Raw genomic sequence first — 72089 nt, forward strand, 5'->3', positions numbered from 1 at the left:
GCCAAGTCCTCCAATTTTGCTTAGGATAGACCCAGTTAAAGGTGGGGATTCGAAGGAGAAGTGTCAATCCTATTATGAGCACTTGTATTAACTCCTGCATGTGGAGTTTATTGGGTTAGTCTGACTGTGGCAATCTGGAAACTAGCTCTGTTGCTTGAGCTGCTAGCGAAAAACTTAAGCTCAGCCATCTTGGGAGGAAAGGGTGGCAAGATTGGGACAGTCTGTGGTAGAAAGGACAGAAGCTCCACCTAGGTCAGAGAGTGAAAAGGAGGGTGATGCTGATGGTACACAGTCATTGCTTCCGGCTGTCTGCCAGCTTCCCCTGAGAGGAGGTACAGACCCTTCTTTTGGGAATAAACAGGTAATAAATTATGTGTAGACAATCTGGTACTGAGGCTAGGATAACTTTCCCAAGCCTCAAAATAAATGAGCCAGAAGAGGTGTGTGCTGCATGTAGAGCTGAATGAATGCTGTGGACACTTTCCATTCATGTGTGTGGAGCTTTGAAACATCCACTTCAAAGTGTCCTGGAGAGCTGCAGCCAAGCAAGCGTCCTTTTATGTTTAGTTTTGCTTCTGCTGGGAGATAAACACCTTCTGTTTTGCTGTTAGTAACAGCATATGGTTGCCTGCCCATTTTATGTAGCAAAATTAGGACATCTTGATTTCCAAAGTTATCATTATGGGATGCATTGGGTTTAGAAGCTGGTTCACCTGGTGGACAAGGGGAGCCCTGGTGGGGAGGCTGTACAGGACATAACTCTTGTCTGTGCTAATGCTGTGCCAACGAAGGCAGCAGCTCTGCAGCACTGTGAATGCCCCCGCCACCTCTTTGTCCAGAGGGTACTGGAGTATCCATCATGTGTCCTGCATAGCTGGAAACAACATCTCTTACAGACTCTAATGGTTGTGAGCCAGTTGGCACACCCAATTTTTTTCTTTGGCTTAATTGGAAATGAATAGCTGGAGACAATGTTGTTGACTTCAAACACTAGCCTAACATCATCGGACCCAGGTGTGGAATAGGAGGCTACCTGAGATCCCTTTCATCTTCATATATCTCATACTCTTAAGAGAACAGTTTTTATCACCCAGATTCAGCACAAGATTTTAAGTGTTTTCAGGAAGTGATGGTTTAATTAACTAAAGCCATGCTTGTTTTTTTTTTCCAGGATGGTACTAGACAACACAATATGCCGTGGAAGTATTGACAGTCTTGCCACTACAACACCAAGGCTGAGCTCCACAGAAGGAAACTCTGTGACTCTGAGCTCACCCTGGACCCTCAGCCAAAGCATTGTCCATGCTAGTTGTGAGTGGCCCTTGCCCATTGCCAGGAGAGGAGGAGGCCAAGAACTGTAAAACCCCCCTGGAGCCCACAGCACTTTGGCAGGCAGGTTAATAGAAACAGATGGGGCTCCGCCAGAATTTTGTTGCAATTGCACAATTTCAGTAAAATTTCCACTGAAATTTAAAGTCAAATGAATGGAAATATTCCATCTATAGCACCACCTAGACCTCTTAGTGAGTAATTGCTGACTAGCTTTATTCACTATTGTGTCAGCCATTTAGAACCAGGAGGGTTTAATGAAATGAACACCAGATCCAGCTGTTCTGACTTACCTAGGCCTGCTGCCCTTCTTGCCTTTCTTTCAGATAGATGCTATTGAATAGAACCTTTGATTATTTATGGACTAGAGATGATTTTGCCTTCTAAAGAACACCCCGTTTTTTTCCCTCTTACTACATCCAGAGCTGAAATATTCATTACTTCTGTTTTTTTTTTTTTTGTTTGTTTTTTTTTTTTTTTTTTTTTTTTTGTTTTTGTTGTTTTTGTTTTTGTTTTTTTTTCTATATCACTTCTGGCATTCTTGAAACAAGCATTTAATGACATACCTCTGTGGCCACAAAAATTTCCAACATTTTCACTGATTTTTTTTTTCTCCTTGAAGATATGCCTTTTACTTTTCTTTAACTCCCTTCATTAATTTACTACATCTGTAACTGTTTAATCAAAATAGCCTCCTGACACAAGGAAATTGTACCTCAAGCATCATCAAGACAGAGCAGAGCTGATGCTGCAGGGAATGAAGGCTGCCTAACTAGAGGGGAAGGAGAGGTCAGGGTGGATGTTTGTGGAATAGGTGTTGAGCATGTGTCTGGGGCTGCAGTGCTTCCCTCATTAGCAGGCAGGCTGCAAATGCTGGCTGGCCATGGGCATGGTTCTCACATGAGCTCATTGATGCTGGAGCTGTGTGTAGACCAGTATATTTTGGGCTGTGAGAATGCATCAGACAAGTATGTAACAGTGGGAAAACCTGCACCTGCAATGATAGGAAGTATTTCTACATAGTGGCACCATGTGGTGTGGGCTCCTATACTATAGTTAGTGATATACTATATTTAGTCCCATACTATATTTAGTTGCCATACCATGTATCCCAGCTAATGCAAAGAATGAGGCATTCAATATCTCACAGATAACCCCACTTTTAACACCAGCCATTCACCATACCCAATGACATCAATGCAGCTCTATGAATAGATAGAAAACAGGGAATTGCCAAAGGGTTATTCTATGAAGGGGCTGCCATCTTGCTCATCTGCAAATACATGGATACACAAATTCCTCTTTTAAAATGGAATGAAGTTTTAGCAATACCTGTGTTAAGGCTACCACCTTGACTCTGCTTGGTTTTCAAACCAAAATTCTTCTCCTGCTGACTCAAGCAGATGAAGAATAATCTGCAGTCTTCAAAAAATTCATTTATTATACCTTAATGGATGGTCTAATAACAAAAATCCTCACCAAGCCTTCTGTCAACATTGCAAAATTAATAAGAAACTCCAACAACCAGCATTCTCAGCAGTGCTAATAGTTAGTGAGCAATATTGCCCTTACTCTCACAGTGTGCAGCAGCAGCATATCACTGTGACCAATGCATTTTAACTCAAAACCTCAACATTTTATGACCCCTCTACCCCTGTATTTTTTTTCCATAAAAAGGCAGTGAGTTATGCCATAGTTCTGTTACTTTTCTTGAGGTCATCTGTATATTTTGGGTGGACTACATGAATTCCTAAGTCTCTACACTCAGCTGTAGTCACAATACATGTTTTAACTCTGAAGTAAAGATGCAGTTACAAATTCATGCATGCAATTCTCAGTAATACTAACAGGAAGAGAGGTATGGTGGTGTTTTCCTACTAATTCTGGTCCATGTTAAAGTTCTCTTCAATAAAAAAGCAACATTATTCATATTTATTGGCTTAAACTAAAAATATTATTGGCACTATTTTCTTTAAAAAATGCAGAGGCAGACTTAGCATTCATAAGGGAGTGTTTCCCAGTATATTAAGGATACAGTACTCAAGTGAGCTTATAATACTGCTCAGAAAGGAAGCATTTAACATGAAATATATATATTCCTTTCCAGTTATTCTGTAAGTATGCACAATTTATGCACACACAGACACACAAACAAATAGAATTTTGTGTGAAGGCAAGGTGGGAGCACAGATGATTTTTGAGTACTTCACAGCCTTCTGAATCTGCAGGTTTTTGAGTAAAATGTGTTTACTCAACAGATTTCTGAGTCAAAAAATGAAAACTCCTTTTACATGAGCTTGGATTTGTGTAAGTGTGATAAACCCAACAGTGGCACCTTCCCACTCCTCTCTGCTAAAGAGTAAGCAAGACCCCTCTGGCTGATTTTCCTTGATGTGTGCAGAGAGCATATGTAGTGAGTACTCCATGACACAGCCCAATTAATGATTTGACTGTTAATTAAACATGAACATAGCATGGAATGCAATGCTTTTTTCCTTGTCTTGCACAGCTGTATAGCTCAATACACTTGAGATTGTCAATAATGCTGTTACCCTTGCTTGACTTAATCATACAGGATGTTGTTAAATGCTGATGTATGCATAGACAAGATGAGGTACAGCAATTGAACAAGTAATTCAAATTTGTGGTGTACAGTGGCAACACAAAATTTCAAGACATGTATCAAGAATTCTCAAGAGGAAAACATCTTGAAATTTATTATAATGTAAGTAGTAAACATATGAATGTGTTTTTACACAGGTAGCAGTTAGGTCTTGCTACAGGTACAGTTAAACCACTGGTGAATAAAAACAGACCTTTTACAAACCCACCAATTCAATATGTTTCCTTCAAAATAATATTAAGTGTGTGGCTATGAAAACAGAGTGACACATAAAAAAATCAAAAATCATATACCACAGGATAACATTTTTATGACTAGAAGAAAACAAAAAATTATGTACATAAATACATATATTTTTATATATAGCAAATTACAGTTTCCTGCACTGAACATTTATCAAATACACAAGTACTGAACAATACTGGATAGGGTGCTTTGTCACACCTTGTGGTCTCCTTAAATTCCTGTGAGATTGGAAGACAAGTTTTTATGGAGGATACAACTTGTTCAGTGATGTAAGCTCACACAATAATTAAAAATTAAAGAACAAAAAAACCTTTACTGCAGAAATGACTGATATTTCCAGCACAAGCATCTTTAAAAACAAAGTGAGAATACTCTACTGTTCTTCAAGCACTTGCCTCAACAGAGAATCTGTGCCAGAGATATTTATTCTGTACAACAGCTGGGTGATGAATTTGGGCAACAAATCTAACACTCAGCTTTCTCCACTGGCTTGTCAAAGTCAAGTGGAAAGCTTTGTCCACTGTCTTTCTGACAGGCAGGTCAGTCTATCAGGTACAGAGGAATCACCTTCCAGATCCCCTCAGAAACCACAGCCTTTCTCTTGGATCTGGGCAGCCACTCCCATGACCTTCAGATTGAAAATGAGGCACTGGCTGGTTTTCTGGCCATTACCTTCCCAAGGCTCTAGGAGCTGTGGTTACTATCATCATGGGAGATTTTGAAAGGGGTGACACCAAGCTGTTTTTGAGGACTGTATACAGAGTTATTTTGGTTTTGAAAACAGAAAGCATTCACACCACACTTTTCATTTCACCTGGCCAGAAATGCTAAGCTCAGATTCCTAATGCATAAATAACAATCCTTATTGACAAGGATGATGTAGACTCCATTGGGTTCTTGTGACCCTACCAGAAACTGTCTTCAAAGTACTGCAGTTACTAGCTAGGAATAACAATCCCATTCAGATGTTCTTCAGAGCACACAATACAAATATTTGTGTTATGAAACGCACTTGGTTGTCTTCACAGGTTAATGATGTCTTGAACTTGGGGGATTGTAAATCCAGTCCATTACAATAAGAGTCATACTCACAAGCATGAAGATTATGCCAACTATGAGGAAAATTAGAGCCTGCAATTAGGAAATGAAATTTAATTAATAAAGCTAGTGACTTAGGGGTGGTAGCTTATAGATTGCCCCACTGGATCTGCATTAGTGTAATACCCATGGCCTAAGTTTGGCTTATTCTATGTGACTAAAGCCCAAGTAATATTGTACAGGGATACACGAATCAGAGTTAGTCCTGTGAGAATATCAGTCCAAGAGAGATCTGAAAACAAGCCACTTTGGCTCTGTGAACAATAATAAAAAAATATATAAAAGAAACATCTTTGTTTTTTATTATTAAAAAATGACAAATTTTCAGTCAATGGTTATAGTCTTTGGAATTAAAAACAACTTCAGAGTAAATCTGCTGAATCCTTATCAGACAAACAGGTAAGCCCATATCTCTTATCTGACAGTGTTTCTGTACATATTCAAGGGATTCAGATGCTTGTAGTCACCCTTTGCTTTAGTGGAGCTCTAGTTTACCATAATCTGTCCACCCTTAACAATACTCTGTCTTTGTAAAATAAAGATGAATATTGTATGTGATCTCAGTGCAAGATGTGAAATTCTAGATGTGCCTAACACATACCAACATGAAGAGTGAACAAAGACACATGAAAAAATATTCACAGTCTCTCTACAGAGAGAACTCTCTAACAGCTGGAAAAAAACATTGTAGAAATAATTTCATCATAATAAATTACTTTTATACTAGAAGGATGTATCAGTCACATGACTTTTGTGAACATATATATATATATATATATATGCATATATTCCCATCTGTTTACATTATGTGCCTAAATATATATTTCATCAATAACTTTTCTAATTACATTTTCAAAGAATGTTTCCTCAGTGATAGTTAAATCTGCAGACAGTTATTGATGTTCAGGATGAAAGGCATTGCAGTGGCAGTCCAGCATGACATAGACACATGCTGTGCATAAATGATAGACCTTCATATAAGGTTTATGGATCTGTCACAGAGGAGAGCTCACTATTACTTATTTATCTCTGCAGTGCAATTTCCTTCTTAACCTTGACCTCAAATCTTCCTGTTAATCCACAGCTGGTCTTCTGATGAACCATCAATTTCTTATAGACTGTCTTGGTGCTATTTATGAAAATGCAGGTGTTAACTGGAGTTTAGATCGGATTAAGTAAGTCTCTTTTTTCTAGTGTTTTAAGACACACTTTATCCTAAATACTTAGGTGAGAGTCAGGAGCAGTAGGCCTCTAAAGGCTTTGTCTTGAATCCCAGATGAATCCCACTGCCCAACCTGTATTTTGAGTGAGACACTACCATTTAGGAGCAAGTGCCAGATGTTGGAAGTCAATGGTCTGAGTGCTAATGAAGAGTGGAAATCTCACAACCTCCTACCCTTTCTTTTGCAATTGCCCCCAGTTCTCTTACCCCAATCTTCTGAGGAGACCTCAGGGGTTCCTTCTTAACAATTCTCAGGTAGAAGGCACCAGGGAGGATGAAAATCAACATCGTAGCAGAAGAGGCTCCTGGAAGAGAGAGCAGAGCTGAGTACAGCATCATTGACAGAAAAACAGAGTGGTGCACCTGCAAAAGAGAGCCTGTGGGGAGGCAGCTGCCATTCTGAGCCCAGCTGTACAAAGGGCTCTCTCTGTAGACTACATTCGTGGAGAGCAGTGGATGTCTGAACACTCATTTGGGTGCTTGGGGCCTGAAGAGACACTTGTTACTGGGAGGGTTTTTTCAAAGTGGTCTGGCTGCCTGTGGTGGAGATGTCTGCACGTCAGCTGAAGCCTGTCTGCTGTCAGGTGAAGCAAGGACAAATGGACATTCCCAGTAGGATGACCCTGGAAAGCAGGTATTGAATAGAGAGTGGATGATCTGTGCCTAAGAAGTGCTGACTCCTCTCTGCTCAGCAGAGTTCAGCATGAAGACCTGGGTATAAAAGGCAGGGAGGAGCAAACCAGCTGCAGAAATCCCATTGAGGTACCTTTCTCAAGGGATCTGCATCCCTGCATCCTCAAGCACTTCAGAGCAAGGAGACTCTTCATGGACCTCTTTGGTCAGAGGCCAAAACTGACCAAAAGAAAGTGGTAGGGAGAGAACTGTTAATGCCAAATGAAATGTGTCACTTTTCTTCTTTTTCTAGCACAATGCTTTGGAAGTCAATACATTTTTTCATGCTATAATTGCTTGAAAACCAAAGCCGATTTCCCCCTCCTCCACATGTATTAAATTCCCTTTTGGTCAAAATGGGAATTCCTTACCAGTTTTTATATCGGGATTATTGGATTCCTTGTGCCTCATGCAAAGTAACAACAAGGTTGGGTAGCTTATACCTTTGTCTGTCAGCTGTTTGGGAATCCTTACATTCCCTTTAAATTCAATTTGTGTTTATATTTACTGTGCTGTAAGACTCAAACAGAGATTGACTTTCAGTCCATGACTGTAAATATGTTGTAGAAAGGACAATAGAGTCAACAAAAAGTATTTATGAAACCTACCGATAAATCCAAAAATGTCTTTAATAGTTGGGACAAAAATTACAAGCAGATCATTAAAAGCCAAAATTACTGCTGCAATCAGGAAATGTCTTATCCAGCTGAATGGCCTTTTGGGAAACAGCAATGCGCTGATAGATGAACGGATCTGCAAGATGAAAGACAACAGGGAAAGTGAAACAACAGTTAATTTATCTTTGCTTTCAGTTAAAAAAAAAATCTATATTAGTTACATCTGTTGTGAGAAATTCTGACTGGAAAAATATGTTTTCAGTCTTTGATTCCCATAATATAGTCTCACTCTGATGTAGGTTTTTGAGAACTGGGTTCACAGTTTAATGCAGAAACTCAAATATTTGCAGTGTAGGAGAAAGTCAAGTAAATAGGGTGTAAAATCAGGGACATGAAATCTGTTCAACTGAAAGATGCTAATATCAGCAAAAAATCCTCAAAGAGCCCCCCCACTATAAGTACTAATCAGCAGGCAAAAAAAAGAGCATGTGTGAAATATGAATTGCTGTACTCCTGAACCTGATGAAAATCCCACAAGAATTCTGTCATTTACTTTTCTGAGAGATAGAGGAAGCTGTTGTACTTAATCATTAAATATATACATATACATATCTGAAAAGTAAAGCATATTTTTCAATGCCACTTGGAAATTATAACCCTAAAACCAATTGCAGAGGATTCTTTTTTGCTTCACTGACTTTCTCACACATCATGGATTTTTTTTGCTTTCACAATATAAAAGATAGTAAGTAGAAAAAAAGGCCAAAAGCAAATGCATTTGGTAGCTCGAGATGATGTTATTCTCAAGTACCAAAATTAACTTAAAAGTTGGTATTTAGAAATTGAACAAAAATATTTTTACACTCCGAAAAACTCCAAATGCACTTCTGTTTGGTTGTTTTAAAGTAACATATAATTTCTTTCAGGTGAATTTGGCAATTAAATAAATATATGGGGCTCTCTCAGTGTAGTACATCACTAGAAAACACACTATGAGTTTTGTATTTTATGTTTTTCAGGTTGATGTAAACCAATACTAGGAAGACGGAGGCAAATTTAAAATATTTTGTCCAGTTTTTGAGTTGGTGTAAGATAGGTTTATTACACAAAAAACTCTTCTGCCTGCATTCCTGTGAGCTTACTGTCAGCATATTGAGCATTATTCCTTTTGTGACACAATCCTTAAAAAGAAGTTATCAAACTGAAGTTTTACAGTGACTAATGGTATATAGATCTATATTTAATTTATTTTTCTGGAAATGCAATGACTTTTTTTTTAATAAAAGACTCTGACTACTTTAAGAAAATATAAATGGGATGATTAATTTAAAAAAGTAGTTGATGTAGTTATACTGCTTATTTGAAGGAGTAAGATCTGCTGAGATGGCTGTCCTGATAGAATGTGTAAAGCTCTTTGGTATTCTGGTTTACAAGAAAAATACATTTTCTCAGGAGTAATTTTAATGGAAAAATCAGTGTTGTGGTTTCTAGCTGCTAACTATTAAAATATTAAAATGATTATACAGAAATCTAAAAATACAAAATGCTGCACCTGACAGACAGATTTTTTCAATGCCCTTATCTTGTTTTCCCATGAAGACTGATCAATTTGTTAAGACTAATTTAAACATTTATCCACTGTTTTGAACATGATTTTTAAGGCAGAGCACTGGAGCTCTCCAAGCTAGAAGGACTGACCACTCAGGGTGCCTTATACCTGTTTTTTCAAATTTTTTTTTAATTTAGTTGACACCATTGAGCAGTGATCACTGCTCTTAGGCATTTGTCAGCAAGCCTGGAAACAGTAGCTATGCAGAGTGTGTATTGCACCCAGGAAAAGAGAGCAACAGGACCCCCTGGTTACTCAGATGGGAACGCTGTGCTGTGATGCAGCTTGCTGGGAGCCCTCCTGCAGCATGGTGCTGGCCTTGTACGTGCTGTACTCATGAGCCACCAGCCTCCCAACACCAGATTATGAGGATCAGCTATTTTCTCCTCTGCTGCCTGGCAGCTCAGGGAAGACATGAGACTCAGTTTTTTACATTCAGGAGCCTGAAGTTCTGCCCACTGGGGGAGATTGATTCCTGAGGAGGGTCAGTCCCTCTGCAGAGCAATTTGTTTAGTTGTGTCTTTCTGTCCCTGTAATTGTGGTTATTGTGTTTTTCCCAGTGAAGAGCACACAGAAGTTCCAAACTTTGCTCGGACAACTGACTGTGCAGCTCTTTTACACTTCTTTTTTTTCTGGCATTTAGTTTCCTCACCTGTCCACAAACTCAAGCCTGTAAAGTGAGCACAGGACCCTCTGTCCCTGTATTTCAGCAGCCCAGTGTGGGAATCCTGCACAATGTGTGACCTGAGCTTCATGTGTCTGTCCTAAGTTTGGGTGCTATAGAAGGTGCCTATGTCTGTATTAGGAAACCTCATAAGTGGTTTCAGTATATCTCCAAGACTTTGGTACTTGGGACTGCTCTGACAAATAAAGTACAGAAAGACCCAGGGAGACAGACAAGTAATTCCTGATATATTTATAAAGACTGATTTATTTCAGTCTTTCAAAGTTTGCAACCCTAAATGCCTAAGGTCCATACTTGGGTCAAATGAGAAAACAGAACTCTCTAAATAAAAAGCTCAGGCTTACTTTTCTTCAGTGTTAAAATCTGTGCTGATCACATTCAGTCAGTGAATATGGATTACCCTGATTTCAGCTCTGTTACTTACAGGGAAAAGGACAAGGGGCACGGTCAGGGTCACAGCCACCAGCACTGCCAGGCGAACTGACAGCAAAAGGGTGTCAAACGTGTACACTTTAGTGTATGTGTGAAGAAGCTCATCTTCAACTTCTCCTACAAAAAGGAAAGAGAAAGGAGTTAAATCACTTAAGCAGTACCTTGCACATTTAAAAGGATCTTTATACTGCAGCCAGATAAGAGATAAGATTAACTTTAGTCCAACTGCTGCCATTAGATACAAGTTATGGGCTATACATGAAAAAGGAATTTTCCCACTGTGAACTGATACTAGTCCATCATTCAGACATGATGAGGGTAATGCAGCTCTGAGGTGATGCTTTGTACTCTAGCATCTTTGACGTGACTTTGAGAAAATCATTAAGTGGATGTACAACCTGAAGTAAAAATAATTTCTGTGATATGAAACAACTCACTGAACTGTTACTGAACTGCTCCTTTTGACCTCCACCCAGATGTCTCAGCTCTCAAGCAGAGCCCTCTTGCCCCAGTGATAGGGAGCAGAGTGTGCTGTATCATTCACTTCTCTGCTGTATGGAGGGACTAACAAGGTAAAAAGAGGTGGCGTTTGCACAAAATGGTGTGCTAATAGTGGGACTACTCTGTTTGCCCATCGGTTACTTTAGCTCATCCAGATTTTTTTACACTAGAATGATTTGCACCTGTTTTTCAGCATAGATGAAACTGAACTAGTGGCGTCAGAGACAGATTGGATAGCACTTAGTAGTGTCATGTAAAACTGTTGAGCACTGGAGTATTTTTAGTACTCTTGGCCTTTGCCAAGAGTCAAGTTTACGGCAGCTTCTTGTCTGAGTTCACAAAGTCAAGGGAAACAAGACTGGCCCCCCAGCAGGTGCCTTGGAGTCTCTCACAGGTGAGGCCTGACAGTTGGATAAGTCCCACAGTTCACTCAGAAGGTTACACGCTGTGTATTATAATTGAATATTGCTTAAACTTGGATTCAGGCCCCCAGAAAATGCATTAATACTTGAGTCTTTGTGATAGAACCAGACTGCCTGCGTGAAAAAGTGAGGGAAAATTCTGCAGGGAACAGTGTTTTGACCTACCATAGAAGGTAAGATATCCAAAGAGGGCAGCCAGAAGATACATGATAAGCATGCCAGTGATGGAGATGTTTGAGACATTCTGCATCCGCTTTCGGGAGCGACTGAAGTACAAAAGAAAGAGAGTAACAGTCCTATAACCTCTATTTGTACAAGAAGTGCTCTGAAGGATCTTAACTCTCTGATGCACCCTCACCAGATAGAAATTTCATAGCAAATATATTGGTTACATAGAGCTCTTGATGCTTTACAGCTCTGTGCAGAGCAGCACAGATTTAGAAAATATGTTGAAACTGCATTTCTATTGCTTTTTCTGTGGCAACATAAAAATGTGCCACATTGTTTTGTATATCACTATTTATTAAATGTTAATCTCAAATGGTACATTTTAGATTAAAAAAATGGAGGGATGAGAATTAAAGGTCTGTTGACAAAATAGACAAGAGTTTTCAGCCAACTCTATGTGAACATACCCTTATATCTACATAGGGCTGTTCTGCAGGTTCAAGAACCCCTTGCAGATCACATCCTTCCTCCATAAATCCTTTGGTTAAAGAAAATCTTCATCTTATAGGACCTGCAAGCATTTTCCCAAGTCATATTAGAATTTCTATGGCTTCTGAGGTTAAACCTACTGAAACAGGAGGTAATGGTTCTTAGCCTCCTTGAGTTTTGCAACACACCCCCCTATTATGCAATTTTGCTGGTCAGCAAATGCCTTTTTTTAGCCCTTCCCAGCTATTAACTCTGTGCTGTTTTAAGCAGCTATATTGGATTTTTGATATTTGTTAAGCACAACAGGCTGGGTGAAGAGCCTACCAAAGACACCCAAACTAATGGCATCCCAAGAAACTTTAAGAGTAAGTGCAACTGACACAGACACAGAACACATTTAGGTATTATTAGAAACCAGAATTATCTCAGTGCAACCAAGTTTGCCAGTTTATTTCTGATCATTTGAAGGACTTTCCATATTCCTCCTTTACTAAGTAATATTGATCAATGCAGTGGTTCTCTGTCACCAATATCTGACTATAAGACCAAAGCAAAGCCAAAATCTGCTTACAATGGAAAGCAATAATTCACTATCATGTGGGTGTTCACACACCAGCAATCAATGGACAACAGGTAGAAGATTATCTCTATCTATGGTTAACTGGAAGTATTGGACAAAATTTAAGAACCTTACTCTTTGAGTTCACTGTATATTGGTAGCACCTCAGGGTGGCATACGAAAGCAAATGCCAGGATGGGTATTGCATAGGCAGTCTGTAAAATAAAGTTCCCATTAGTAAGAATGGTCACGGCTGCACCTCTGACTTGGCAGGCAGCAGTTTAGCTGTGGTACAAGTGGTGGAAGACAAGTTCTACAGGATCTCCCTTACCCGTGAGTTGAACACAAAATATTTTGGCTGGCACTTGTCACTGTTGTCGCTGTGTGCTTCGTATTCTACACCGCTTTTTGGGGAGATATCTTTTGGCTCCTCAAGGCTTGGGAAGTGCCCAGCTGTGTTGTCCATCATGAAATTCACACCAGAACTGAGTGACTCATTTGATAACATGACCAGGTGCATTGGCACTGTGCTGTTGGTGGCGGTCCAGTTTTCAACCCCGTGGTCCATCATGGGAAGAGGACAGGGTATTTGGGATTTCTTGAAGATCACCTACAAAAAGTAGACAATGTTATCAGAAAAGTTCCTCTATAGGAGATTACACGTTTGTGGTATTCCAACAGAAGTATAAGCAGACACTGAGAAAGAGAGGAAGCAAGAAACAAATTGCTACCAATTCTGCTTCTTCTGCAAATATTTGTTGTCACTCTGCCTCTGCTGTTTTCCTGCTTTATTTTTTATTCTCAAGTGGTTTTTTAACTGATTTTTTTTATTCTGACTTCACCTATTGCTGAATAGGTTGTTGATTTGATAAACTTGCAGGGTCTATCCAAACATAAAATTGCCACAGTACAAAGTATAAAAGTATTTAAGGTTTACAGAGTATTTACAAATACAGTATATTTGTCTGGAGACAATACCAAAACAGTCACCTACCACACTGACAAAGAAAACCATACAGGTCAGTGAAAACCCACTCGTATAACCAAGATAACCTGTGCAGCAAGAAAAACAAAACAAAACAGAATAAAATAGTTCAGTTACATAAAAATTCACAATCCTTAAAGGACTAAGAAATGAGTTTAAGCAGGGCATTAAGCTTACCTAAGCTTTTTAGAAGGGAGAGGGGAAGAATAATCACAACTGTTACAAGTATGACGAGGTAGTTCCCATTAAGGTACCATTCTCTAAACAGGAAGAATAAAAGTAAAAATAATCATCACTGATATCAAAGGGAAAATTTTTCGTCTCAGGTTCAGGCTGGGAAAAGACACCTACCCAGAATTCTCCTCAAGTTTCATAAATGCTCTGATGACTTCAGGAAGTTCATATTTAATAATAAAGAGGTAGCTTGACATTGCTGGAAAAAAACCCAAACAAAACAAAAACCTTTAGAGAACTGAGTTTCCAAAACTGTAGTTCCAAAAAAAGAGAAAAGTTTTTGCTAAAGTAGAGAAATGAGTTCTGTTTAAATAACAGTGTGACTAAATAAATAAATCCTTTATTTTGACAGGCTGAGCCATAGTCAATGAAGAGAATGGCTAGTTCTTTGAGGATGGTCAGTCAGGCCATTTTAGCCATCATTGAAGCTTCTTCACTGGCCATGGAGAGATCCCAGGTAATTGTCTTTCACCATACACTGAAGTGTCAGGTAGCTGAAAAAAGTGAGATGAATTCCTCATATCCTTCATTTTTACAATACAGTGTATGCTGTATCTGGCTCATCTCTGATGCCATTTAGCCAGACAGAGGAGACAATGAAATCACTTGTGTTTTGTAGGAAGAGCATTGGAAGCTAGATAACTTTTGTCTCTTACCTCCAATATTCTGCATTGTGACTGCAATGAAGACACCACACTTCCCAGGCCAGCCAAATGCCTTTGCTCCCAGTTTTTCATATATTAATGATCCTGAAAAAAAACACCAAACAAAATCAAAACAAAAATATGGGCCACTACATTAGTGTTGTGGTTTGAGGGGAAGTGAGTTTTTTGGGATGCTGTGGTCACATCAATGGGTGTTCAGATTTGAATATTGGCACCTGGTGTGGACACTGGGGGACATGGATACGCCTCTGAGAACACAGGGGTTAAAAGCAGAGCATTCCCAGGAAACCTTCTCTTGGGTTCCAGTGGGGAAAGAGTTCGGATCCCTCCCCAGGCCCAGCTGCTGGCTAGGCGGGGACGGGGATGCCGTGCAGCCGGGTGAGGTAGGCCAGGCCTTGGACAGAGGTGGGAGGTGAAGAGGCCCCGAGGATGGAAGGGTGGGAGAAGCACCAGGAGGGATCAGGCAGCTCCTCCCATGACAGAGAGAGGGTACAGCCTGTGCCTGTGACTGTGCTGCCTTGGAAATTGATAAACATATGCCGGCAGCACAGCCGAGAAGGAGAAGGGGTGGGGGGGGGGTGCAGCAAGAAGGTTTCCGGCCGCTGTGGGAGATCCGGGCGGGCAGAGCTCGAGATTTTAACCCTTTTTTGGACAATGAAAACTTCACAGAACATTAACCTTTCCTAGAAGAGAGATAGAGATGAAATGGAGGAAAAAATGGGCAAATGTGATGAAGGTTCAAGCAAGTGAACGATGTTGGAAGAGTAGAGAAGAATCTTAGGTGGGAAGAGTCGATAGAGTTGTCTTAGCTGGACTTTTCTTGTTATAGCCATGGACAGAACCATGTTTCCTGTGATACAGAGACTGCATCCAGGGGGAGGCAATGGCTCAGAGCCAAGAGAGTTCAGTGTTGGTACCCCTCGGCCCCAGGGGGTGAAATTTGGGAGGGGCTGGTGTTCCAAAGGTGAGAGACTGTGCTCTTTTTGTAATGGGACAAGGCATCCTTAAAAGGACAACCCTAGAAGCAGCTCTGGTCCATGTGCAGTGGTGAGAGCACTGGGCATGGAAGGAAAGGTGTCACGATGGCAAATGTTCTCCGGGCGGTGCCACGAGTGACATGGAAACACATGAGGTTTCAACAGCGTTTCCTGGGGAAGCCTATGGCACAAGAAGGACTCCTCTCCTCTTGATGAACTGAGAATTGATTATCTAAAGGGTGGTGATGGACTGAGAGTTGGTGGTCTGAGGGATGAATGTATTGGAAATTTAGTGGGGGGAGGAAATGTTTTTGGAAGGTTTTCATTTTTCCTGTGTGCTCCTTTTTACATATAGTTGTAGTGTAGTTAATAAAGTTTTCTTTTCTTTATTTCTAAGCGGGGGCCTGCTTTGCTTATTCCTGGTCACATCTCACAGCAGACACCAGGGGGAGTGTATTTTCATGGGGGCACTGGCATTGCACCAGCCTCTAACCACGACAATTGGACATACTTGATAAATTGCATTCCAAGGTAAAATACATGCATGCAATACAGATTGTGAATCACAGCCTCCTACCTCCTTCTTTTGATATCTTCAGTAAAAGGTGGACTGAGTAGAGTGACAATATTGCTACGCTGAGCAGCAGAACTCTGCAAGGCAAAGCAGAAATCAGAATCCTAAGCAGGACATCAGAGGCACTCAGTTGATTTGAACATACACCTGCTCATTCTCATGAAGTTCAACACGTCATAAATAGCTTTCAGCAAGTTTGTTCTTTGGTCTCCCAGGCTAAATGCAGAGCTAAGTGTCAATTGTAGCTTCCTTGTGAGTACAGTTGCACCTTATACACTCTAAGTGCCCCTGAAGGCTTGTTGAAGTCCAGTAAGTGCTAGTTCTGTGCCAGTCCACAAGGACAAAATCTTATATCTTAACAAGATCCCACTAAAGTAAACAGATTTCTTTGCAAGAATCTGGTCTTTGGACTCTCACCTGCCCACTGACCTCTCATTTTCAAATCTCTCCTTAATCAGAGCTGTCAAAAAACCCCACAAAAATGAAACCCAAAAGCAAATTGTAACTGGGACAACTTCAATGCTATCTCTTGGCTGGTCACTCCTTTTGACTTCTGGCATATCACTGGGTAGTGGAGGTTAGTTGCCTGCTGTGTGAGTACATTAGAAATCTTGCATCATGTTAAAGCATGGCACAACACTGGAAAACCTGCTCTTGGAGCACTGGTAGCTTAGCTTGTAGACTTAGTCTGCCTGAAGATACTGGTACCTGACTTCAGTAATTCTGATTACTGCCATGTTTCTGCCACACAATAGGTGCATCCTATGTGATTTCAGCTATCTGCCTCTTATAAACGGCTTGTGAAAAATGTAGCTTTGTATGAGATTTTCGGGGCACAGCGCTGTGCACAACATATCTTATTACCTTAACCATCTTGTCATCAGCCTGCCCAAGTGCTGGTGAGGAAGAGAATAACATGACAGAAATAGAAAATATGGAAGCACTTTATCCCATGGCTGAATAGGAGGTTGTGCCCACATCTCCCACACCCCTGAACACGAGGTTTGGTACAGATATAGGAGACTGACAGCCAGGTTCATAAATGAGTCTAGGAGCAGACTCAGGCCCTGGGGCTGAGTGATGAACCACCAGACCATCACAATGCCCTCTGAAATTTCCCTCTTCAGGAGAGACAGACAGTGCTACTACCTTGGTGTGGGCAGGGCTGTCTCCTGCTGTGGGCTCATGCAATATGGTAAGGGGGGGATCATGTCTGAGGTGACAGTGCATCCTGCTGACGTGGCACCCTCCTTGATCAGGGCCACCCATACAGCTGCTGTTCAGAGACATGACCTCTGTGTCCTGACACATGAGATGGGGTAAACCAAAGTCCTCCTGGTTGCACTTGCTAAATCATGCTGGGCAGCAGAAATGTTGCTTTTGGAATTTTGTGAGCCTTCTATTTTCCTTCACCCTGTAGAACACCTTCCAGCATGAAAGCACTTGGGCAACATGAGAAGAGTAAATTACAATGCTGCCAGCATCATCTCAATTAGAATTCATGTCCAGCAGTTTCCATTTAGTAGATGGGATTTTTCTGTCCCACTAACACTAACATCATGGGATGTGAAAACAGAGGAACTTCAAGCAATTGGATAACGGCTGTAGGGGTAGCAGTATCTACACACAAGTTCATATTTCTAAATAAAAATCCTTCCTTTACCAAAAGGGAGAATGTTCTCATTCAGAAAATATGGAAATAGCATAGCAAAGAAAGTGAGCTGTGGGGGGAGGTTTTTGCTTTAGCATTACTCCCTACTTTAGCACTGACAACAGAGCTAATATCATTAGGCTTGTATCAGAATTTTTCGCCACCTATCAGTATGATCAGAGTTTCAAATAAAGATATTATAAAGATAATATTTTTCCCTGTTAGCAAGGCTTAACATATCACAGTTTTCTTTCCAGTGATCATTTATGAGCATACCAGTTAGTACAAGTGCTCAGAGAAAGTGGAGGAGAAAAACATCCTACATTTTTCTGACTCTGACAAAATGTCACTTTTAGAACTGGCTTCCAATTTTTGCTCTGCACATACTATATCTAAACCAGTTGGGTGCAGGTGTTATGAAGTGCTTATACAGAACAGCATTTGAATCTACAGCTAATTTTCAGTTAAAAATTATATTGGCAAAACAGGAGATGTTTCTTAGCAACTGTAAGCTACAAGTAAAATTTTAAATGCTGTTGCTGTTATAGTTACACAGTCCCCACAAGCAAGATGCTCTACAAAAACATGCTAGATTTCAGTAATGTCAGAAATGGCTAATTGTCACACAGTAATATCATGGTTTATTCCAGTCTCATGAGAGGCTAAAATTAAGGCTTCAAGCTAAAATTAAAATCAATAATTTAAAAAAATTTTGATAGAATTCATCTTATTAAAAGGAGCCAGATGTTAGCCATGGATTAAAAAACTTCCCGTGGCTGTATGTTACTGTCTATCAAAACCCATTCTTTGTAGATACTGTTTGTCAGTCACAGATCAATGCTGTCCTTTGTGCACATTGGGTACAGACAGACTTGGAGCAGCAACATTAGATCTATGAATGCCTTTGCACTCAAAGCATGTTGACATTTCAGATGATATCGAATGCTCTTCTTCCATTTCTACATAGTGATTAGATGATTGGGGTGATGCAAACATATTTGTGGGTGATTTAATTTCCTTGTTGGATTCCCATAGTAAACTGGCAAGATCGATCTTGTTATTTTAGGACCAGCATGCTGTTCTTTCCTTCTGTTTTTTGACTGTGCAGTATCAATTCACAGTCATGTTTCTAATACAAAGGAGGTCTAAAATTTCGGCAGTGAATTTTCAGCAGTGGATGGTTCCTTGGGGTGGAGCTGAAATGCTCTCATTACAGAGGATCTTACAAGAATCTTCAGCTAACAAACCAAGCTTAACATACCACTGTAATCATAAAAACTTCAGCTCCAGCCCCCTGCTTATATTCTATTTGCTTATTTTTCTACGTACTTACATGAAAAGGATAATTCCTGTGTTGGCCATGGCATAGGAGAGCCCTAAGATGCCACTGCCCATAATGGCATTGCTGAGGTTGAACGAGGACATTCCAAAGGAAGTTCTACCCCTGTGCTGTTGGGTGCAAGAACAGAAAATAGCAATTCATTTGCATTTTACTGAGCATGACTAGCTAATTATCCTCATTGCTGGTGTTCCCTATGCTCCTCCCTTGATGCCTAGAGGTGGAGCTTTTTCAAGGTTCCCAGGTCCAGAGGCACTTGCCACCAAAAGGAGTCTATCCCAAAGACAGCTGTGCTGGTAGTGTTTGCCTCTTCTCACTCTTTCATTGTCTCAGTCAGGAGGAGGTTTGCATTCCTGATGGGTGATTTAGGTGACACAGTTACACTGGCTATGCTGGCCAGCCTCCATGGAAACACATGCTCTTATCAAACAGGTTTCCCAATAACCAATTTTTAAGTATTCAGATTTTTTTAAAAAATGAGTACAACAGATTATTGAATTTGTGTCCAAGTAAAATGCACTTTTTTTTTGGGGAACTAAAATGGTGTCTGGGGGAAAGAAAGAAAGGAGTGCTGTGTGCCTAGGGCTGGAAGCAGAAGAATGGAAGAGGGCAAAACCTAGGAGAGAGGGGATGGTGTGTGAATGAGTTACAACCAAGTGGAAAAGAAAAAGGGAACATGGCTCTTAATTTTGGTTTACAATTACAAACGATATTTTTGATGTTATGTGATCATTCATTAATAAAATCTGTAACACCACTGAAAAAATAATGCCTTTCATTTAATCAAATTCACTAACAATTGAGTAACATAAAATCCTAGCAGAGAGGTACCCACATGCACGCCCCAGGAGCTGGTGCTGTGCTTCCACTTGCATGTGGAGCTGTCTAGGGAGTTGGACGTGTGCTGACCATGTAGAGCTCAGCATCATAAAGCCAAAACAATAAGGTTCTTTCTCTAAAGCAGTGCAGCTGAATGGAGATTCATTTACACAGATGCTGGAAACTAGAAATACAAGCATGTATCCACTAAGGCACAGATCTATGTGGCTATAGGAACAGCAAAGTCCTTCTGAGTGCAATGTCCTGTCAGGAAAATGGGTGCAATGTCCCACTGTCTGCACATCTCAGCTGAGATTACATGGAGATGTTACTGAAGCTCAAGTGTGATCTAAGGAATTTTTCTGATTACTTGTGTAGGAAAGATTGAATTTTACTTGTAAGATAACAGAAAGGGTTTGCTGCACTAACTGTTAGAAAATGTGTTTATTCTTTGAAAGTCAAGATTTTGCTGGCCAGCTCCAGAGGAATTTTGCTTACTGACACTTTAAGAAAAAAATCAGGTCAATAAGATCTACTTTGTAAGCATTCATTCATTCATTTAAAAAGAATAAAACTTACATATTCTTCATCATAGTCCTCCAATTTCTTTTTATCCAGATATCCATTTGTAAGGAACTTCTGACTTCCTGCATCATCACTAGCAAAGGGACTGAACATAAAGAAAAATAAGAAAATATTAGATAAAACTTATGATTCACATTTTATTTGAGTGGTGCTTTTTGTCATCACTGGAAAATTTCCTTTGGCATTGCTCTGAATATTTAAAAATCCAGCAAAAAAAGGTCTGTTCTCCCGTAAAGTTCTCATATCCAATGGCATATTTTGTAGATCTTTGCTTTGATTTGGAATTTAGTTTTAGACCCAGTAATCTTTGAATTACACTTGATTGCAGATCCATACTGTCAGTAACACGCTGAAGCTGAGCACATGCTTCACATCTGGGGAACAAAGACCCTTGTTGGAGATACGTGCTGGAGGGAGCAGTGACCTGAGAGCAACAGACTGATGGCTGGTTTTGAGATGTCTTTTTCCAGCCACACAGGTGCTAGTGCTGTGGTGGGTTCTGCTGGAATGTCTGAGGGCAGGCTGTCCCTGTTGCCCTCCATTCCTTGCCCTGGGAAACACTCCCCCTCAATGTGCTCAGGCTGAACTTCTCTGAGAGTGTATTAATTTACATATGTACCATCCGACTGGAGTAGTTGGAAATTGCCAAGGGTTAATCTGTGTTGGGAGCCTGATGATATCAGTCCAGGTGGTGGCAGGCAAGGAGGGACCTGGGCTGCCTTGCTGTTCTGGGCACACTGTCTTCCAGAGCACAGAGCAAGGAGGGTCAGTGCTGTGGGGAAACTTCCCAGATGCCATTAGTGAAGATTATTTATCGATTACTGCTTTCTAGCCTTAACAGAACAGAGAAATGCCTACCTGCTAATTGCAGCCTTTTCTGAATCAGCCGGCTCTCTGTAGTTGTCTTCGAGGCTTTCCCCACTGTTGCTCTGATCGTCAGGTTCGATGTTGACTTTTTGCAGCTCCATGCGATCCATTAGAGCGGTCAGCGCTTTCCAGCACACACACTCGCTTCTTCAGGGTAAACAGCACTGTGCCGTCTGCTTGTGGGTCCTCTCTGTCATGCAGGGACTGCCAGAACACTTTGTTCTGCAAACAAAACACAACAGAACTCAACAGAGTTTTCTTCAAATTAGATAAACCAGTGTGAATTGTTTGGTTTGTGCTTGATCTTTGTAGTAGCATTAAGAGGGGAAACTGTTGCAGACTGGGAAAATTCTGGGCAAGCATAAAAGTCTCTTTATATGCCAGCATTTGGTTCTCCTGTCTCCCTTCAAATGGTAAAGGGTGCAGAGGCCAACAGATGCACAGTGGATATCCAGCATCTGGAAAAAATACAAAGCCAGCAGAAAAAAATTTCCTGAACTGTTGCTTTGGACTTTCTAGGGGAGGCTGATGCAGAAATGTTTTCTGATAAAAACAGGAGTATAGCAGTATTTAGGCTATCCCATTTGTTGCAAGATTAATGTTGTCACAGGCTTAAATGTTTCATAGATTTGTCCCTTTCACTGGGATCTGACAGAGATGAGCATCTCTGTATGACCATTTTTTGGTTATTGAGAGGTGCAAATCTGATAGGCCAGTTTCTAAGGGGACTGGTGTTTAATTCTTACTTAACCCATCGCTGGAAGCTCTGTCTCACACAGGATTATTACATGGGTATTAGACTGATTATCTTTACCCCACGAGAAAAATTCTTGCCTTTTAAAAATCATATGAATAAATGCTCAACTCTTTATTTATTGTATGGACCAAATGAAATTTTATGACCCAAATTTACAAAGAGAACTTCACCTCTGGGATTTCAGCAGCTGTGTGCTACAGACTCATCTGTAGATACGCATGTGAATTCATTTGTTGATTATCAGATTCAAGAGGAAAACACTGTTCAGGAAATGCTGCAGTTCTGCAATCCTTCTCCCTTGATGCATTCTGTATTTCCATTCCACAGCTGAGGGGACACCAGTGAAGGCAGCGAGCAGAGATCAGACAGCACACACCTGGGACCACAGCTGCAGTTCCCTGGGCCTTTACCTGCTGCCTTGCAATCAGGCACGCTGGCCAGATTGATGACAATTTTCATAAATATGACATGCCAAATGCAGCTCAGCATTTCATAATAATATCAGAAAATATTGCAACAAATAATTTTCTAAGTCTGGCTCTTTGCAACATTAAATCTGCAATTATTTAATAGCCTCTCTCTCTCTCTTTGCATTTATGTGTGTATAGGTCCAGCTCAAAGACCAGACCTTTGCTGTCCTCTGATACTGATCATATGCTGTTCTTAGGAACATCTACAAGCATATCTGTAGTGGCAAGATGTTGGAGTGCATGTATTTAAAATGCACATATAAACTTTAAATACCAATCCTGGAGGTTAAAGCTGACTCCAGGCCAGAAATTAATGTCAAATTCCTTGCTTCTTACTAAAAGCATTCACCCAGACCAGACAACTGAAAAGGAGAAGCAATATCACAGTGCATTAGGAAATTTCCTACCAGAGAGAGCGGCTGGCTCTAATTCTTTCTGCTGCCTCATGGACTGTTTGTATATGTGGGGGGGATGAGTGACTCAGGCATCAGGGCAGAGCTGCTGGCACTCACATTTCAATGCCTGGGGGATTCTGCTTGCTTAGGATATTAATAACTCCATGAGATAAAAAACCAGTAACACTCTCCTCACCCCTCCACACCCAACAGAGCCCTGACAACTGTGGTTTCATTCACAGAACTGTCTTCAAACACAGACACTGCCCTGTCTGAGAAAGAGAGTTTTTCCAATTCTTGATGCTTATTTTTAATCTGTGGTGTAGAAGTCAGGCAAACAAATCTATCTGTGTTCATCCCTGTTCTGGTAAAGGGTAAAACCTCCTCCGTGTGCACTGCCTAACTTTTGTTGGAAAAATATATTTTCCAGAAGTGGCAGTCCAAAAAATACAGATCTTCAAAGAGATGGGAAATGGAGGAAAAGTAAGCAAAAAAGTTGCCAGGAATTAAGCTGCACAAAGATTAGGCTGAAGATGAAAGCCTGTGCAGCACAGCAAACAATATGGAAAAATTGACCGAAAATACATGTTACAGCATAAGAATCATCTGGACATTGCCCTGTCAAACATTTACACAAGTTGTCTGATTTATGGACGTCATCTCAAGAGGCTGTGTAATCACTGCATAAAGCAACGATTTTCTATTTTATTTTATTGTTTTAATCTTTGAATTCCTAAAAGTCTTCTGGTGAAAGCGCAAAGATTCAGTTGGCAAAATTACGTCTATTGAGAACCTGCTTTCTTGCAGTTGTAATTTTTTAGGGAGAGGTTGGTAGAACTCCAGAGGTTTATGAATCACGAGCGGAAAACCATTGGCATAAATATGGGGAGAATGAGACCCATGAAACAGGACTGCTATTAGATCTGAATATTGCAAACACTAATAACTGTGATTATGACCAATGGTGCCTTTGAACTTCAGTAAAACTTGGCAGGGCTGGTCCTTAGTTGGTGGCAACCCATATCTTCAGTTCCTAGCACTGCAGATACTGAGGGCTTTGGGAGATGCGCAGGCACTGGTAGCATGTTCTCCCCACAAGTAACAGAGAAGCGCCAGAGCTGTCACTGCTTCACCTGAGGGAGACATGCGGTGACCCTGTACCTCTGGAGGTGTTACTCAGCCTGCAAGATATTTGGATAAAGGGGATGCACTGACATTGGGCTCTCAGTTGCACTCCTTCAGGGGTTTGTGCTGGTGGATTGCTGCTCCTGGGGGGACAGCCAGGAACCAGGGCAGGGATGGTGTGAAAGCACAGCCATCAAGGTTGGGCAGGCCTGGGCCCTGCCAGAAGCTTTGCCTGCAGTACTGGAGGGAAAACACCAAAGTTCTCCTGCTTTAGCTGCCCTGGGATTTAATGCTTTCTGCTTTAGAGCTATGATTTTGGTGCCTAAACATACAAGAGAAATCTCTTAGATTTCCAGTGTTCCTCAAACTTGCCCTCAATACAATGATGTTTTTGCTGCCTCTTGTAGCATTTGGCTGAACAGAAAAGATTTTTCCTAAAGTATGGTATTAAAATGGAAATACTCATTGCAGAAGAAATTTACCTATTATTAGAGGACAGTTATTTATCTCTATAAAACTAATTTTCCTCTTCAAGTATAGGGTACTGCTCTGCATCATTTATTAAGTAATGGTTTCCAGCAACGATTCGGAAAATTATGAAATTTTTGGCATCTGATTTCACAAGGTTATTGATTTCTGTCCAGTCTGCAGTTAGAACATTAGGCGAATGGACAACCACTGGGCAAATAATGCCGGGTCACAGATATGACTAACACTTTCATGGGTTTTGCAATATCAATATTTGTAATCTCTGCCATGGTATCCAATGTAGCAGATTTTGCCAGATTCTTCGTCTTCATGACAGTGACTTTATAAGGTTATTGTCTATGTGGCTATTTCAAAATGAAATAAGTGTTGCAGCTGTCAAATAAATAATTAAAATGTAAAGCCCCCTTTCCCAAATTAATTTGTTCAGAGAAATATTAGTCAAGTAACTCATGAGCCTGGATAAAATTTCTCAGAAGATAGCCAAGGGCTGCAAAGGCAAGTAATCATTCATTTCTTAATTGACTGGGAAATTTTGAATACTTTTGCTGTTCTGTGGTTGCTTAGGTTTTGATTTTCTGTACAAAAGAGAAGTCTAAATTTCATTCCTGAAGAAATATCAAAGATATTTGTCAGTACAAATTAATATGTCAGTAAATCTTAAGGAGCCTATCCTTCATATTGAGCTTATATTTAGAGATTAATTAAATTTATAATTCCCAATTTCTGAAGATATGGCCAGTCTCTAAAATACATTGATAAAATTTTATAAAGAAAAAAAGTTTACCTCTGAGTTAAGCGGGTTCCTTTCCTCACTTGCTAGACAGGTTATATCTTTTGGGAATTGCACCTGTAAGAAAAAGTTTACTCATATGCAACCTAGAGCAGTTGAACAGTGATTTAAAGACAAATGGGAGTGTATGGGATGAACCAATCACCAGCTGCTACACCCAACAACTCCCTTTGACAAACTTGCGTCAGCTCTTAAAAAAAAAAAAGGGGAAAAAAAGAAGAAAGGTAAATCAGTTTATTGGAGCACACTGAGGGCAAACATCTCAGTTACCAGAGCTATTTGCTCTCTGAGCTGAGTCCTATTTCAAAATGCTTCTCCCCAGAACACACCACCCAAGCTTGATCACACTCTTATTTGACAGTCTGGATTTTTGAATAATGTGCACGCATTAATCTTACAGTAGCACAATAATAAAGAGCCTGGAAAATAAGTTCTGGAAGAAATACCTGTTTGCTCCCAAACTGTTCTTATCTCTGTGACAACAGAGCTACATCTTGCACTGCCTGTCTGGACCTGGTCTGAAGTGTGTGCTTTCAAAGGGGCTGTTTGATCTGTGCCTTGGTTTCCCAGCTGAAATATTTAGTGTCATGTCAGCTGAGGAAATATATGTCCAGTGACAAATGTTATTCATTTGATGGCAATATAGGCCTGTGGAGAAGTATTTAATTATCTCTGATTTGCCTGTAATACTGCAGAATTTACTGTATAATTTTATCCAATTACATAATGGCCATAATTAAACCCCACATCTAACCCCCCAGCCCTCCCACCCATGTAGGCTTTGTGATTAAAGCCCTCAGACTGGCCTGACTGTGAAGGCAGGAGGGCAAGTGAGGGGATGTAGTTTTTAATTCTTAGAGTTTCCTGTGGAGCACTCAGACTGCTTTAGCTCAGGCTGGGTGACAACCTGTGGGAACCCAACCCTGCTTCAGTGTGACCAGGCCTTCTGCTTGTTTGCTGCCAGAACTGGCAATGCTGCGCTGGTTTCAGAGTTGCCCCCCAAAAAGAAATCTGAGTTCCAATATAGACTCAGACAAATGGTTTAACAAAAATAAGCTCTGTCTCCCTCAGTTGTGCATTCCCATGAAAAAACAACTGATTGTAAGGCCAGTCATGCCACACGATGCCAAAAGTAGAGCAATCCAAAGATTAAGAGGCGCAAGGTTTGGAGCCAGAGGTCCTATCTTGATTTAAACATAGCTGGAAAAGTGAACAAATTTTTGGGCCTAGGTTGGTTGAATGGACTTTGAGTATGAATGCTCCCTGTGTTTTCCATTTCATCAGTTGATGTAATGAGGGAAACAGGCTTTTCCTCTAAGGCATATGACCAAGAATAGGTGTCCTGAATGTATTAAGGCAGTTCTCAGCAGAAGTTTAGCACCAGGTTTTCCTATGCCATTGCTAGGGTAAGGGAGCAGAGCTGCCAGGGGAGCTGGGGCAGGCAGCTGTGCTCTGCTTGAGCCTGTTTGCTTTGCACACTTGACAGGGCTGTGGGTATGGACAGCCTCCTTGGTGCTCTGTTGCTCATGTGGCTGTTTCATGTAACAATAGGGGAGAGAAAAACATTTCTTTAAACAAAGGAAAATAAGACTGCAAACCATAAAGAAAACAGCAGGGAGATTCAGGGATAGATGTACTAACAAATCAGCAACAGCTGTGAAAATTACTTCTGATGCATTTTTTTGAACCTGATTAAATAAATAATAATCAAGATTAGAGGTAATTTCCTTTTCAAATACCACAAATATTCATGTCTATCTCTGATTCCCACTGAGTGTACAGTGTGGCACAATTCTCTCTGCAGCCACATCATGGTAGTTGGGTGGATCTTTCCTCAGTGCATGGGGGGATTGAGTCATCAGGGTTGATGGTGCTCAGCAGGGCCCCTGTCCCAGAACCTGATGCCTCAAAGATGCCAGGCAAGGTGTGCAGGCAGCTGGAGCTGGAAGAAATCCATTCACATGCCTGTAGGCAATTTTTTTTTCTGCAGAGAAGAGCCAGCTTACATCGTTTCTTAACACAAGTTTTTTTGACTCTGCCAGTTCTTTTTGCCTATCCCTAACTAGAGAAGCACTGCTTAATTTTCATCAGAAAAGTCTTCTTTCAGCAGAGAACAAATGTCAGTGTCCAATCTTCCTACTGAAGGGAGGCACATGTTAACTCAAGACCCTTTCTGTTTTGTCTTCATCTTGGCTGGTTTCACTATTTGTAAAGAAAACTGTATTTGCTAGTATTGCTTGAGGTCGTGCAAGAGTTCAAAGAAAAAAAAACAAAACATTTTCTTTTTGTTTTCTGACAAAGAACAGGATTAAATTCTTGATTAGAATGTTGGAAACAGTGAACAAAAGAAAGCATAACATTGTGATGTCCACCCTTGCCTCTGGTAGCTGGACCTAGCTTTGTCTCTCACTGACGTGTGACACGTCTCTGCCACAGAGTCATGCAGTCAGAGTAGCTCCACTTACATTCAAAAAAAGGGACTATTGTACTCTTGGTTACTTTTCCACCAGAAGCTACTAAATAAAGCTCTTCTTTGTTAATTTGTGGGATCATACTGCAAGCTCTGTTAGACACCTCAGGGCCTATGGAGCACCCTGAAGCTCACCGGGGAGTGTTTGCCCAGCCCAGCCCCCTGTTTACCCTTTCTCTGAAGAAGCCAGATTAACTGCAGTTAAAATTACGATATTTGGTAGATGCTATATTTTTCTTTTCTGGTGCCTTTTGGCTATCTTATGTCTTATAGAGAAAATTTCTGCAGTAATACTTGCCATTGCTGACAGGAAAAATGTCCAGGCACAGCAGTTCTGAGGACTGAGGCCATATTCCCTGAACAGAGGAAACAGGAACAATCTTCTGTAGCTATAAGTGTGTGTTTCCAGAGTCTTCTAGAGTTTGAAGGGTGTTTCCAGAGCAGAGGTTTTTGGCAGAGCCTAGAGCTGGCAGTGGTGGCAGTGCCGTTAAGAAAGGCTCAATGATCCTTTGCACCCCAGGCACAGCCTACCACAACAGGTTCTATTTTCTGAAGACTATAACGCTCTTTAGGGCACAAAACCTCTCAGCCCATTGCTTAGAGCCCTAGTTTGAGCCAAAGGGTAATCAGAGATGGCCTGGTTGTGTGAATTGGAGGTGCTGGCCCAGAGCTTGGTATTTGGGATCCCCCAAACATGGGGATCACTGCTGGGGAAGTCCAGCATGTTCTGCTACCTGCCTCTGCCCCAACTTTTGCCCCCCATGCAGCTGGTAGTCAGCCTCCAGGATTTGACTTGGGCAACAAAGGTCAGGACTGTGGTGCTGCCCTTGAGGCTGCTTACGTTGCTGTGTCTGGAGCCTAGATTGACAAAAAGGCTTTACAGCATGACATGAGATTCAGTAAACATGCTGGAGATGTTTTTTACCACAATAATAAACACTTTTTTCCTGTATTTTGGCCTTGCTTTCATGGAGCTTGAGGTCGTGTTAAATGTTTTGTTAACATTTTCCTGTTTTGTAGTAATTGCTCTCTGACTCATGCTACTTTCCTCTTGACACAAGAGCCTTTATCTGTATGTGTTTGCTTCTTGCTCTAATACTATCTTCTGAAGTTGAAGGAGATTTTTTTGTAGTTCTGTGTAAAGTTTTCACTCTGTGTTCATTGTCATTGGCACTGACACAGTGTGGAGGGCAAACCAAAGATTATTTTGCAATTTTGTTGTGGCTGTGTGATCTACACTAATACACTACAAGTAAAAGTAATCCTGGTGATGAAAAACCTGCTGCATTCAAAGCACCTGACCCTACATACCCATGTATACAGAGGTCCAAACCCTACCTTAAAATGGTTAGGAAGGTTTTTGCAGAGATATTTTCAGAATTATTTGCCTCTTGCTATGTTTTACCCTTTTAAGTAGCCATTAAAGATTACGGTTTTCTTCTCAGTTTTTTAAAGCATAAGGCCAAGGGGGACCTTGATATCTCCTGCACCTCAAGCAACCTGAATTCTCACTCAGATCCTGCAAATTCAAGGTGCTGTGTAATTTCAGCTGGACAGAAACATTTGAATTTTTCAAAATAGAAAAGTTTGGGAAAGGGATGTTTGTTTAAGCCGGGGTAAGATAATAGGAGGCACAAGAGCAAGCTACAGCTACTTGAAGGGTATTTACAAAGATTACAGAGGCAGGCTCTTCTCAGTTGGGCCAGGAAGCCCAGAGATGGGGCAGAAGCCACCAGAGTGTGAGAGGTTCAGATTGGCCATGAGGAGAATGGTAGTGCACATTTGGGGCAGGTTGGTGAGGGAACAGAGGCTGCAGAGCCACTGTCCTTGAAGGTTTTGAGGCTTTACAAGGCAAAGTCGTGTCTGAGATCACCTGGTGTTGGTGTCAGCTGCTCCTTGTGGAGGAGGCTGGAGCAGCTGCTCTCCACAAGTCTCTTAAAATCAGTGTTTTGATGAGTCTGGGAAACTGCTTAGTGCCACAGACATGGACACAAAGATATAAAGACGCTCTCAAAAATACTGATGGCAGGAACACAATCAGGTGAGACATGGCCAGACATTAGGCAAACAACACTCCATGTGCCAGAAACAAGTTATAAAAAGGACTTACTGATGAATTCAATAGTTCACTGAGTTCTTGAAGAGATTTGCTGAAGAAAGTGGGCAGGTTTTGGCTTAAGGGTCTTTTTGTCCTCACACATACGTATGTAAATACATAACTACCCACAAAATAACTCAAAGTGCTCTTTAAAAATATTAATATTCACAAATTTTGCAAAACAAAACTGAGGATAGTTGGTAAATGTATTAAGTTCTGTGTAGCAGAATAATTGGCATGTTCTGAAAAAGATTGCAACATCCTGTACTCCCTTTCCAAAAACAAAATTTCTTCTTATCCCCAAGGTTATTTCAGTCTCTCTGGCAATAATGATCTTGACAGGGCAAGAATGAAAGGCTGCATTTGCAATTGGCTACAGTGAACTAAGAGGAAGAGCTAAAGAAGAATATTAAATAACACTCAGGTGGTTAATTTTATGAAATAGGATTCCTAACAACAAACACAAATTTCAGTCATGACTATAATTTACTATATATTAACTGCTTTTCTACTGTACTTTTTGACTTAGCGTGCTTATAATAAGTATGACTACAGACAGCACAGGATTTTCCCTTTGTGACATTACTACCTCTTCCTGTTGAAATGATTCCTGCCACTGCAGAGTGTATTTATTGCTGCCCAATATTTTTTAAGTAAAAAGGAAAACTGGAGGTTCATAACACCTAACAAAAGGCAATTCACTGCAATGACTAAGAATGGAAGCAATTTACCTCAGTGTCTGTATAATCTCAATAGAGGGAGAGAGGAATGTCTCTGAAAATTATTCAAACCTCCTAGAAGGGGCTTATGGTCACTAGCTAGCTTCTTTAATGCACTTCAGATTGCTGCTTAAAGGCTTGCAGTATGAGTCTAGGCTTTGGGAAGGGTATGAGGTATTACTCATAATATTTCAAAGAAGAATGCGCCACACAATTTTTTAGTCTGCTTTCTATTTTAATGATGTCAGGAACAGAGGAAAAACATCCTCTAGATTTTTACCCCATGCCTTCTGTTGTTCTACATCTTCACCTAAAAAAATTACTTCAGTGGTTTACCCCCTCCATTACTTTCAGAATACATCAGGGAATATCTTGCACTGTCAGGGCAATTATTCCTGGCTTCAAGCATTGCCCGAGCAAAGGCAGGGACTACCTGAATATTTTCACCACGACCCTGTGTCTATTCTATTGTTTGCTCCAAAAATGTCCATGTGTGCTAGAAAAAGCATATTGTCCATGCTCTACATGGAAGGAAGCTGAGCAAACAAAGTTGCATGGCAAAAGAATTATGAATTCAATAAAGTAGTAAATTGGTGCTGCTGCGTATTAGAGAGTATAAAACTATGATTCTATGGTTTTAAAAATATAATAGCTGAGTAATATTGAGCTATTATATCCCTTTCTGTACTGATGAGAAGTCTTATTGCAATTTATCCAGTCTCTTTTCACTCTGCCTTTTGCTAAGGGTAGAGAACTGCATTTTCAGCAGGTTACAGAGTGCCTGGGGTTTCTCACAGCTGCTGCCATGTCCTGCCCAAATGTGAGCAAGTGGTTTGGGCTCTCAAATGTACCACTGGTGTGACATCTATGATTTGGGCAGTGAGAGTTGCTGAGACTCAGGAGCTCTAGGAACATCATATTAGGCTTGGCTTTGAAACCTCTGCTTATTTAAGATCTGGAGAATGTGAAGAGCCAGAAAGAAAAGGAGTTAAACTTGGCTTAATATTTTGATCTTCATCCTTATTTTAGGAGGCTAATTTTTGCAGCAGCTGCAATGACTTGCTAAATCCTGAACAATTCCTCAGAACTGGCCCAGCTCAGATCCAACCTGCCAGAACATTTCATCTGGGTGGTTTCTACCTCTGCTGCCATCTCTCATTGAGACCCTTCAGCTGTAAGGAAAGGTTTCCAGCAGGATTACATTCTAGGCTAGCCTGCTTATGGATCCTTCTTCACTGGAGCTCAGTGCCTGTCCCATTGCATGACCAGATGTGTCCACTATAGCTTCTATCTGCAGTTATCTACTGTGAGATAAGCACACTGCCAGTCCCACAGCTCACAGTTCATTACTGAATAGGGAACACATGGAACATATACATTTATTTTTGTTCCTGTTTAGTGAGCCAGAGGAGCCTATATTTGCTTAGTGGTGTACAGTTCTCAAAGGCCTCTGTATGTGCCAGAATGATGTGCTGGGGTGGAAGGCCTGGCCATCATGACTCCTGACCCCACAGTCACAGAGGGAAGGCCTGGAAGACTTCTCATGAAACCATCTGGATTGTATTAGCTGGAGCACAGCCAGCAGGTCAAAGGGGTGGAAGAGATTATTCTCCTCCATCAGGCAATTTTGAGTTTCTCTCCCCCAGGAAGGAGTACAACAAGATGGTGGTGGAATGTAAGGCATACAAGGTAAGGTTGAAGGAGTTAGCCAGCAGAAAAAAGGATAAGTAGGGATATTACTGCTGTCTACAGCAACCTAATGGGAATATGAGAAGAGAGAGACAGGTTCTCCTTGGAAGCAGAGAGGTACAAGTTTTATAAAACGTATAAAGAAAGCTACTGATAACTAAGTTTCACCAGTAGAACTAGAGTTCTATTTATAAAAGTAACAAGATGTTAATGCAAACTAGATGCATTTAAAACCAGCCTGAGAAAACAATCAGATTCCTCTTTCATTAGTAGACATTGTGGGAGACCAGTATTGCTATTTGTGCTATCTAAACAATGTATAATTCTTTGCACCACTTAACAACATTTCTCAGACCCTGAAAACAGAGTAGGCTCCTTGGAAGCTGTCAAAATGAGATATGACTCTTAAAAAGGTTTATCTTCACACAAGGGTAAGAGCATGCCTTTGGAGACATATGGGTGTTGTCACCTTACAATAATTCCCCATTTATTAAAATCAATGACAGAGAGGTGAAGCCAATGCATTTCTGGCCCAGCAGAGTCTGAGCCCATTACACTCTTCTGGCAGTGAGAGCAATATGCTGCACTCCCAGAGCACTCCCCAGGGGTCCTGCAGTTCCTCCAAGGAAAAAACTTAATTCTTGGTTCTGCTGCAGACTTTTCCTCCTTATTGAACACACCTCTAAGGCAACATTCATGGAGAGCTTAGGCACCAGAGTGGCAGCCAGTGCTCACACTCCAGTGTGCTAGGCACTGACATTTCCCCAGGGAGAGTCTCATCTGGCGTGGCCACTAGCTGGGCAGGGCTAAGCAACTCAGTACCTGGGCAACTCAGGCTCTGTAAAGTCAAAGCTTTTTCACTGTTCAATCTACCCAATCTGTTCAAAAGACACCAAGCACACACCTACTGGTGTGGGATGTGACAGCCTGACAAAGTTTCGGTTCTGCTCTTTTGCACTAAGGGTTCCATGGGCTGGACTTTAAGCATGGGCAGTGCTGGTGCATGTCTTCCAAAACGTACCTTTCACATAAACTCACAACAGCTCAGGATCAGGTGCTGCAACGTCCTTGGTGAATTTAATCCACTCTCTGCTCCACAGCCCTCAGACTGCAAAACTGGGAATGTAGTACATCTCTGTTTCATTTGGACATCATAGGGATAAGTACATTCAAGGCTGAGCAGCAAAGGACCATGCAAAGTCCTCAGGAAAACTGTCTGCAGTTTATCAGCTATTTAGTGATGTAAAAAAGCCACATGAAACAAAAGACAATGCAAAAAAGATTAAAAACATACTTTATGTGACACATTCTTGTTCCTATAATTTTTTTCTTTTGAAACTTCATAGCTAGAAAAACTTTGTCTCTATCAGTTCCACATATTTCTTTTGATAGTATACCACACCCCATGGTAGTGACTTTCTATAATGCTTTATAGTTTGTAAAAAAAAAATTAAATCACCAGATGACTTATAACTGTGATTCATGTTATTGTTATTGCTCATTATTATCATTTGTCATATGAGACAATGCCTGGCTATGCACTTTTCCTCTTTTGTAGGAGAAATCTGGCTCAGCTCTGAAGGCTCCAAATTCTGTTTATTATACTAGCTGAAACATGTTTATTACGCTGTCATGTTTTTATATCCCTCCTGCTACCTTGTGCAAAACATACTTTTGCACTGACCAAATTGTGAAAATTCTGCAAGGCTTTGCTCTCTCTGATGGAGCCACTGATCCAGCTAGTTTAGCAGCCCCGTGTGGTGGCAGCCTGTATCTGACCCGGCAGTGCCCTCTCCCTCTCAGCACCACACCTAATCCTCAGAGGCCTTTCATGGGACGTGCCTTCATGACTTCCAATCCTAAGATTTCCCAAGTTTTGAGCTCTATTCATTCCTCAAAAAAGTGAATTAGAAAAAGTACTGCTTGCCTGTATGCTGTTATGGTATAATAGTGTTTGACTGAGAGGTAAAGCCACTGGAGACATATATGCAATACTAAAAATAAGAGTGATAAAGCAACAGTAATGACAACCCTATTTTCATGTTGCAGCTGCAGTGAGTTTCTGCATAATTTTGACCAAGAGGATTTTAAGGCATTTTGGCCAAAGGCTTTTGCACCCCTGGGCTACACTGACTCCACAACTTGATGGCAGGAAGTCTGTCGAGGGACATTCTGAACACAAATATCAGTCAAGGAAAGTCATCTTATGAGAACTCAGTCACTGCTGCTCCCTCCTTGATTTTGTACCACTTCTGAAAGACTAACTAGTTCTACCTTTGGACATCTAGAAATGTTTGGATGTTTCCTCCTGTTTTCTGCCATTGGTTCTAACAAGTTACATTACCTCCCCCTCAAAAACTTACGTCATTGGGTTTGCTGTGACTCAATAACCAGAGGGATATTGCCAGAAACATGCAAAGGGTTCATGGCTGTATGGAAACCGCCCAAACACTTTGCTTGGCTTTGCAATGATGTCAATATTTATTGTCACTGTCCAGACACAGAGAGATTACACAGATACTGCCAGGATGCTGCACTTGCAGTTTGTATAGGGTTACATGCAGCACTCTACCTCTGGCTTTGAATTTAGGAGATATTGCACCAGAACTGGTGCCAATGAGATGAATTTTTCATTCAGCCTGAACACTACTGTGACTGACGTATCTGGGTTCCTGTTTCTTGTTCCACAGATCCCAGCTGGGTTTGAGCCTCATAGGAGTAAAGCTAATTCTGTAGTCCCACAACTCCCTTAAGTCAACAAAAGCAAATGCTGATGCTAAAAGAGGCAGTGCCAACTTCCCACAGAACCAATCAGTGTTTTCACTCTCTTTGCTTTCTCAGTGACTGTAAATAGTCATATATACGTATGGGAGGGGAAAAAAAAGAGGTAAGTTTTAACCCAGAGTGTTGTCCTGTTCCCACTCATTGTGTGGCTGCATGAACATCTGACAGATGGGAGGGAGAGATGCAAATGGCAATAAGCAGGCAGAGTACTGGAAGGTAAGCCAGGACTGCTTATTACAGTTTAAATGGATTTGCTAATTCTGGAACTTGCAAGAAAATTACAGCACTTGTACAAGCAGTACAAGTACAGTACAGCAGTACACTCATGGCTCAGCAGGAGTGAAGGGAGGGTGTGCAAAAGCACAAGGCAGACATCCCTGGTCCATTTTCTCTGGATTAGATTAAACAAGTTTTCTGACTCAGAAAATGCCATCAGACCTGTTTAAACTAGGCTAAATGTACCTAAAGAGCCCCTTACTTATAACGTGCTTCACACTATCTATGATGACATTCAAAATCAAGTACTGGTGGTTTCTTACAAAACATAGCCTAGTCAAGATGCTCTTTTAAATCCAAACCCTTGTCTCATCCTTTATTTGAAATGAAAATAATTTGCCTCAAAAAAAGTTTTTATGTTTCATAAAATTATGTTGAGAATAATGTTTCTTAATAATGACTCTTATAATGGCATTACTTAAAACAATTAAATCAATTAGTTCAATAAAATTCTTCAACTGAACTGCAATATTTTGACAATATGACTGATTGAGTTTACTGCCTTTGCAATTAATGAAAGATTGGTTCCTTTAGCAATTACACTCTGATTAGTCCACAGCAAGAACATTTTCCATTACTCATCCCCCACTGCTATCAAAGGGCCTTTACTTTGGGCTTTTAGTTCTGTCTTTAACCCTAAATTAACAGTGTTTATCAGAATCCTTCCTCACTAGAACTCTTAGAGAAAATTTGATTTTGTATTTTACCTGTGCTAAAACTTCATCAAAATGAGAAAATCTGAGAAGTAACTAGACACTAAAGTACAGATACCTAATATTTTAGGTTTAATTAAAAATATAGTAGTTTTGGCTTTTCAATAACAAGTAAGAGGTAATGCTAAAAACCTGTGACAAAAAACTCCCTCTTTATTACAAAACAGCATAAAGAATCTTTTCATAGCCCAAATAATCAAGCTTCTGTCAAAGTGAGATAATTGTCAATAAAACTTCCAATTCAAACACAGCTGCTAAAAATCAGAGAAAAGAAGCAGACACTTCACTGCACTTTGAGCACTAACTCAGAAGTGAGTACAGAGGCTTGGCAGTAGCTGAGACCTTGTAATTCTGTACAGTTGTAGAAGGACTCAGAAAAAAAATGTCTAAATTGGGGAGTTTTGTCTTTCTGACACTGAAAACAAATGTATTTACCATGCTGGTTAAAATGGTACTTAATGAGAAAAATCTGTTAGTATATTAGCTTTTTTTTTTTAACCTCCCAAACTACTAAAGGTGGCTCCTGACTTCCAGTACACAGTTAATATTTCTTTTAGTCAAAACCTATTAGTAAAGCTTTTTTTCTGGCTGAACAGATTGAATGAACGTGACAGGGAAGATTGTGAGCCCACTGCAATGAGCAGGCACCATTCCTGCAAAGACTCATCATTCTTTACTCTGCTCTTGCATGTTGAAAATAATCAGAAATTAAATATACAGGTATTGCTAAAACAAAGCTGTATTATATATTGATTTTGTCACTATTGGTTTCCATTTCTTTTTTTTCCCCTCAAATGTTAAAAATTGTTTAGCAGGCTGTTAATTGTTTAACAGCTGAGGCAGGGGTGGTGGAGAGGGCAGAGGTAAATGCAGACTCTCAGCACCTCCTTAGAGCCAGCAGCAAAAATTACAGAGATCAATTCTAAATGGGGTTCCATTCCTCCAGTTTAGTTGCTTACACTGCTTGACTCTCTTTAGTAGAGTTTGAAGTAAAACCTGGAAAACAACAATTCTCACAGGAAATTGATGTTCTGTTTCTATGTGCTGCATATTCATACACCAGTATTGTTCATTATACTATTTTGCAAGTGTGCACAAATATACACTAGTAATTTCATAAATCTGAAAACCGCAATTCCCAGGTGATGACCATGACCCTAGAAAAAGCCTAGAGAAAACAACCCCTTTACGAGACATACCTTGCAATAGATGTTTGTTTAACTGGAAATCCACAAGAGCAGCTGCCCAGTGCAAGGGTACATATTTGCTTCTGAATCCTTTCTCAAAGACACTATTTAAACATGCTGATGAACTGAGCTGGATTTTCCCCCACCTCCATTCCAGCAAAACAAGGGGACTCAGAAGATAAAATTTGTTTCGTTATTGTAAGTTGTGCTATGTGGTAAGTAAGAAATTTTCTTTCTATAGTCCTATGTAATTATGAAGGTGGGAAAATTATGAAGGTGTACAGATGCAATGTCTGTGTGTACTGCTCAGTGATATTTCTATTTGAAAATTAATATACTTCTATTTCTAGAAGTGTTTGTGTATAGAGCTCCTTCTTGTCCATATTTGGCTTGATGTTAAAGATTTGCTACTTCAGCTTCAGCACTTTGGCAAGAGGAAACAAGTATTTCTTGTATTGAGACTGTAACTCCAAGCTATACAATGTGTTTCAATATGGTTCTGATTTATGTTAAGCTGTAAACAACTGAGATTTTTAATATCGGTTTTATGATGTGTGCAGCTGGACTAGCTACCACCAAGTTTCATGCAGCATCTTGAATAGGAACAGTGATAATAGAGATTTTTTTAAAATGTCCCTGTTCTGTGCTGAGTTTGATGCTTTCACTTAGAGGGGGGAAATCTGTGCTTCCTGAGCTAGTGATGCTTCACACTTTCTTCTTGGACTCTGTTTTAGCCTTTCCTCTGCCATTTTCTGGATACAAATCCGTTCACCCAGTGAACACCTTTAATTGGCAGAAGAAATTTCTAAAGTGCTCCTGCTCTTCTAGAACTGTTTCTGCAACCATTCTATCTCCAAAACCAAAGGAATTGGGAATGATCATAGCTGAGGTGGTGTCATCTCCTCCACCACTGGCCAATGGTGTAAATTGTCAGAAAGGACTTGGCCCAATGTCCCTCCTACTCCCGTGGGCAGCATTTATGCACGTGACAAACTTCTCTCTGGCATGGAGAAAGATCTTATCTGAGGGTACACTGAGTGACACAAAAATAAACTTTCTCAGAGTAGGAATGACATTTTCCACTGTAAAACAGAAACAAAAAGGTACAAGATGAGTCATGCTTTTAAGGTGCGGGAAGTCCTGCGACACCTGTTTCAAACAAAACTAAAATGTCCATCAGCCACTTAGACTTCTATTTGCTCTGTGTTTCACTTGCTTTGGAGTTTGTAGGCAATAAATCAGAAACTAGAAACATGGGCTGAATTCTGAGATGTTTATTCAGATTAGAGTCTTATGACTGGCAAAGGTCTGTGTGAGTAGCCTTGTCATCCCCAAATATTTTACTGTAACAAGGAAATACACTAAAAAATCAAATTCCTGCAGCATCCAGCAATTTTGCTTCTCTCAGTTTCAATAATCAGAACATTCCCCACTAATCTGCTTTAGAAGAAGAAAGGTAAAACCATGCTTTCTAACAAGACTTGTGGTGAGCTTGAGGAACACAGGTTTATTCTTTAGATATCGGTCTGGTTTCATAGTGGAATTTTCTGGTTCTGGCTAACTAACCCCATCTTTTCTCATCCCCTGCAATGACTTTAACAATAATTTCTGAAAAATAATTTCTGAATTTTAGATCAAATATCTGGATAAATTAAAGAAAAAAAAAGATGAAATGAGCTCTATTAGGAATCACAAGTACTTTGTAAATGAAAAAAGTTTTTAGATTTCTAGGAAAACAAGATGTTATAGCTTTGGTTGCAATGTTTTGAAATTTTCTATTTACTTTGAAGAAAACTTTGCCTTGAAGCAAAATGATGGTTTAATAGTGAATAGAGAAACTGGTGTCCATGGTGTCTATGAAATCCAAGCTGAATCATCAAGACCAGATAGTAATCTTGACTATTATTACTACTATTTTCAAGACCCACCAGAGGTAGTGATGCGAGAAATGTTTTAACACCTTATTTTCAGTTCTGATGAGAAGGAAAGTGTGACAATAATTTTCTGTACATTTCACAATGATTTTATGAAAGTCAGTGTTTGTAGAATATTTTGGCTGGATAACATGCTTAATGAACATTCATCTTTTAATTGGATGGCTGAACTTAATGCAATATTCTTAAACATTCTTTAGAAGTTTCTTAATTACATAGCTCTTATATTTTTTATTTCTTCCTTCAAACTTTGAGCTCTTTAGCATGATATGATATAGCATCTGTTATTTTACACAAGGTTGTGTTTTCCATGATAGGAAAGTGAAATTCAAAATATTGACAAGATGATGAATTTTTCCCTTCTCTATGTTTTACACATGTGAATAATGATAAAAATCATCATACTGTGTTTTTTTTTTTTTTTTTTCTGGTTCTAATAGTTCACATTAGTGGATGAAAATAATGTCAAATTATGCACCATGGGTGTCTGTTCCACAGCTTCCAAGGTCTGGAATCTGCATTTCTAATTTTACCTGAAATTTTCTGTCATAAATAAAAAGAAGGTAACATCAAATAATTTTAGCCACCAATGACTGTTGCTAAGAAGTTCTGGACTTACCACTAAGGAAAAGCAATGAATATGTACCAATAACCTTGAAACAATTTATTGTGACTCAGAAAAGTGATACATACAGCAAATGCTATCATGCTGGTACAAATTTTTAACCAATATTTTTTAAAATGTCTTCCATGTATTCTATTCTATACTTTTATCATCTCAAGGTTATACTTTGAATGTATTCTAAAGGTAATGGCCCTAAGGAAGCCAGAGCTGCTCCAACAGGTACATCCTGACTGCCCAAGGGATGGTGGGAGATGGCTCTTAGCATGTTGCTCTGGTGAACCATGCTGTTTTCCCTTGGTTTTCTCCAGAGAGTTCAGATTCTGTTTTCTGGGATCTGTTTATTTGGAAAACTCATTTGTGTCTTATCATACATGAGATGGACAGAGCTACCAGGCTTTACCCTGCTGATGCTACATGAGTATTTACCTCTGGAGTGTGAAAATTTTCCAATAAAGATCCTTAAATGTAGAACTTATTTCATTCATTCCAATCCTGCTTTGCTCCAGTTCTTTTATGCGCAAGTAAAAGAAAAAGAGAAAGGAACAACATGCTTATTGTCTTAGAAGGATTTCTTAGTACATTAATACAACTGAAGATAATTGGTATGGAAAATATGAATACAACATCCCAATAAAAGAAGAAAAAGATTACTAGTCTTCTGAATGATAATTCTTTTGAAAAGTGGGTAGGCTGGTACCTTAGTCATCTTGTACTCATAGGCACATATCACAAGAAAAGTAAAATTCACTCTGTTCTGCTATTCCTTTGTTTATGTTATTGAACAGTATTTTCTAAAATTTTTAGTGTTGATGCTTTTGATTCTAATATTTCAATGTCAGGTATTGGCTTGTCTTTGGAATGAAGGCCTTACAGCAGAAGATTGAAAGGACATCTCATCTTCTAGTGCTGTAGTATTTGGTTTTGTAGAGCTTGAGATCTATCCTATGCAGGAACTGAGTAACAAGTTGTGCAGTAACATCCAAATACCATAGCATTTAAAACTTGGAGTTACTCCCCAAAACACCATCAGCATTATTTCAATGATATCTATGACTCCATTTAATGTGAAGGGCCCTAATTTAAGTTGTGTGAAAGACCAAGCTTCTATGGTTTATGCCAGGGCAACATCTAAAACCTGTCACAACTCTCCCTTTCAGAATACTGGAGTAAATTCTCTAAAAATAACCTTCCCTCCTCGTTACCAGCTAATGATGTACATTCATGATCTGAGTTTCTCCACCCAACCATGTTTTTCCTGACTTTTGAGGAAGATGTGTTTGTTCAGCCACACTGTTTATCCACTCATAAATGACCATCCACTCTTACTGGCTGACATGAAGTACAGAAGAAAGTGTTTCACTTAAAAGTACAGTTTTTACAAGGTCAACATGAAAGCATACATGCAAGTCCAGGAAAATAATCAGACCTTATGGACAAGTTGGATAAACTTATTTGTTTCTTATGGTAAATTTTGACTTTTCCACCCTGGTCGTTAAAACCTACAGTTTGAGTGAACACTGTAATGTAGTGAAATATGTATTTAGAAATATTTTTGTAGCAGTTTTGCTTCAAAAATATTATTATCTGTTGTAAGAGATTTTGTCAAATATAGACATTTCCCACAAAAGTTTGTTAAAAATGCCAATGAAAGGAAAACATTCAATCAGGTAAACCTACAAATGTATACAAGAATTGTCCTGACGTACACAGGCTAGCTCATGGAGAAAAATATTCTCAGAAACTTACTCTTTTTCAAAACAAATAATTAGGACAGTAAATAGGTGCCAAAAAGATAAAAGTATTCAATTACTTCCAACTAAGCACTCATTTCACAAGCATTAGGCTGGAAAGTCACTCAAATAATTGCTCAAAAAGAATGTACTGGAGTCTACATGTTATACTTCTGATACCATTTAGTTGAATTGAATCATTAAATACAAGAACTAAGACCTGGTTTTCCCCTATATAGAAGTGTCTTTGTGTGACTCTGGCAGTACAGATGGGCTGTAAAACAAGTGCAGTAATTAATGCCTGACTGAATGACCACTGGTACCAACTGGAACAGTGAAATGAAAACTAACCCCCAAATTTTCCTAAGCATTTTTCTAAATGAGAAATACCATAACTGTAATCAAAATTATTAACTACTAAAGAGTAGAAACAAATGAATTGATTTTTTAATTTGATTTTTATGACTGAAGACGTCAGAAAGTTATTGATGCTGTGCTAAAAATATACTGGAAGAGTACAAAGGACTTCTGGGGATTTGCTTTAGGAATATGTTTCTTTGTTTTTTGGCCAAGTCATAACAGGAAAACAAGTATTTTTCATAGAAATGCTGACATAACTTTACTAATAGCACCTTTAGCAGAGGTTGTTACAATGTGTATTTACTCAGGTACAGGATTAAATAAGAGATGTGAACTCACCATAGCAACCCCTGCATCACATTGCAGATATGCTGCTTCTAAGATACGGCAAATGTTTCTGAAGAAATACACATGAATATGAGGTAAACATCTATCAATTCAAATTGTGTTTCAAAAACACTTCTCAATACAGCATAACAAAAATGCAGCATCAATTGATGCTCTGTAAATTAATGTATTACTGGATTATATTATTATATTATATGAATTATTATTATTATTATTTATTATAAAATACTGGAAGGTATTTTCATTGTGTTATGACTTTTGGCTCAAAGTATAAGTTTAGATAATTCCCCAATTCACTGTAGCCAAAATAGTGACAAACACAATATTGAGGTCCTCACAAAGACTGCTGTGAATCCTTACACTCAGTAGGAATCCAGGGAACTCACCTGTCTGTTGTGAACCACCTCCTGCTGATGTTCTGAGATCTTGCAATAGTACTAATGTTCACCATAAGATATTCAGCAGAATTTTGAAAAAACAGTTAAAGTTGAAAGTAAGTTTTCTTTTAAACAGTCTTTTTTCCCACTTTTAAACACTTCACTCTCTCCTCTTCAGTATCCCTCTGCACCTTGAATTTTATCAGCTGTGTATGTCCCTTCAATTTATCTTTATGCAGGTTGGTTTTCTTGTTTTGCATAAAAAAACTGCCTTTGTATTTAAAAACTTACTTCTTGGATTTTTTTTTTCCCCTTAAATGTTTTCACTTTTACCTTCAAACCACTTTGGCAGTACCTAAGGTGAGATCCTGATGATATCCAGTGGGTTGCTATACCTCTGGGAATTAAACTTTTGCTGCTGTATCTTTCTTATACTTTACCCAATAATTCATGACAGAATTGACTCCTGCAAGGAGAACTAAGTGATCATATTGCTTTGGGTTTTTTCTTGATATTAATCAACCCTGTTTTCTCTCCCCAGATTTCAGTTGTAGAGGGGGAGCACCAATTTTCTCACATTGCCTGAGATGACTGATAAAGAAGACAACAAGTATTCTGGACTGCCACATGAAGTTGTCTCCATACATTCTTCCATCACTGTTCAAGGTTTTGTCTCTGTGGTACAGAAATGCAGGAATCCTAAATAAATTATGAATATTTTTGGTAGCAGAAACAGAGGTTTAATTAAAACCTCAAAGCATTTTATTAAGCCCGAAAACCTCATTGTCAATCTGCATACCCACATTTTATGAGAAGGAAATGTTTTTTTATTCTTATAAACGAAAAAGTTTGTTCATTGAGGATGTTAAAAAATCTGTTTAAAAATCTACTGATAAAATGCATCCCCCCATTTCCAACTTATTTCAACACCATAGTTTATTTCAACACCATTTCCCCATTGATTTACCATATTTTTTCACAGAGGGTTGTTTATACTTTGGGTAAGGGATGATGAACAGTGACTGAATTGTTGGTCCCTAGTGTTCCTGTGCTATGGGGACGTGACGTGGTCCCAGCTAACCCTGATTATGATGGGGGTCAAGAGCTCACCTTACCCATGAGTTGGGGTCCAAATGTTCCTTGGTGGAGCTCCTGCCCTGGCTCTGTGTTCCCTGGGATGGGGCCTCGATCCTGGTGGGAGCTGAGGCCAACTGTCCCAGGGCCTGAGAGAGGTGTTCAAGGAGCTGTATTTCATCTCTGGTTTTTATTCCCTTGTCAAGGCTATCTATTGGTGCAAAACATGCAGCTGCTCAGGTAAGAAGGGGTGGTTCAGTCAGCATGGGTGAAACCCAGCCACAAAATGCCCGCCTGAGAAGCTGTGTGACAATTTCCACCTTAGCTATCATTCAAAACTTCCTTTAAGCAGCTCACTGTGCTCAGTTTTGACTGTCCCTTTGCTCAGCTTAGGGATAATGTTAATTGTAACTCTGTGCTGGCAGAGGTTGTCACAGTATATTTGAGCTCTTCCTTGGCTTCTTTATACCTGTAGTCCTCCTAGGTTTTCTTTGGCTTGTTTGTAGTTGTATTTTTTTTGGTTTTTTGCCTGGTTGATTGGTTAAAGAATACACCTACTCCAAGTTTACGAGCTCCTGAAACAAGGAGTTGCTGGCTATGGTCCTCAGATGACTGAAATGGTAAAAATAATCTGGTCAAAATATGTTCCTTATAAAACAATAAAATTCTAGATGACTTCTCATGATCCAGGTTTACACACTTCAGTTTAACTCATGGAAATAGCCTAGTCACCATGGCATTGAGTTTCTTATATTAGCTTGAGACCTTTGTGATTAACTATCACAGGGGTATAACCACACTTGCATTTGCTATTGGAACTCCAGATCACTAAACCCTTCACAAACTGTAGCAAAATGAGTCAAATGTCTGCCTACATGGCTCTCCAAATAACCACAATCAATGGGTACCATTTTCTGAAACTAGTGACAGTCATAGGTGTGATGTGGCCAGCATCATGTTCAGCTGCCTTTGAGACCCTACATCCAACAGAGTTTCTATTTATAACTATTTATATTTATTGAAAATGGCTGTTGGCACCAGGACAGGCCAGAGCTTGCTCTTTGGTCTATGGATGCATTAGGGAGAGCACTCTGTCTCCCACACCCTGCCTTTTCCCTGTTCAAAACAACAGCCATGTACAGAGCTGTGGAAATAGCTCATGACTTTCTGCTATACATGTTGTAGATGTTGGGTGAACTCAATTCATTTAAAAAAAACACATCCCCCTCCCTCATTATCCTTTCCTCAAAAGAATGTATTCCATCTTGACTTTTCCCCACCTGCCTTACTCCTGATGGAAGCAATCTACTTGGCATATTGCAACATGGTGTTAAAATTATTGTTTTATAGTACTTAACATTTTATTTTTCTTAAAACTGAATTTCTTAACTTTTTTAAGAGAAAGAAAAATCATCAGCTTTGTAGAAAGGAAATTTCAGCATTATATAGCTCAGAGAAGTAATATGAATCTTTTGCTATTGCCATCTAGGATTTTTGGACTTATTACTTGCTGTATCTGTGGTTTTGCATAGTGTTTTCAATTGAAATATTTCAAAAAGAATGTTTCTTTTTCTTTTGTAGTGAACATTGCTGTTTGACATGTAATTCCTCATCATTGGTGCTTGAAATATGCGAGCATTAAGGATTGAGATAATATTATGTTGCTCACTGCTGCTCCTCACACCGCCCAAGGGAATGGGACACCCTGAGAGCTGAACTGATTTAGAAAATGACTAAAAATGACTAAGCCGCTCTTCCAGATTTGTACAAATAGTCCCTTTTTAACACGGAACTCCATAACCAAATCTGCCAATGCACATTTCTTCCCTTATTTATTTTTCATTAAAATTTGTTTGGCTTTCATGTGTTTTTTTTTTTTTTTTCTTTCAGGTTTGAGGGTTTGTTTTTTTTTTTTTGGCATCAGATTTGTTTGTTTGTTTGCTTGCAGATATTTGATTTAAGGGAACAAAGTGATCAAACAATCCTCAGTTATTTTTCTGTATTTTTCTTACTGGAAAAAGTCTATGAAAGTTCTTTTATTATCCATTTCCTTGCCACTGCAAGAAAATTTCCATAGATATATTTTACAATGAAGAAATGAGTAACACCACATAAACACATCCATTCTCTTAATTGAATGAGCTACAGCTTTTTGGCTGAAAAAAACAAAAATATTATTTATAACTCAAATTACATTCCACAAACTATGCTCTCATCTATAAAGAAACTATAAATGGCATGGTAGGGTTTCATATTGGTTTTCTATTTTTTTTCTCCAGTGACTTTCCTGTTGACCCCTCTTTTAATTTATAAATAAAACCTTGACTTTCTTGACTGCCAGCACTGAAAATCCACCCTGGGATCTGAGATCAAGCTGTGTCCTTTCTGCTTTATGCCAAAATAGACTCTGGTTCACCTCCTCAGTGCTGAGGTGGCTCTGCAGGGCTGGCAAGAATGTAAAGAAACAACAGTAGTTTTGCCAGTAAAAAGATAAAGTGAACGAATTCTCTCAGAAGTAGGAAGATACCAATTTTCAAGCCAGCTTTATAGAAAACAGCTGTTCTTTCAAACAAATGCTCATAGGAGGGTTGGGGTGGGACTTCTCATTGCTTGCTGCTCCTGCACAACGTTTTCCCCTTTGGTCTTTCCAGTTCAGCCTGCAGATCAGTCCAGCTGAGGGGTTTGTGGCTGTGGCTGCACACAGCACTGCTGGACTCAGGTGTTTTTGCCCTCTTTGAGCTGTTTGTGCCCTTATGCTTGCGCTGATGCTGAGAATGTTGTGTGCATTGGGTGGAGGGGTGTCCTGTGGAGGTCCCAAGCTTGTCAAGCCAGGTCCCAGCACAGCTCTGCAAACAGTTGGGCTGTCTTGGATATATGCTCACCCTTCTGCTTCTGTATTTTTGGGGTATCAGATGAAATCTAGGAAGTCAGTTTCCTAATTATGTTTTGAAGTCTGGTCAAGGGTGAACGCTCAACCAGTTTTTTGCAGTTAGTTATAAAACCTTCCAAAATTCTTTTGAAGTCAATCTTCTGTAACATAGTTGGCAAATACTTGTTCTCAGTGGAAGGAAGTCTGATGGATATAAAATTCCTTTGGACAGAGCACAAAACTTTGAGATGTTCAGCTTCCATTGGGAAGTGAGTGTCTGCAGAGGTCAGGAACTCACTTCACTCACACACAGGGATCTAGCCCTCTGTTGCTGTCATGGGAGAAGGGCTCACTCCTTGCAAGGACAGGAGTTACACAGGGCAGAGAAATGTGGGCAAAGCAGAGAGGGCTCAAGGCCTGACAGCAGTAAGAAAAGGTGCCAACAGGGACTGCTCCAGTGGTTTTCCAGAAGCTGCAATTATTCCTGCTGTCAACCAGGAGTACTGAGGCACATGATAGGTGAGAAACACTCCCAGGAAAATGGTTACAGGTGAGGTCAGGCAAAGACAGAATTGTGTCCAAAGGCACACATGAAGCCCCCTTCCCTGTCTGCAGAGAGTCTTAGCTCTGTTGGCTGAACTCAGGTTCAGCTGCTCAATCCTATAATTCACTGTGTTTTATTTCTCATTTATTGAAGAATAGAGAGGAGGTAATGATGCATAACAGACCGCTGCCCCTGGAGCTCTTTCAGGCTGTGGACCACAAAATCCCAGTTTCCAGCTCTGAGAAATAATCAGCTACAGTTCTGTTGGTTCTTAGGGACAAGTGAAGTTCATGATGACCTGCGGATGTCTGGATTGTCAGCTGCCCACCACTGTCTGTCTTTTCCACTGGCTGTCCCCTGCCACCCCATGCCACCAGCTGGCTGAGAGCACTGAGCTCATCATGCAGCGCTGCCACAACCCTTCTGGAGGGCCTGACAAGCATTGAAAAGCAAAGCTGAAACATTATTTCTGCTTCATAACAGGACAGAGTTAACAGGAGAAGAAACACTGAGCCATAGGGAATGTGCATTGGCATTTATAGTTCCTTCTGCAGATGCATCCTGTATGAAATGTGAGTCTCGTCGCTGCCTCCTTGAGTTTGATGAAAGAGATAGTGGAACTTCATTTTTTATTTTAAATGTAATTTGGCTCTCTGGATATACACTGACATGTAGACTAAGAGAAAAGGAAGATAATTACAAAAGCTAATTAAAATATCTTCCACATAAACCAGAGATTTACACAGAATTTCTTTCAGAAGAAATTGCTTTGTGCTTGGTTTGGCTTAATTAAACTTATGTTTTATTTTGATGGACTTTTTTAGGCTACTTCTGCAAATATGTATTTGCATTCTAATTTTAATAATCACAGTAATCTGAACATTCACTTATTTTTGCCTAAGGGGTAAAAATCTAAATGTGGCAGAAAATGTGTCTTTTAACAGTGAGCCTCTGTAACTGTTTCTTACCCGCCCCCACTGAAAAGGTAATTCTTTTTAAGGAATAAACCCAAATTCATGAAACCAAAGACATTCACAGTCAAGACATGGACTCTTTTTTTTCTCTTAGCCCAATACTATTTGTTTATGTATTACAGCATCTGCTGAACCTTATGTAAGACCTGTTGCAAGAACTTGTGATATCTGATGAATAAAGGACAAAGTCTCAGTTTAGTTTTGAATTTTCAGGGTTGAGTGGATTCTTCTGTAACCCTGTCCCAGGTCTTACTGCTCCAGATGGTTCAACTGCAAGTCGTGTCTCTCTCTGATTAATGGAGAAACTCCTGTCACTGCATGCCTTGATCTTGCAACCCTGTATGTACAAAGGAGATCAAAAGACATTCCTTGGGAAAAAGTGCTAAAATTTACATATTAACTGAAAAATTTCTTTTTGAATTAGATGAACAGCTAGATTGCATTATAAGAAACAACCATTGCATTTTATGAGTTATCAGTCACTTAAATTAGAAGAATGATCCTCTGAATCAAAATTCTGTCCTTAGCTCAATTTTTAATATTCCAACTACATGGGCATCCATTTTTTCATCACACAAACTAGTTAGCAATCAGAAAGCCTAATCTTGTTCATTTCATTCAGATAAATATTCTCACTGGGGTAATGAAGTTCTCATAAGAATAATATGAACATGGCTACTTAATTCTTGCCTAGATAATGTTAAATCATTTGATTAATCCCTTTTTGCCCCTCAAGGCTACTGACAAGAAAAATTAACCAAAACTCACAAATATCCAGCTATGATCCAGTACAAACCGCGTACATTCCTGAGGAGAAAAATAAAAGGAAGTTTCTTTAAGCAGAAGTATGTTTTTAATATGAGAGTGAAGACAGAGTAATATTGTTGGATTACCATAATTAACCAGGCCAACTTTCAAAAAAACCCAAACCCAAATATGCAGACAAATTGCCTTCAGAAATTAATTGGATTCTGTATCAAAAATATTTTGCATTTTACTTGCAAATGTACACTTTTCCTGAGGACAAATGTGTTTGCTCATTTAATTAAATAATGCATGCTATGACATACCAGAAAATATGCAGAACAGTGGATTCAAGGGCATATGGACACCTGGATCATGGCACTTCTTGTCTTCTTAGCTCTAGAACTGGCTATTGAAACACTATGCCCATCACATGGGTGAAATGCACTTTGGGAATACAGGCAATATACACTCAATTACTGCTCTTTATTTAATGGGTAAAAAATTGAGTGGAGATAAATGGTTTTAATCATTAGGAATACATGTTGCATAAAGAAAACTGCATCAAGCAAATGTTGATGTCTACACACTGTAGAGCAATTTTAGCAAGGATTGTACCTGTGAGCATGAATCTTTGACAATCCCCACAAACAATCCCACAGTGATGATTAATAGTTAACAATGAGCAGGTAAAGTCCTGTAGTATACAATCAGCTCTAAAATTTATAAATATTAAAATCCATAAAATCCTGTACAACATTGCCTCGGTAGGAGACTGGCATGTGAGGACACAAAATGTTAACCTGGACAAAGCTGGGCTATTGCTGCAGGCAGCGCAGTGGGAGGGGAAGAGCTGCTCCCTGTGGCTTCTGCTTGAGCTATGCAGGCAGCGCAGTAAACATGGGGTAGGGACAGCATCATTTGTTTTCACCAAATCACCCATAGCCATGCCTAGAAAAATGAATTAAGGTTATGGAACTTTTGATAGTTTCTATCTCTGGATTTCTTAACTGATAAATATCTGTTACACTTTGCTCATTTCATTAAATAGTATTTGCAGTTTTCATTTTGTGGTTACTCCTCTCTTTCGAAAAAAAAAAAAAACCAAAAAAAAACCAGAGAAAAATCAGTCAATAACAAGAGTTTAAGCCTTTTGCCATATTCAAATTAGTTTATTTTTGGAAAAACATGGCTTCATTAATCTGAGTCTACATAAAAACCTTCAATGTTTTTAGCTCAAACCTTCCAGGGCATTTCACCTTCAGAGCCAAAATGGAGATGTTTTGAAAGAGGAAAGGCTACTGATGTGTGGTAATACAACAAAAAATAGATAAGAAACTGTCACAGTGTTCTAAGCCAGTGTGTTCCAGGAGCTGCATCATCACCCCTCCACTTGGCAAATCAGTGTGCTTTTATTTCCAGAAGTCTTTTAGCTCCCTCCTTTCCTTCCCCACTCCTTCCTTTCTTCCCTCTTGTGTTTTACCCTGTAAAAATATATGCTGGCCACAGGACAAGAGAGAGGATAGCATGACTTGGCAGGAAAGGAGAGATGGATATCTAGAACAAAAGAAAATACAGTAAGAAAATGGTGGAGCAGACTGTGGAAGACAGTCAGGCTCTTGTAAGTACAGGCAGATACTGGATGAGACTAAAACAGAATATTTAATGTATGCCCATAGTAATTATCAATATTAATATCACTACGTAATGGCTGTTAAAAGCATAAAAATAAGAAAACAAAAATTGATAGAATTCATAGAAGCCATTATGATAATTTAAATCCTTATTATGGGTGTTTACTTATGTCTTAGGGTAGAATAATGAACCTTTAATTGCAGGCAAGCAATTTTATGTAGGGATAAATCAGAACTTGGGCACAGTGATAGCATTTATCCAACAATGCCCTTGATTTTGGCACTCATTCAGTATTCTCTATATAAAGTTTTAATGCAAAACATCTGAAGCACACAGTTAATAAAGCTGTTAGGTACAACTTATATGGAATGAAACGTTTCCCATTCTCTCCCCCCTTTTTTTCCTTTCAGCTCACACAGGCCTTATTTTCCCAGAATGGCTTCACTTTTTTGATCTCCAAACTAAGGGAAAAATGGAGCCAAACAAAATAAAACACACATGCAGCAAGCACAGTTGATTTCTGAGGCTGGAAGGCTGAAACGCAGAATGACTTCTTGTTCCAGGAATGTTTTGTTAAGCATGGAGAAATATTGTTTTCTGAAGGAGCTACACATATTAAATGTCCTTAAACAGTGTCATATCAAAAGACTGATGACTGTATTTTAAGAGCAGGAGATCTTAATATTAGTCTAGAATAGAGTAAGAAGCATCTGTGTTAATTCATTCTAGTTTCAGTGCATATTAAATAAAATGTGACCTGTCCTCAACTTGAGATTCCTTGAGAAGTAATATAAAATGTTACTAAACATGCTAATGGGATAGAAAAAAAATCCTTTTCCTTGTGTCAACACTCAGCCTCCTGATTGTCTCGGGCAGCCCTAGCCAGAGGTCCATGGCCAGCAAACCCCTTCACACACTATCAGAGGCCTGGCTCAAGCACCCAACGTGGTCTGGGCTGCAGCCTGAGGTGTTTTCTTACCAATTGAAGGCAGAGTTTTTGGTGCTTGCAATGCACCAGTGCACTCATGGGAGGTGTGCTAGCCAGTGAGCAAGGGGCTGCTGGGCAGATCCAGGTATGGGGAGCAAGGTTTACTGCAGCTAAGTTAAAACCCCTGCCATAATTACTAAACTTTGCCTGATTTATAAGATGGAAAACCATAAAGTAAATAACAAGGTTATTGGTGTTACCAAGCCAAGGGAAGAGAATTATAGTGACGTTCCAAAAAGTACCAATCTGAAGAGAATGAAGAAGTTCTCACTTTCTGTATGAGCATGGAAAATAAGAGGAAAATTAGGCAATGTTATCTAAAATAATTTCTGGTGGCTCATATAATAAAATGTCTGGAACCCCAAACTCAGCTATGAAGCAACTGTCCCAACATCCAAAAATCAATGCAGACTTTACAAGTAAACTACAAAAGCTCTGGCAAGAGTTTAGTACCCAAAACAGGAACAAGATCTGTCTGCTTTTCTCATCTGCCTTTGCTACTTATCTAGCCATCTACAATGCTTTAATAGGTATATATATAAAAAAAATTATATACACACAAATGTTATTTTAAACATTTAAGTGTCAATAGTAGTGTCACCATAGTTCATGTTTTAGCTTTTATTAAGCTAATTTTTTAGCTCTAATTTAAACAGAGTATTGCAAAATCTCAGTAAGAACTAGATTTGAATTTGGATATATTTAGGAATAGTGCAGTTCTAAATGTTTCAAGTTGGAATAATTTATTTGTAAAGTAAAATGGAATCTACTCACAATTTTGTGTTTAGAAATGAAATTATTTGTCTGGCTTTGCATTTGATTGGACTAATTAGTGGCTGGACTCAGCATAATTGTTGTGTTTCCTAGGAAAGGACTCAGTATACTACATTTAATATGAACTATATTATCTGATAAACGTTTTATACTAAATTCTGGGGAAAAATTTGCAAGATGAAGAGAGAATATTATTTTACACAACCTGTTTCACAATTTTACACAATCTGTTTCACATACCTCTCTGAAACTAAGGTGTTTAAATGACCAGAACAATCTTGATTGTTTTACTTATATAACTTTTATACGATCCATTTATCGCTGATATTTATTGAGTTTATTTAGCCCTATATTCCAGATTGCTCTTTAAAGATTATTTTATAGCTCAGAACTGAATCACACACATCAACATACACACAAAATTTCCCTTAACAGAATTCAAAGGTGGTGACTTCAAGCACTCAAAGGATTTAGAAAGGTACGAATCAAGAATGCCAGTGAACTCTTAGGTCATGTGCCTTCTATAAATATGCATAATATTGAATTATGTTCCTCTGTTCTCTGCAGCTGTTCCCACTAAGAATTTTTCCACAAGTTTTTGTTTGGCTGCCTATGGAAGGTAGATCCTCCAGGACGACAAGCCCACTGCTAAAGGCCTAGATTTTATTACAAAATTTGACGAGATTTATCAGGTTGTATTTTTTTCTTAATATTGATCATTCGTTAGCAGTTGAAGCTTGGAAGTTTTGTATAGGCACATGAAATGTTCATCTTAGCTTGTTATCTGCCATGAAAAAAATCCAGCCCAAATAAAACTGGAGAACATTATAAGGGACTTAAATCAAAGGTTGGTAATGGGGAGTATTGGACAGTCTAATATTAGTGTGGGTTGGGACAGATGAGTTCTGCCTGAGCTGCAATCCATAATGAATGTAAGAATATGAGGAGCATAAATTCATTATTGGTTTGGTAGGCCTTTTTTTTTTTTAACCACCATTTTCAATAGCCTTGAAGGTCCATATTCTTCCCTGTCATAGCTCTGGAAATCTGAGACAAAGGATAAAGCACTGGAGAAGAAAAGATTGGATGTAGAAACCTAAGTGGCATTTTAATTTTCACTTCTCTGAAGTAGCCTTTTGCTCTTAAGGAGGGTATAACCCTTTGTGAGCCCACAGACAAAACAATTTAAATCCAGCATGGTTAGAATATGCTGTATGAGATGGGCAGAAGCTAATCATGGGTTGAGGTCCAGTGTGAGCCTAGAAGTACCCTGAAAATTGCAATCTTTATTTAGAAAAATTCAAAAGAAAAATAATACGACTTTTTATTTTCAACAATTACATGGTTTCAAAATTGCCCACAATGTTACAGCAATGTCAAGGAAGGGTTAAATAAACTCAGAATGAAATTATAGAACACAAGTCAAACATCCTGTCTGGCTAAATTGCCACAGACTGCACCATGTGATCGTGCAGAAAGCATTAAAAATGCTGGAGTCTCCATCTGCAATGTGGGGCAAAAAGGGATTTATCTAGTGATAAGTTAAAACTGTTCCTAGTTATGATTTCTCTGAGTTGAGACTAGTACAATACTTCATTGCAATCAATCTGCCTTGGCTTGCTAGAGAACAAAATGCAACCAGATTCAGAGGAAAAGGAGATGACCTCATGAACTTGAATACCTGCCCTACCTTGTGGCTGTCATTAACTCGTAGCTGTTTACCAAAGGGATCATAAAACTTTTGTTGCAATTAATGACTGATAGTGAAATTTAAATTTCAGAGACATATCTGTTAAATTAGTCAGCAACTGTTACCTTGCCCATGTTTATTCAGGTTTTATTTATTGTGAAATATGAGATGACATATTTTACTTGTCACTGTGGAAATATTTATATCCTGAGTGGTAAGTAAATAAAATACCTAAACCATAGTTAAATTGTAGTTATTACTAATTATTGAATAAATAAAACCTTTTGGATTTTGAAGCTGAAGAAAATGATTCAGACACTGAGTTTGAAAAGGAAAATTAAACATTCAATTTATATGTGGAGTTCAGATTCTAGTTTAGAGTTCAAAAATACCTGGGAGAGCATGTCAACATATACATGGTTTGCATTTTCTTGGATCATGGGCTAGTACAAATAATATCAACTTGGAACATATAGTAAAATAGCACTTAAGTATTTACACTAAAAGTAAAGGAAATTACAAGCTGACATCAAAGGGACTAAGGATATTTCAAGGAAGCTGCAATTTCCAGTATGGCAAAGCACTACATTATAAGCCGCATAAAAAAAAGGAAATTATCTAAAACTTGAGTCTTCAAATGCAAAGTTTTACCCAATGTATATTGATTTTTGTCACCATTGACTTCTGATTTTATCAGTGATCTCTTGAAAAACTGTATTTTGATGACATTTAAAATTACAGAAAAGTAGATCAATTGAAATAACTTCAAAGAGATTTCAACTATGTATAAGCAGATTTCTAATGCTGATTAAATATTTGAAACTTATGAAGTGTTTTCAGATAAAACAATTTTTTTAAAATTAAAAATATTTTTTTTTATTCTTTAACATAAAAGGTGTCCAAAAATTTATGCATATAGCGGTTTCTTTGAATTAATCATAGAATCATAGAATTGCAGAATCATGGAATCAGAAAGTGGCTTGAGTTGTAAGGGACCTTTAGAGGATCTTAAATTTTAGCCACGTGGTCTTGTTGCAGAAGGAGAAAAACTGGGTGGGAAAATGCAAGCTATCAATTTCACAGTAAATAAGTTAGCACAGACAGCATATTTTTAAGTGCCAGAAAAATACGTTGAATATGAAGACTTCATGAAAATCAAGATGGAGAGCTGGTAACTCCATTCCTCAGGGAATGAATAACTGCGACTTAACTGCTGCAAACTTTTAGTGCATGTTATAAACCTATTTATTTCAAAATTATATAAAAGAGAAATTGACATATTTTGGTACCTGAATAATTAATGAATACTTGCAGGTTTCAAAGTGCCAGGCTTGAGGGTTTGAAACCTTTCTGCTGAGAAAATGTGAGAAAAATGAGAAAGTGTGTGGTTCTTTTAAAATTTCCCCATATGTTCATTAGCATATACGTGGACTAGCATTAGTTTTCTTTTCTTTCATCCCTTAGACTTCTCTGCCTTGATGTAAGGTATGTAGGTATCAGGATGACCACATGGAGGGGAAGAAGGAGGTTTAGCAAATGGAGATACATATTGAGGGGTCATGCATTTTCTTGCATTTAAATACTCAAAATCATTTAACATCTCAATCCTGCTTTGTCATCAGTTAGTGTTTAAAAGACAAATATTATTTTAGTCATCTCTTGAGGTCATTATTCATCCTTAATTTCTATTGAATTCAAGGTTAATCTAAGTTCCTTGATGTGTCAAGGAACAAAACAGGGCTGACTTGTTTCTTAGAAGAATTGAAGACCTTAGAGAATAAAATAGCAAAGCAAATGCTGAGAAATTCTTTCATTCAAATTCCACTCCCATGAATCATCTCTCTCTTGCTCTGTAAGTATGTGTGATATGTGTATCAGAGGGGAGAGCAAGTGAAAATGCCCATTATTACTTTGACTGCCATCTACTCATGCAGTTTGGCAGCACCTTGGAGTCATGAAGTAGAAAGTATAAAATACGTTTCTGAAGACTCAGATTCCATCTGGTTTTAAATTATAACAGCTATTCCAAATTTTCTATTTATATTTCTCAGAATGACAATTTTTTGGTGAAGTTGTGCCTCATTCTTTACCTACTTAGATCTTTGGTGGCTCAAACATATACTTGTAGAATTTGCAATGGAGAAGATAATATATCAGTGAGTATGTTTAGTCCTGCTCTATTTAAATGACACATTTTTCAAATTTCTATGTTATGAAGTCAATAACTCTTTGCTGTCAGAGAAATATATAAGTGGATATCTAAACTGTATTTTTCAGGCAGTTGTCCCCTTGCTCTGCTCATGCTGTGAGTCCAGCAGAAGCTGTGTGGCCCAAACTAATAGACTGTCAGGCTTGATCATGAATTGCACCCACACATCTTTCATTTTGTTCAAAACATATGAAGAGTAAGCTGAGGCCTGCCTCCAGAAGACCTTGGAAATACAACCTAGCATATAATCTTGAGTCTACCTGTGTGCTGAGTAACTAATTGAACAGATAGTACAGCATTGTGTTGCCACTTACAGACAGTTTTGATATACTGTAGTCCCTCTACATAGGTGTTGAGGGGGAAGGAGCTAGGCCTAGATTACCCTGAAAGATATCTGCTTTTACCTTGCAGTCTACTTAGAAATGTCTAAACTTAATGCCTGTTTTTGGAAAAAATCAGCTATCCATAAGTTTGCAGAAGAAATGTAGAGGATTTCTATGTGATCATATTTGGCTTTTAGGCATCATGAGCTGGACATTAGAGCTTTTTCCTGGTCTCTCCTTTGTCTTCTTGAGCAGAGCTATATTGCTGCTTAGACCCATGGGCTTCCCCGAAAGCACAGGAAAACTTTGCTGCTGTGGGGCACAGAGAACCTGCCTGGACTCAAGCTTCCCTTCCCATCAATTGTTTTTTACTTCAACAGATGATGCAGAATGCAGAAATGGTGCTGGAAGTTAGAACAGGAATTCAAAGTCTGCTCCTGTTATAATCAGCTGCTGAACTACACAATCATGAGTCCTTTTTGTCCCTTGTTTGCTATGGTAAATCACAGGTTTAGAGACAGGCAGCAGCTCCTCACATGTCTCTAATGCTTAGCTAAATATCACCTTGCCCCTACGTCAAGCAGTCCTGTATCACCCAGATACTGAAACATGCATCTATCTTATGCACACATTTAAGAGGACAATTTAACATAATTTTGCAAACAAACACTAGACCAAGGAAAGCTCTTTAATCTTGGGAGGTCAGGTAGAAAATTAATTTCAGATGTGCCTGGTTTGTTCAACAAAGGGTTGTTTCCTTGATCTAGGAAGACACTGAACATGGACTTGCGTGCCTTCTCATATGCAGTCTCATCCAGCTTGCTTACACAAAAACAGTTACACTTCCAGACATTCAAAATAGACATGTAGTGAAATCAGTTTATTTAATGGAAGCCTTTCCAGGCAAACTATGTTAAAAAAGCAGGGAGTTTGGTGTAAATAGTGTAAGTCAGCCTGGATGTCCAGTGTTCCTATCATGTTTTTATACTAAAACCATTCCAACATCTACTAGTTTAAACTATCAGATAATCAACACTCAGTATTTTTCCTCCAAAATGTTGTTATACTACTCCAATGGTGTTAGTTTAAAAAGCTCAAAGGCAGCCAGAAAGAGGACAGGTTCATATTCGGGCGCAGCTTTGGCCGTGGGGAGCAGCTCCTTGCTGCAGATGGCAGCTCCCCAGCACAGCTCTGGGCTCTCCTCTCTGCCAGGGGATTTCTCTTGGCTCTCTGTAGGTTTCCATCACTGCAATTGGTGATCCTACTCCTGCTTGTAATTCCTGCAAGATGCATCTTTTAAAGACCAAGGTGTTTTGAAACGCTTCTGTAACACCAGTGACATTACCAGAGATAATAGATTCCCTTTTCCTTTTAGACACGTTTACAAATAATTTTTTAAAAATACTAAAAACACTGGTTTGATAAAGCCAAAATAAGCTGTTTTTAGAAATTAGAAAATAAGCTATTTTTTATGTAAAGGAAATATCATATGCAGGCAGCAGTGCAGATGGCAGGAAACTTGGACCCTAATGTAAATTTAGAAGTTAAGAAACTGAGTTTCTGGGTGAAGTTTCAGTTTCTCCCTTTTTGGTTTCAGAAGGATACAGAAGGATGACATTTTACAAAATACAAAGATCTCATGTGTGTTAGGATGGCCCCAAATGTGGGGTAAGAGGTGGAAACTCCTGAGTGAAAGAAAAGCTTTAGTAAAGAGTGGGCAGATGCTGCTGGTGAACAAAACGAAGATGGAGGATGATAGTCAGAGATGTTGTAAAACAATGGAAGAGGATTCAGGAATTTCACATTAGAAATAGTGTTCATCTAGCACAAAGACAGCTTTGCATCTGACCAAAACACGCTCTGCAGGTTTGATGCAGAAATAGGCATCTCTACATTGCTTAATTGAAAGAAGGTTTTGGGACATGTTTGTCATGCAAACTGCAGATCTTGAAAATCTTTGGAATTTGGTGCAACTCTAACAAATGTTTCCATATATCAAAGTAGTCTGTTTTAAAGGCAAAACCAATCTTGGTATTTCTTTGCCACAGGCTTTAATACATGGCTGTGTTGGAAAGGCTCTGTGCATGCCATGTAGAGGAACTGCTGGTGCCTGGCAAAAGCATATTGGCATACAGAAGTGGGATCTGGCAAAGAGCAGATCCTTTGCTAATGAATCAGCACAAGCAGTTCAGTTTGGACAGAAACAAACTATAAAATGCCAGCTCAGCAGGAACTCTTCCTCGAATACATCAAAGCTGTTCCTTTCTACATGGCACAGCTGCCTTCTTTCCAAGAATTTCTAAGCCAGTATTCTTGTTTTCAAATAGTTTTTAAAAGCATACAACCCCCACCCTGCCCCACATGTCCACAAATGAATGAAAAAGGATGTAAAAATTAGAAGCATCAAAATATTAAAAACATCAACCAAGCATCAAAATATTAAAATCATCAATCATGCAAAGCAGAAGCATAGCTGGCTACAGTCCCCCCTTGATTATATTAAAAAATAAATGTTACTTTTTTTCTGAAGAAGTAGATATGTTGAACATCCTTTTTTTCTTTATCTGGGTATTTAATGTCTTTTCCCCTAATGTTTGATTTTCTCTATAACTAAGCACTATTATTTGCATGAACTAGATTTCAGTTGCATCGGTAACTGTGGGATAGTTTTTCTATTTCAGCAGATTGTGATAGAACAATCAGAAGTAATATCACAACTAACACAACACCTGAGTTATCTTACAGCATTTCTGAAGCTGTGGATTCTGTAAAAGAATAAGAAAACAGCAGGTCAATATGTTATTAATTATAGTAGTGTGGTTGTGGTGTTGTGGCTGTCGCAAGGCAGGGAAGCTGCAGTGAGTGGAAACCTGTGAGTTGATCTCCACCTTTGTGAGGGGCAGCCACAGCACACACTCAGAGCCATGGGGCACTAAGCATCAGCCCTACAGCCTCACCTGGCTGCTGGGCAGGATATTCCCCACCTGGGACAGTAGGTAACAGAGATCTGGAGGTAGCACTGCTCCCATAGGTCTTCCCAGTCTGTTTCGCACTAGTAGGACAAAGGGCACTGGCTAACTGTTGGAAAAAAGGCAGGAATGCTGTGTTGTGCTGCAAATATCAGGCTTATGGGAGGGGATCACAGGCTGCTTGTGTTGGTGCAGAAGGAGGAGATGGCAGAGCTGAGCAGTGTTTCTGGCCAAGCCAGGCTGGGTTTCCTTCTACATTTCTCAGCAGTCTTGGCCCTATGTCTTAACTTCAGCAGAATTTAGGTGTACTGGATTAGACTTGGGCATTATACAGGTTAGTGATCTTCTGCAAGGCATTATTTTTTTATAATAACTTGAAGTGTGCATTGGTAAGAAGCTGGACGGGAAACTTGAACATGCCAACAGCTGGGGTGAGGTAGACGCACCTGATAAGGTAAGCAGTGTACAATATTTATCTGGTTTTGCTGTTGGTGTGCAACAGTACAAGAAAAATGGCTGCACCAGAGACAGGGGAGGGGGCCCCTGCTGAGAGCTCAGCAAAAAAGGAGAAGTTCTTTGGCATGTTTCATGAGTGTTCAAGCATCCAAGGCTGCTGCTATTGCTGGTGACTGCCTCTAAGATCTGCTGCATTCTAAGATCAGAGCACCACCTGTGGCTTTGGATCGAACATTACAGAGGAAGAATATAATCACTCCTATGTGGAAGAGGAATCTTCTTTAGGGAACAAACTGGCTCTTGCTATTTCTGGGTAAGCAAAGCAAGCTGTTTGTGAGATGCAAAGGACTTATCCTGATGTCACAACTGGATCTGCTGAGACCATCTCTTGCTGTGCCAGCAAGAACCAAAATATGTCCTGGGAGATGTCCTAGAATGTATACGAATATATGGAGCAAAGCAGACTAGCAGGGTGGAAGCTGTGAGACAGAGAGTTCTGTGAGGTACTGAGAAGAGGACACATGAAGAGAGGAATTTCTTTTTAAAGTGTACCATAAAATATGCAGCAGTTAGGCAGAGGTGCAGCTTCAGAGCAAGGCAGAATTAGAGGCATTAAAAACCACAGAATTCAGCATAAAATGAAGTAAATAATAAGCACATAAAAATACACAAGGTAGAAAATACACTGAAAATTCCATCTTCCTGGGTGTGGTCATGATTTTCTACCAGACTAATTAATCACCTATACCTTTTTGAGAGCATTTAGGGTCCAAAAATGATGAGACCCTCCATAAAGTAACTTCTTGAACTTACCTTGCTTGACAAAGCTTCCTTCAGATTCACTAAGTCTAAGTATTGATGGAGATAGTGGTTGTTTTTTTTTGCTATAATGGCTTTATAAGAAGTGAGAAGTTCAAGTTCAGATCCCTACTTAGCCAGTTCTCCATTAAGCTTTGATCAGTTTAGACCTCAATCCCCTGCTGCCCAAAGGCCCTTCTGAAGTTTGGGTATAAATCATAGCAAAATGAGTGGAAGGCAGGGAGGATGTTGAAGCAAAGGATGCTTTTTCATGAGTCCAGGAGGAGAAAAATAAGAGAATCACAAGGAACCTGGAGGCTGTATCTCAAGTGTTTGACTTGAAATTATTGCAAAATCACTGCTTAGAGCTGGAGCTGTAAAATTCACATCCTCCTTTTCTTAAAATAGGCATTTAGCGTAAATCTGATTTCAGTCCTTCAGTACATTAATTCTCCAAATACAAAGGTGAGGACAGTAATAGCTGCCTTCTCACAGGCAGTATGTGCAACTAAATTCTTGAATGTGTATGAGGTGCTCAGATACGATTCTGAATTTTTGCCTACGATCGGTTGGGAGGATAAGAGTCAATCTCTCTTTAAATAAGGCTTTGAATCAGTGGGCAGCTAGTAAGGAAAAAGCAAAATATTTAAGAACTGCTCATGGTTTTGCAGCAATCTATTATTAAAACAAAGTATAAGTGATAATACTGGGATGAAGAGTGTAAAATTATAAAAGTCTTTACTAGATAGAATACACAATTCTTTTTAGAATGAGTGAAATTCTGCTTTTCTGAGTGGGCTGCTTAAAGAACTCACTGTTAGAATATGTTCCACTGTTGATAATTAAAACCAGTCAAATGTCCTTAAAATAAAAAGTCTATGTTCTTATCCAAAAAGGATGGTTAAGACAATCCTGTCAACATGCTTTTCTGAAAAACTCTTTTTGGCACTGGAATCATCTGCCCAGGGAGATGGTGGAGTCACTGTCCCTGGAGGTGTCTAAAAAATGACTGGATGTGACACTCAGTGCCATGGTTTAGTTGATAAGATGGTGCTAGGTCATAGGTTAGATTTGATGATCTCAAGGGTCTTTTCTAACCTAGTTAACTCTGTGATTCTGTGATGTAAAGTGATAAGCAAGAAATTGTGGTGTCCCTGCAGGCAGAGAGAGGTTGCATCTTTTTAAAGTCATGCTTTTGTGTGGCTGCACATGCCTGCATTCTCATATTCACTCACTCTGCCCACTGGCATATAGTTATGTGCCACATCAACATTTAATCTCCTTTGTACTGGAGGGGTCACATAAGAGGTAATATTAAGAAGGTCTTGCGACAGATGGGATCACAGATAAGGAATAAAGGCACACAAAGGAGCAACTGAATGGTCAGAAGCTCCTTTAAAGAAAATGTAAGATGGCATTCCTGAGAGAACCACCTACTTCCAACTCACTCAGCATTTCATGAATGGCCTTGTTTATAGAAGTTCTTGAAAAAAATTGACCTGTCTCACTTGTTTGCACACAAATTACAGCTCTACCTTCATAAAATCTCTGCATTATGAAAGCTCCCTTTAGCACCCAGTACACTTCTGTATATAAATTACATTTTAGTAGCCCAAAACATTTTAAGGAAGCAAGCAGTGAACTGAAAACGTCTGCATTCATTACATTAGGTGATTCTCTTGTTCCATTCCACCAGGATGATATTTTTGGCATAAATATGTTAATTTATATTCATTCACTGGAATTTGTCAGCAACATCTGATAGACTCTGGGGTCTCTTCATTTGAATGTCCCTGTGGGCACCAGTGGCCCAGAAACATCTGTCCTCTCCTCCCTGGGAGGATTCAGAGGAAGGGACATGAGCAGGAAGTGCTCTGCAGGGTCTGGCTTCTGGCTGCTGCCTGCTCTCATGTGAAACGACTGGAGGGACCAAAATTACAAAGCCAAAAGTACTTAAATAATAAGCAACATTGCCCCTGTTTAAATGTGCCCCTCCTCCCTCTCAAATCACAGATAATGCAGTTTATTTGTTCCCTCAGTGCATGAATGAGGTACATTTCTGGTGAGAAAGGTCTGACAGAAGCCCTGCCCATATGGAATAGAAAAGATAATGGTGGATGGGGAAAAGAAGTTACTTTGGATATCAAGATATGCTGCAAGATAGAACTTTCTACATACTATACCTTGGTATTGTTGTCCTCAAGATCTCCCTGATTCCTAGACATTCTTCAGTGGCTAAAATCCTCTTTTCACTTGCCTGTTAGTATTTACAAAAGTTTCTGATATAAAGCTCACCTTTGTGTAAGTGTGGTCAGGCTGCTGTGCTGGGTTTGGAGCTAACCTTGCCTGCCGCTGCGGTAAGTGAAAGGTCATCCATCGGCTGTTCAGTGTTCTTTCTGGCTGGCAGAGAATTCAGAGTAGAGAATTTTAACTACTTATTGAGCTAACACACCTTAATCCAGTACTTATTCTGTCATTGCTGGAGAGGTAATACAGAACATCTGAAGTTTTTGTTAATATTTTTAATATCAGAAGTCTAGATGTGGGACATTTATGGTAGACAGAGTGTGTGATTTAACTTTACTTGTGGAACTGCCTAAATTTCTTCATCTTCACAGTGTAACAGAGCTCATACTATTCCTTGGGGTAATGCATCTGTTGTGCATAAAGAAAATGCTGAAAATAGTAGAAAATTCAGTCTTCTCTGTTTTGGTTTGGAAAAGAGCCAGTCACCACTTAAGATGAGAGAAGAAACCTTGAGGAGAGCATCTCACAGGTGAAGGCAGGAGAGAACTGTAATCCTCCACTGGATTATCCTGCAAAGAGAAGAGGATGCAACTGATTTCAAAGAAGAATTTCTTTGTTTTTATAGAAATGAAGAGAAAAGCATTGTTAATTCATAGGAGGATCAATTTAATTTTTTATTTTTTTCCTGAATTTATTAAAAGCATGCAGCCCTTCTCAGGTATCACAGTTTCTAGCCTGACAGAGCATCAACTAGTGGCAGCATAGCAGCTCAGCAGCAGTCCTTTTCCCCTCTTCTGAGAACTGTCTTCCATTTTGTTTGTCTTCTTTTTTCCACCTTCTCCCTCAACAATTTTCCTACCACTTAATTCTGATTTGACATATCTGTGCTGACAGAGAAGTTAAGATTGATGACCTCATCTGTTCTTCTGGTCAGAGAAGATGAATCAAACCAAATTGTTTTACAAGTTAATAAAAACAGCCTATTCTTTTTTTTTTTTTTTTTTTTTTTTTTTTTTTTTTTAATAACAGAGCAAAGAAGTTCAGGGAGCAAGGAATGACAGGGAAGGCAGATGGATGTAATGTGGTGGTGGTTGCTGAAAAATAAAGGTATCTATGGGCAACATGCCAGTTTGTTCAGACTGAGACTTAGCTCTTGGCTCACGAGGAACTGTCTGAGTTTTTTAAGTTCATAATGTAAACAGCTGTCAATTTGCTTTTGTAATGAGAACTACTATGATTTTAAATAGCAAAGCTATTTTTACTTTTATAATTGATCCTGGGTATATTTCTGGTCCTCTTCCATTCAATGTTGGTTGAGGAACATGTGATCCTTGGAGACCAAGCTATAGTTGTAGATAATAAATCCATTAAGTCTGTCACTTTTTGGTTTTGATGGAACATGCTCAGAAGTCTAGGAAAAAAACCATGACAGAATAAACCCACATATTTCTAAGCACTGATCTAAAAATTGCTACTATTTTTGACTAGTATTTTTTCCTACTTTTGAAAGATTCCTGTTACGAGCAGCCTTTTCAGGGATGATTACTGCAGACATCAGATTGCTGCAGGATTTGAGGGATCCCACCACAGATATCAGAAAGAGCAATCCTGGGCTCGATCATAGGTATTCCGCAGGTCCTTCTGTCTCTGGTGACAATGGCCAAAACCCTGAAGAATTCACGGTGCTTCATGCTGGCAGGAAACACCCATGCAAGTTCTAACACGTTTTAAATGTCCTCTTTTTTTCTTTCTCAAGAGGTGAAAGAGTCTCCAGGGGTTGGGAGGCAATGTCTCAATGTATGCTTCATGTCCCTCAGAAGGAATCCATCATGCATTGATCTCAAAGTCATGCATTGACTAGGCAAGGAGGATTTTGTTCTCCTATTCTCACATCTTCATGCAGTTCAGCTTGCAGGTGCACGTGGTTTGTATGTATTTGCACAGCTAAATTATGCTTGATTTCCAGGAAAATAACCAGTGGTTTGTTTCACAGATAGGGAGTCTTCTACAAGTGGCCACAGAAGCTGTGTTCTTACACGCATTTCACTCACTTGTCCCATTCTGTTCTACCCCAAATCAAGGCTAAACTGCAGCCCCCACCTGCCAACTGTACCAAGAGGCTTCTGGTTCTCTGTCCTTCACTTTCAGGTCTACTTCTTACTCCTTAGGTGTCTCTTGAACTTCTGTGTTTGCCGTTTACCAAACTATTTCCTCTAAAGCCACTTCTTAAAAACATCTCCATTTTTAGGGAGGTGTATGGAATTAATGGTCTTCTAGGGCCCAGTTAAAGCAAAAAAACTGTCCACAGACCCACACTCCCTTACTTAGAGAACTTAAGAGGTCTCATGTAGAAGCGAAACACAAAATTTATTGAGGTTCTTCAAATATTGATATATTTGTGTTTCCAAGCAGAAGTTTTGATCAGTTGCTTTACAGTCTAATCATATGCGTTCTGTGAACAGTAAAGCAGGGTCTGATTAAATTCCATGTATATTCTGCGACCCTGTGGTTTCAAGTTCTGGATTAGTGCTGACATCTGGTGTTTATTCTTGCTAAATACATGCAACAAAGGATGGGGAATTGTCAACTGGGTGATTTGTGCTGACTCAGTTTCATGTTTTATTTCTTACAAGGTAACATAGATAGAAATCAAAAAATACAGAAAAACCTCCATGGGTCAATTACTATTCATATGGAATTTTGAGCCACGAAATAAGGAGCAGATAACAAAGATGAAACTGAATTTTTATCCTTTTAAATGACTGACAATGCTTCTAATGAGGAAAGGCCTTGAGATAGGTAATCTGGGGAAGAGAGCTGACTATGTAGAGGGTGGATATTTAGCCTGGAAAGTCCTTAGTGCAGGAATCCATTTTCTATTATGATTTCTGTTACCGCTTTTGTGTTACTCTTTCTACAGGAGCCCCTAGAATGCTGGGGTCCTAATCCCCAGCTGGTATGGCCAGATACTGCAGGGGGAAGGGGTTGTGACAACAGTGAGAGAACCCTGTGTGCTCATTCTGCTTGTCTGCTCGGAGCTCAGACCCGGCAGCACCAGTTCAAGGAGCTCCAGCCTGGCCACAAGCACGGCTATCACTCTAAGACACCAGGGCAGCTGTCACACTCAGTGTCACTCGGACTTGCAGGAGAAAACTGATGGGAGGCAGCTGCTTTAATATATGTTGTTATGTGGCTTCCATGGCCATTAGTTATCACTGGGCTGGGCTGGACCCACAGTACTTTATGTGCTTTGTATTCTCTGGGAGCCTTTACTCTTCCTGCTCCTGCCAGTCATCCTCCCTTCTAACATCAACCAAAACAATGGTGGGGGACAAAAGAGTTTTAGAGATTCATAATGACATTTTCTCATTATAAACGATATCAGGGAGAATGTAAGGATAGGAGATTTGGTGGAAATCCCAAATTTATCACATTACTGCAATAAAAACTCATTCTATTTTTACTCCCCAATGCTCCAAATATAGCCATGGTAGCTGTCAATTGCATTCCTTTCACAAGGCATTAGAATTAAGTACAAACATTCACAGTTTTAGGATTTGTTTACTGTGATTACTATCATGAGTCAGAGGGAAACAAAATGTTCAGTTTTTAGTTTTTTAGTTTTAAGATAAGAAGAACTTTAAAGTAACATTTAAATAATTTTTATTTGTGTTGTGGTGTTTAAGTCCATTATAGTTTCCTTTTTTAAAACATTTTTTTCTTGTAAAATGCTTAATTCCCTGTTCCACAAATCCAGGATCTGAGTTTTTCAAAGATTTGCAGTTAAACTGCGAGAATTGGCAAAAGAGTGCTTCCCAAAGCGTAATGCTAATTAGTGATGTCGTTGCTGGGGATAAAGTTCCTGCAGTCTCTGGTGTTGATCTTATTAATGGTTTTAAAATAAAAGAGAATATATTTATATTAGATTTAAGGAAGGAATTCTTTGCTATGAGGGTGATGAGAAACTGGAACTGCTTGCCTAGAGATCCTGTGGATGCTCCGTCCCTGGAAGTGTTCAAGTCAAGGCTGGTCAGGGCTTTGAGAAATGGGATCTAGTGGAAGGTGTCTCTGCCCGTGGCAGGGGTTTGGAATAGATGATCCTCAAAGGTCTCTTGCAACCCAAAACATTCCATGATTCCATGATTCTTCAATAATTTCCAGTGACTCTGGATGAAGTGAGTAGTGTTTCCTCAGGAGAAAGGATAGCAGCAGGGTACAACATTGAAAAAAGTCAGGTCGTAAATTCAAGATAAAGCTAAAATTTTGATCCCAGGAAATCCAACCGAATATGCAATAAGACAAGGATTTTTATTCAGTTTCTCAAGAGAGTGAGGCTATTAACTTAGTGTGATAAAAAGACTGTAACATGCCTGACACTGAAAATATTTTTGTTTTGTATATGAATTAAATAACAAGTCCAAAATACAATCTCAAAACTGTTATGATTATGTAAAAATAATAATAGTGAAATTTAGAGAAGTCACTGAAGTCCTTCAGGAGGTGCTTTACATCAGGAATTACAATTAGAAAGAAATAGGTGGCAGGTGATGCTAGTTGTTTTGGACTGAAAGAGATCTGGGCCTTTAAATCAAAATCCCAGTGAGCACAAAGAGTCTCTCAAAGTCACTGATGTTTTCATTAACCCAGAGCTGGGGCTGGCACACTGCCCCCTTCCCAGGCCCACGCTGGGCCCTGGCCCAGGCTCTCCACACCCTGAGACCCTGTTGCCATCTGCCCATGGGCCCCTTGAGAGGTTTGTGCCCAGTGTGATGTGGGGAACGGAGTCACCAGCTTTGCTTGTGCCACTGAGGGCTTCTCAGGGCATCCAAGACCATGGTGCACCCAGGCTCCTTGCCTGGTCGTCTCAGCGGTGGGGTGAGTGTGTGAGTAAGGGAAAGAAGCAGATCCTTGCCTTGCTGTCAGTCCCTGCTCCACCAGCAGCGCTCCCTGTGCACAGGAGGTACTTGCTTCTGTCTGTCAGTACACAAACACACTGCTCTCTCCTGAAGGAAGAATGACTGTAAGAAAGTTCCTTCATTAAGGTATTTCTATTGCATTTTAGTTATGTGCAGCTTCAGCAAGTTGCATGAGTCTCTTTACATTTAATGACATAGTGTAATTTACCCCATAGAACTGAGAAAGCTACTAACAACACGAGGGCATTACAAATCATACCTAAGTGGTCAGGGATATTTTGTGTCTCCTCTGCTAGAGAATCTTCTCTGTAACAAAAAAAGGTTTTTTTTTTTTAGAATCCTTTTTATTAAAGATCCCCTGTCATATCCTCAAATATTTTTCTCAAAATTTTTATATTTTCTGCAAGTTAATTTTTTTGAAGTCAAATTAGCCTTTGTCTGGATTTGGTTCTCCCAAGATTCTTGGATATGACTACATTATTTTGACATGGCTGTGGATTATGGTGCTCTCTGACTGCTACCTTTGCCATGACTCTGGCCCTCAAAATGGGACTTAAGAATTGTGGTCCATTAAAGAATTTGGTAAAGATCTGGATGCAAAGTATTTCAAGAACAGAGAAAATCAATAACATTAACCTGCTCTGCATTATTCAAAAGAAGCCAGGGAACACAGTGAAGGCTTCAGTAGTGCAATTATCTGATGCAATTGTATTGAAGTGTGAGGTGGCCACAGTACTGTGGCTGTGAACCAATAAATAAAATAAATTCCATCACGTCTTTAGATGGACTTTAAATCTCATGAGTTTAACTTGGTTTGATTGAAAAAGATATTCCTGAAATTGTTGACTTGCAGTGCTTGTAACTAGTCTCATCTGCATAAATCACAGAATCATAGAATATTCAGACTTGGAAGGGACCCTGAAGGATCATCAACTCGAACTCTTAGGTGAATGGCCCATGGCTGTGACATTATTACCACCATGGTCTAACCCTTCCATAAGGTTGGGTCTTCTACAAGAAAGGTCTCCTTCAACCATGTTCCCAGTCATCAAGAGTACTCAAGGACTGTTTCCTTGTGGGAATGTTGCAAGATCTTCAGTGGAGCAAGGATTATTTTTAGCTCTACTTTGACATACCCTAGTTTGCTGGGCAGATTGCCATTCCCTGATTTAGACAGCTGGTTAGCTCTTCACTCTTTCTCTGGTCTCCCATTTTTACTGACAGAGACACACATGCAATGTCCTTGCCATTCCATTGATTGAGGAGATGATTTTTACTAATACTAGCAAGGGGTTACTGGGAAGAGCAATGTGCAGCGGCAGTATTGCAGTGAGGAATGGAACAATCTGTTCTATTTCTGCTCCTTTAGGGCAAGTTGTAATGGCTATGTACTGCTACAGCAAAGATTCCCATTAGACATTTGACATAAAACCCCACTTTAGGAGGGCAAGGACAGAGAAGTGCTGGAACAGATGTCCTTGGGAGATGGTGTCACCTACGGAAGGCTATGAAACCAAGTAGACAAGTACTGTCAGAAGTGACATGGGCAGTGTTTGTCTTGCTCAGTGATAAGTAAGTTCTTGGAATTTATAGCCTTCCTGACTCCTCCCCATGTAGATACTACTTTGCCACACTGACCTTGCTTTTAGGTAGAGAAACTGCCATTACTTCTGCACTCAGTTTAATACCTCTGTGCTGCTGAGATGCATCTGGCAGTCATGAACTCCTGTGTGGATGTCAGCTAACACTTCCTCACCTGCCCTGTCTCCCTGTGCAGCCAGTGCAGTGCAGCAGCAGCAAGTTGGCTGTTGGGTGCAACATATTTAGCACTTTTCTCTTCTCTACAGCAAAGAGTCTTTTAATATGCTGCAACAGCATAAAAGAAGGAGGAACTGAACTGTAAGTAGGAGGCAGGAAGAATCTCTGGTTAGGAAGCCAGTCTGCAGCCTGTGTCGTCTTAGTTAAACTGCTGTGTTGTTTTAAACATAATGCTTTACAAAATCTCTCTTTTGCTCTCATAAACTCTCTCTGTTGTTTCTGCAGTTCCTATTACAATAATTTTCTTCAGTGTCAGTGTAGTCCTGTAGTAACCAAGAGTGAAAGGCACCATCCATGGATATACTATATCTCTGCTCCATCCTACTATAATAGGAAACATGCTAACACTGTGAAGAGCTGCTCCCTCTCTTTTTCTATTTGCTCAGCTATGTAGTTGCTTTTAGCATGTATATCAAACTAGGCAAACAAAAGCACACAGTAAATGTGGTCTACCTATGATATAGTTTCTTCCTGCATTTTTGGGTTTGAAAATTAACTGTGCCCAGCCAGGAAGTATTATGAATATACAGACAGGAAAGACTTCCACTGAATTATTATGCAAGCTACTTAGCACCTAGTCGTTGCATTTTTCAAAGGGCCTGTTAAAATATTGCAGAAGTGATAGAATACACCCAGAATGGGAGAGGGGCTTCATCTGTATAATTTAGCAATGGTGTATAAAGGGTATAATATTTGTAACAGCTGTTAGGTTCTCTGAAGCTACATTACATTCATGGAATTTTCCACTGAGCTCTAAATATTCAGGTCACATACACAGTTAAATTTCCAGCAGTGGCAGTACAGATAAAAGCACTCCAACCGTATGCCATAATTGTGGTCTATTTAGAGAGTGCAGCAACTCAGGCATTTTCATAGCAGTTGTCTTAGATACGGGATACATTCTGTTTTAGAAATACCAGTTCATTAGCACATGTAACACCTAGCATGCTGCTTTTTATTAAAAAAAAAAGAAAAGGAGAGCTCTATGTTTCAGCGAGGAATAAAAATACAGAAAAATGCTTTTACTTAGAAGAAGGGAAAAGAAAAATGGAGAGGAGTGCCAAGTTCACTTTTGTTTTTTGTACAAAGATCTGTAGAATATAAAATTTCATTTTATAAGAGGTTTCAAATTAGTGGCAGTAGTTTGAGTATCCATAAATTAATACTAAAAAGAATTCATTGATTGGAAACTTCAAGATATTGAATTCCACCACAGAAAGGGTGTATCACTGACAGGACATGGTTTTAAAACATAGTGAACAAGAATATGTATTTTGCATATTTTTTGTAGTGATGCTATACTAGGTATGATTCCAGGCTCCAAGAAAGACAGCAACATTATTTTAGTGCTTCTTGCCAAGGGTTTTTTTACATTCTGCAAGTACTAAGCTGGCAAGTCTGACCAAAACCAGATAGTAAAACAAAGAAAAATCATTCTATCACTGTAATGGATTCAAATAAAGCCCAAAGAAGAAAACACTGGGGCTAAAAATCATGTTTAACTCACTAGTCTGAAGTGGACAGAATGGCAAGTTCATCTGTGGTACTGCTGGTTTTGAGACAAGCAGCACAGCTGTGTGAGATCAGGTATTCATGAAAATTAGGTCAGCACAGTCAATCAGATTGATCTCCCCGTCTTGCTAGACTTATGAATAAGATATTTTGTACCTTTTTCTACAACTGTGCTCCATCTTGAACAGCAGATATATCAACCTATTTTAAGATTTGTTATGATTGCAAAATATCTCCATGACCTAAATGTGGACCATTAAGCTATATTTTTAAGTCACCTTTTTGAAGCCTTTCTTTTTAATTGAGTGCACATCAGAGCAAGATGGTGAAATGTGCACCTTGCACCTTCTCTGCAAGCCAAAGAAAACAGAAGCCCAAAGAAAACAGGTACCTTTTGTTCAGTTCTTATCCCTTGTTCTGTCCTTTGCCCCATAGTAGCTGGGTGATGTGTCCCATCCAGAAGTTTAGACGGGCATCATCCAAGGAAACCTCAAGGAAGGCTATGCAGAGGTGACCCCTGGGACCAAGAGCTGAGCTACAACACACCCACAACTCTTGGCTACTGAATATGTTTCCTGGAGAAAAGAAAACCTGTTACAAACCCATAGTGATGGCTCTGACGGGTGCGGCAAAGGAGCTTTACAATGTTACTTCACCACTGCCCATGTATTTTATCTTCTGAGAGTCTACAGTGACTTTGCCGCAGCTGGGAGAGGGGAATGCCTGATGCATGTCCTCCATTTTAGCTCACATCAGGGTGCACAGATACTTGTTTTCTCCAGTCTGCTTGGCTTTGTGTCCAACCAGCTGGACAGGGAAATGGGAGCTAGTGTGCTAGGTTTGCC

General features: G+C 39.4%; 1 protein-coding gene and 1 long non-coding RNA gene across 3 annotated transcripts; one reads left to right on the plus strand and one right to left on the minus strand.

Moving 5' to 3' along the window:
- Positions 1 to 4018: 4018 nt before the first annotated feature.
- Positions 4019 to 25464, minus strand: SLC38A4 (solute carrier family 38 member 4). 2 transcript variants are annotated; one of them, XM_059472931.1, is made up of 16 exons: positions 25389 to 25464; positions 21360 to 21590; positions 20496 to 20586; positions 19092 to 19207; positions 16111 to 16184; positions 14548 to 14640; positions 14009 to 14090; positions 13835 to 13917; positions 13667 to 13725; positions 13004 to 13282; positions 12808 to 12887; positions 11622 to 11722; positions 10526 to 10650; positions 7799 to 7943; positions 6726 to 6823; positions 4019 to 5329 (listed from the first exon to the last, which is right to left on the minus strand). In XM_059472931.1, the coding sequence occupies exons 2-16, from the start codon at positions 21476 to 21478 to the stop codon at positions 5228 to 5230; spliced, it is 1647 nt and encodes a 548-aa protein (XP_059328914.1). In that variant the 5' UTR covers positions 21479 to 21590; positions 25389 to 25464; the 3' UTR covers positions 4019 to 5227. The 2 variants fall into 2 exon arrangements, with proteins under 2 accessions (XP_059328914.1, XP_059328915.1); XM_059472932.1 differs by lacking the exon at positions 25389 to 25464 and adding an exon at positions 22296 to 22464.
- An 11955-nt stretch (positions 25465 to 37419) lies between these two features.
- Positions 37420 to 45591, plus strand: LOC132073917 (uncharacterized). The gene is made up of 3 exons (XR_009418542.1): positions 37420 to 37545; positions 43246 to 43370; positions 45360 to 45591. It is a non-coding gene; the product is annotated as an uncharacterized LOC132073917 (long non-coding RNA).
- The last annotated feature ends 26498 nt before the right edge of the window (positions 45592 to 72089 follow it).

The sequence above is a fragment of the Ammospiza nelsoni genome, chromosome 5 (genome assembly GCF_027579445.1).
Source record: "Ammospiza nelsoni isolate bAmmNel1 chromosome 5, bAmmNel1.pri, whole genome shotgun sequence".
Lineage (NCBI taxonomy): Eukaryota > Metazoa > Chordata > Aves > Passeriformes > Passerellidae > Ammospiza > Ammospiza nelsoni.

Coding starts and splice junctions, on each gene's coding strand:
- SLC38A4 (XM_059472931.1), bottom strand. CDS start 21,478: ATGGATCGCATGGAGCTGCAAAAAGTCAACATCGAACCTGACGATCAG. Junction 14,641..16,110: donor GAAGATATCAAAAGAAGGAG/GTAGGAGGCTGT, acceptor GTTTTTTTTCAG/GATCATTAATATATGAAAAA. Junction 13,283..13,666: donor TGGTTTTCTTTGTCAGTGTG/GTAGGTGACTGT, acceptor TACTTTTTGTAG/GTGATCTTCAAGAAATCCCA.